We start from the raw sequence: 63,541 nt of genomic DNA on the forward strand, positions 1-63,541 counted from the left end.
GGGTCTTAAGTAGGACGTTCAACGCTGTATTTCCAACTTATTTGTCTACTTTTTAAAAATGTTTATACCTTTTATTACAAAAAATTCCCTTTAAAATTATTTGATTAAAACAGAAATGTGTATTGCTGTTTTAGTTTATGATGGTCCCAAATGTTAAAATATTGTAGAGGTTATGGAGATTTTTGGGGAAAAAAGAGGAGAAATACCCAATTGTTATGAGAGATTTCCCTGAGGCGAAAGCAGATTTTCTGTGCTTTATAATGGTCAGGATGTGCCGACGATAGAAGTATTACACAATAATTAGCCCAACAAAACGGATCAATGAAGGTGCATAGTGTTTGGAAACAAAAAAGGACACGTGTTTTTAAAATTGATATACTGTTCGTATATTTGGTTAAAGACAGTAATTTGCAACCCAACAGATTAACGGACAATTCAATGAAGTTAACTTTCCCCGGATATTGAATCTGTTTTGTGAAATACAGTAAGGCAAATCCTACTATATCGCCAGTTTAACGTAATGAAATTCCTCCTCTTGATCCGATTTTCCAAGGGGGATATTTTAGGGGGAAAGCCCATATGCTAAGATATTAAAGCTGATCAGATATGAAAAGTATTCAGAGATCCGTTTATCGTCAGTCAAAATCATATACATTAAAATGATAAAACTGATAAGATGATAATGTTAGGATTTTTACTCTAATAAAATTGTAACCTGAAATAGATCAGAAAAATGGGTTAACTGATTGAAATACACGTTTCGTACAAGTCTCAAACAAGTCGAATGACTGATAAAATTATAAAATCCTGTATCGATTTAACTCTACCGGCTGAAACCCAGTGAACAACATCGAATGTAAAAAATTGTCTAAATCTTAAAACTTGTATACAAATTTTAACTATAAAAAGAAGCGGAATAAATCTGTTGTGAACTTTAAATCATTTTTATATGACAAGGCATACTTCTTGCAAAAAAAATAAAATACTAGCACAGGGGTATCTGCGGTCTAAAATACGTTAGGTGATCTCTTCTATGCTATGACATGAGAAAAATAATAAATAATAAACATTTTATTCAATTAAAAAAATGTTTCAACGATGAACTGGGGTAGAAATATTTCACTCAGTATAACTTTGTCGTAAATATTCATACCTTTCATATAAAGATAAAGAAAATTGAATTTTCAAAGCTGGGTAAATTGCCATCAAAATGCAAACATGTCAAATTTATTGTTTAACTCATATGTAATTACAATGCATAGTTATTTCAGTTCACATTGTTTTTTGGGTTTTTTTAAAATCATATTCGTTTTCATGTTTTTCTTCTATTCATTAGATATTATGCTTGCATTTCGGATTCCAAAAAAAATGTCTGCTAATAAAATAACAGCAACAATATAATGGAAAAAATAAAGATAATTTTTGTTTTATTATACCTTCATTTCCAGAACTTTATTCATTGGGATAACTGCTATTTTTTCAATCAATTTTCTGATCTGTTAATCAACTATTATGTTCTAACTTAAATGTTCATTTAAATTATTTTTAGTGTAGCAAATATATTTGACAATGTGCATTTTCATAGACGAATTAGAAAGTTTCTCATACCAAACATTTAATTCCTACTTAACGAATTTGGAAGATAATCAACGTCATTTACATGAAATTACATAAATTTAAATCAAACCATAACTTTGATTACTGGGTTCATGCTATTTCAGTGGTACGTATTACATACAATAAATTTCAGTTCTCTCTTGTGTGGGATGAATGCAAAGGGAATCCTCTTAGTACTTATTTAAATCGTACGTAAAGTTCATTTCACATTAAAGGTTGGCTAATATATTCAATGCTCAATTCATCATCTAAAACTTTAATGTTTGATATCATCATAAGAAATGGAGCGTACAATTCAGATTCTTCTCCAGTCATATTATTATCAACGACATGTATGCGTTCGTATGATCACGTTCTCGCTATGCGTTTTTTTTAAAATATTAAGTGGTAATTATAGTAGGAGCTACATAAGTAATGTAGAGAGTCCAGTATACGTAGTAATTTTCCTTATATCAGAGTTTCGTTCAGTTTGGCAAATTTTGAACAGCCAACCAAGTGGTCAATAATCTAATAACTATAAAATTTTACAAAGTCAAAAAACCTAAGAATTCACATTTGTCTTTTCCCCTCCTCATGTTTATGCCCTGTTGTCAATTTGTATGCCCCTGAGCTTCTCTTTGAAGAAAAAGCCATATTTTATTGCTTTTTCTTTTTATCTTTCCTTTACAATAAGGCCATTATCTTTTTTGGATTTTGTTGATCGATATTCTTCCGGTTGGCAGTTCAGGTGTTGTACATGTATAGATGATTTCAATCTAAAAAAAAACCTTTATTGGACATGAATAAAACTTGATACACTGTTTATCTCTAAAGATGAACGCCACGTATAATTCATTTTAGGTAACTAATCTTCATACAAACAGTACATCTGTGCCTCTGTCTCATTTTAGTCAATAAATGGATGACTAAAATGTTTTCTTTGGATGGCCGAAAACACTATCGATTTACAATATACATGTGCCGTCTTGTGAATAGGATGTTTTACCACTAATGAAAAATTATGTTGACCTACATGTATGTGAAGCACTTTATATTTTTTCATCCCGTTTCTATTATTTGTTTTTAAGGTGGAATAACACACCTGGAAAAAGTCACTTAAACTAACAGGAAATGTTTTTGATACTAAAAGATATAATGATAAATAAACTGTACAAATGTCAAATAAGCGAAAAAAAATTGCAGCTTCGGGATAAAAAATGAATATCTAAAATAATCATTTTTGTAGGTTACAACAAAAGTCCCAGCGGATTCGAACTCGGGATGTATGGATCACAAGTCCGACACTTTATCTTCTCAGTTATGGAGTAAGTTACATGTTTCAGTCCATAAAATCCTTTTAATAAAACGAAATGTCGTTTCGATCAGCGGTCAGCCATTTTGTGATGCAACCACATCTTTCTATGTCTTGAATTAAGTTACTTATGCAATGAAAGACTGGAATTTCCTGTCTGTGTAACCCATCAAGTACCAACTACATGTGAAAGGCGAACTTTTTTAAGGCTGTAGTGACTAAATGCCTTATACTGATACCTTTTAGGGGAATCATTATTTTTCGTCAGCGTTCAATACAAAAATATCAAATTTCATGAACTTGAATATATACATGTATATTTTTAACAAATCAAAATAAATTACGTCACAGAAACTAAAACTTTTAGGATGATTTTACTGTCGTGTCACAATGTTTACAATACAATCCAGTATATCTGAAGAATTCTCATGTTACAATCAAACAGTTAAAAACGTACTAAAACAATGTTTATTATTTTAAGAAACTGATTTTGCGCATGATATGAACAAGTTGACAAACATTTAAATCTTTTTTTTTTACATGAGTGCTTTTAGATCTTTCGTTATATCATACATGTACCTTGACACCTTGCCGTGCAACCAGGAAAATCCTAACAATAATTTGATAAGATAGCTTATTTGAATTTAAATATTACATGTAGGTATCCGGCTGGAGCCTCGCCTGCATGTTTTTTTGCATATAGTCAAGACAAGAGACCGCATAACATTATCAATAAATTACGTTATTTATAAATTGTTTACTTGTTTGCTTGAATGTGCGTGTTGCTTTTTTTTTTTTTTTAAACCTTCCGACAAATGAACGGAGAATGAAACCCCATCCAGCCCATTCCCTGTTCATGATACATAATGATCGTGGCGATAACTTAAAGTTCTTAACTTTTTTCCTACAAAATTATAACATTTTCATGTAGTTAAATTGTCCAATGTTTGGATGCTGATTAGTGTTCCGTGTCGCTGGGTTTCTGATAATGAACAAATTCGTTTGAATCCGGAAACAGCATTAAACGGAACAACACTGGCTTTATCTGTTGTCTTAAGCTTGATAAAAAGGGAAATCTATGATGTTTTCCATATAAAATGCAAAATATATTCTTGGTGTATTGAGCCTCCATCCAAAATATCAGATATCCACGAGACTAACTGGTTCATGTATTTACTAACACTGATAAAGATAAAACGAATGCAGTCCTTCTATAAGACAAAATCTATCTATACTACTAAAATTATGATTTTTTGTGCTTTAATTCCAGTCAATTGGGTGAGAACTGTCAATTGTTTTGTATAGAGTACCGATCAGACCTAACCTAACAAAAAGTAAACCCCAACTAAACCCCGGGTTTACCAGAGTGGACCCAGAGTAAACCCAACGTAAACCGAATGTAAACCCAGAGTGGACACAGAGAGTAAACCCCATCAGAAGTATACCCCTGAAAGCAGACACTACATGTGTCTATACAACGGGCAAGGGTTACAGACAGTTAGATGGTAAGACTAAATACAGGTCGGCTTCACACCTCATTGCGTACAGTTGACCCCAAAAGCAATTCTCAAAAGGAAACTCAAAGTAAACCCACAGTAAACCCAAAGTAAACCCCGAGTGGACCCAAATTTTCAAAAAGTAAACCCAGAGTAAACCCAAAGAAAACCAATTAAACCCGGGGTTTAGATGGAGTTTACTCTGGTGTTAGGTTGGGTCTGATCGGTACTGTATTATAAACATTTAAATTAGCTTAAAATTGCAATCTGGACTTATTTGTGTTTCTACTATCGTTACTAACCTAATAATCAGCAAAATAATCCTAAAATCCGGAATTTTAGCGGGATAAAACTTTGTGATCCCCAAGACCTGAACTTTTGTTTTATATAGATTTTAGTAAATGGAGCAAATTCACATTTTAGGCATCTTTGCTGGACAAAGATGTCTGATCCCCTACTTTATTCAAGGTCGTTAAGATAGTAGCGGATCAAAAACCTTTGGTTCGCGAAGAAGCATTTCACGGGTTAAGGGTCATGTTGCTGCAAATCAAATTATTTTATAATTATTTATTTTTTATAGATCAAATGACTAGGAGGAATATAGCCTATGTAGCACACAGGGGGTTAGTTTCATAGAGAGTCGAAAGTTTTAGGATTAGCTTTAGTTTGGCCTCAGAACGCACACTAATACTTATTCGGACGTATTTTGCGTTGCATAAAGCGGCGTTAATGGATGTTGAATACGAGTCCTTGACAACACTGTACTGTTCATGCACAAAACTGTTTCTAATACGCTGTAATGGTACGCATATGTTAAGTATGTGAAAACATGGGTTAATTTTAGGAACTATAGCAGTTGGAATAATCTAACATAAAATTACTAACATTTGATAAAATATTGTTCAAGTTTTCACAAATACACATATTTTTAATTACTAACTTTAAAATGACTTTATCAATATTCCATTTTCTTATTGAATTTACAGAACAGAAAGCATTATATAATGAAATAACATACGATAAAAAGATCTAACGATATCAATGAAGGGTATTCAATTTTTCAGAATTTTTACGCAGGGTTTTTTTTTACATTGTCAAACACACCCGTAAATCTTATACAGAATTTATGATTTTTACCTATTTTTTTACATTAATAATTCATCTACCTTTCTTCTATTATATATGTGAAAATCATTATTTTTTCGTGAAAGGCGCGTCCCTTTTCTGGCATTATTTGATTAAAGTATAAAATCGTGAAGCGGATCACGAAGAGGACGGGGAGGGGGGTTCTGTTCAATAGAGATTCACAAAATATGTTTTGATCAGGCTTGGGGTACATGTAATACCAAGTGTAATGGTAATGCATTGCAATGTATTACATATCTTCAAAGTAATGCTAATAGTATGTAATGCCACAAAATAAGCAATACAAGTAATGGTTATGTAATGCATTACTTTCCAAACTCTAGTGTAATGCTGGCATCACATGGCATTACTTTGCATTACTATGCTTATTTATCCATGTTCATTTCTTAAATTGTGATGAGTACTTAAATAACTGAAATTGTATTTAATTAAAATTATTTCAAATAATAAAGAAATATTTCTTGAGATAAAAAATGTTCAAGTTGTATTATTAAAAAAGATATAAAAAATCCATTTTAAATTGTCCAAATTACTAGCTATAACAACGCAATGTAAGAACATTTTTATGAGTGTATTTGTTAAGAGTATGAAATCATTTAAAATGTTTACTCCAATTGGTTTGCACTTCAATGAATTTTTTACTGTTAAGAATGTGTCAACAACACAGTATGCCCTCAGTATAATCTAAGTACCAAAACAATCTATTGTTTTAGAAGTACACACACACACACACACACACACACACACACACACATAAAACACACACACACTCTCTCTCTCTCTCTCTCTTTCTCTCTCTCTCTGGGATAAAGTACATTAGTTTTGACTTATATAGAAAATACAAGATTCATGTATTTTTTTCTATTATTGCACTTAATATATCCTATGATAGGTATTGTCAAACAATATCTTTTAGTCCCAGCTTACACTGCTCCTGTAGAATGATTATTTGATATAGCTAGAAATATTTTCAAACCTGACAGAATGCAGTTAAAAGAAGGTGAAATCATTGAAACTTTGATGATAAATAGGTGCAAGAGCAGTCTTTTGTCTTAATGCGTCCTCAGTAAAAAAAAAAATCTTCTTAAAATATACTCAGAAATATTTCTTAGAAAAACCTTCTGTTTGTAAATTAATACAATTATCAAGTGTCAAAATTTTTTAAGAATTGTGTAATATGGGATATATCTCCATTTAGCTTTAAATAACCACAATGTTATTCCACAATCTGTTTTCTGGTATACTTCTGTGTCTCTATTTCATACCTGACATTGTACCATGCCAACTGTCTATGATTATAAGTATTTACTTATGTTGTTCGTAATGCCATAAGATGATTATATCCTTACCAAATGAAGAAGGAATCTTGTATAAGTAATTGAATTTGAACCTAACGTGAACCTATGTATACGTAAAAGTGTGTTTTATATTTGAAACATTTGCAAAAACTCTTTATTAAGCTTTACTTTTTTAAAACTTATTATTGACTTTTCACAAAGTAATGGTAATAGTCATGCATTACTTTACCCAAGTAATGGTAACCTAATGCATTACTTCAAGAAAATTAAGCAATGGTAATGGTAATTTAATGCCCAAATTCATGAAGTAATGGTAATGTTATGCATTACTGTACAATGTAATTCGCCCCAAATCTGTTTATGATATTGCATAAGTGAGTTTGTAATCCGTAATAAGCTTCGATTTTATATTTCAAATGCATTTTTAGAACTAATATATTTGATGTATTCTGTAGTTTAAGGAGTTATGAATATCAACTGCATAAGGGATATCTCATGATTTTCGATGGATAAGATCTTTATCAAACAAATTGGCGAGGGGATAGAAAACACACAATTGTTTGTGAGTCGCACAACGCGTTTACTACAAGACGTCAAAAACTTTACGCTTGGAAAAAAGTTTTTTGAAGATTAACAAACAATCATTTCTTTTCCGAACATATTTTTTTTCAATTTATGAAAAATAACATTTAACATTTACAACTCTACACTTTTCAACTGAATTATGTTTTCACCTTTTTATTCTTTGCTAATCAACCACCCAGACCTACGTATTGTTTAATTAAGATGTCACGTTGGGTAATGGTACACAGTGTAATATTAAACAATGATTACATGAGTGATATTCACCGTATACTTAGGTAAACATGTGATAAAAATGACATCAAAGAGGTATCCAATATCAATAATCAAAATAGCATTCCCTTCATTGTAATCTTTATCTTTTAACTTTCAGACGACTTTCATTTTCCATTCACTATAAACTTGGTTTTAAAAATCTTAAATCAAGAAAGGTTAAACTTTTTTTCTTTTAAAAAAATTTAATGATTAGTTTTAAAATCAAGAGGGGAACAAAAATTTGAAATAAGTACTTAAATTAATCAAAATACTCCACATATATCATTTAGCATTATACATTTCCATTGAAAATATTGTTTATTGAAAGAAATATTTCTGTGCATCTAATTGAAAGAGTATGAGATAAATTATATAGTTTCATAGAGAGTGTTTTCCATCTCATTAATTAAGAACACAATTTACATTGATTTAGGTACAAACAAAGAAAACCTTAACTTTGAGGGTTGTATGGAAAAAAAAGATTTGAGGCTTGTATTAGAGTAGGTTTATAAATGCTATATTTAATAGTACAAAATACACATGATGTATGTCAGTCTTTCTCACTATAATCAGGGATAAAAAAAAAATAAAACTCGAATTCTTGTATACCTCTTAGTATTTGATCAGTGCGAATGTTTCATTTCACATTTGAAGTTGGTTAAAATATTCAATACTCGTTCAATAAGCTTTATATTGCACTTAAATGTCTGATGTAATGTCTCACGAATGCAGGGTTAATTATTTCTTGGCCCGACAAAAAAAGCTCATCCGACAAAATAACAGAGCAAAAATACAGCAAAAAATAGATCTGTTACCCGCCAGGTAAAGGAAACACACGCCAAAAAAAGGCACCTCTCCTCCTAAAAATAAGAAAATAAAATAAATGAATAACAGCAACCGGTAGTTTTTTTTTTGTAATTGTTACTAGTACAAAAATATTGTTACATCTATAATCGAAATTTTTCATAAAAAATGAATAACAAGCAACCGTCAGTTTTTGTAATTGTGACAGATACAAAAATATTGTTAGACCCATTATAAAAAAAATTTCAGAAACCTTGACGGACACAAATGTCTATTTAAGGAAAATATAATTGTTGTAGATTGTTTGATTAAATGTCACATATTCATTTAGATAGGTAAATGTTTTGTTCGCAAAATGTATTTTTAACATGGTATCTTTTATAAATGTTAACCGTGTGTTTGATATTGCTAAAAGTGGACAACTTTCCAACTAATTAGTGAAGAACACAATTTACATTGATTAAGGTTCAAACAAAGAATACTTTAATTTTGAAGGTTGTAAGAAAAGATATTTTAGGTTTTTACCAAAGTGGGTTTATAATTGCTTTTTAAATAGTACAAAATACACATAATGTATTTCAGGTCTTTCTTATAATAATCAGTGATATATTCAAAATTTAACTTAAATTCTTGTAAACCTTTTAGTACTTGATCAGCGCCAATGATTCATTTCACATTTGAAGTTGGTTAATATATTCAATACTCGTTTAATCAGCTTTAAATTTCACTTTAATGTCTGATGTAATCTTATGAAATGGATTGCAAAATTCAGATAATTGCACTAATCAGATTATTTTTACCTGCATATGATCTCATTCTTTCATATTTTTTAATAAAAGATAAAAATGTTAGGAGCTGCATTATAAATATCGGTATTTCCGTACATCTGGTAATCTTCCCCATTGGTCAATAATCTAAAGGCTATCAACATTTCATAAAACCGGGTAATAAGAAACGAGATGAGATTTTTTGCCCCCTTTGGATGCAAACATTCCGCTTCCTTTGAAAACAAAATCAATATATTTCATTACATTTGGTCGCTCCTTTAAAAGAGGGCCATTATTGGTTTTTTTTGTTTGCCACTATGCCGTTCGGTTGGCGGTTCATGCACAATCTTAGGAACCTTTTCAGGACAGTAATAAATTTTTGTACTATTGTTACATCTATGGAGAAGATGAGAAGATGATCTTCCCACATAATCTATTTCCAAATGTCAAAGGTCACTACTCTTCTTGTGAATGTGATGGAAACCTATGTTACTAAGGCCTAAATATGTAGACGTCGCGATTCTGATTTTGCTTTCCAGTACAGTCCGTCATCAGCAATAACAAAATAAACGACTTGGCCCGACACAAAAAAAGTTTTCCCGACAAAAGAACCAAGAGAAAACATAGCAAAAAGATAGGCCGCTCATACCCAAAACAAAAAAGCCGGCGCCAAAAAGGTACGCCTACAAAAAAAATACTTTAAAAAGTTGAAATAAATAACAAAAAAGACTATGTGCAGTATTGTGCATTTTTGCCCCAAAATAGAGTTTTATGAAGAGCTTTCAAAATAAGATAGAAGATTGTTGAAATCTTATTCAAAATAAATGTTAAAAAGTTATCACCACAGTGCCGTCAAAATGTAGAAATGACGTCATGAAGATTGTCTAATTTTGATGAATTGATTTTTGAAGCAAAATAGAGTGTTTTTCGATGGCTTTTCAAGTGGGAAACATCGAGAGCAGGCTTGCTCGGTTACCATCTTTCTAGTATGATGTGTATACCTATATGATAAAAAAAAACATATGTTAAATCGTAGTTAGCAGACCTGCACTCTATTCTTCTGAATGCAAAATGAAAAGAAATCAAAGTACTGAAAAGTGCTAAGCCAGCCTCAATGCTACTTTTTTCAAACCATTGTTAATATTTTAAAATCATAACTATACAGAAAGTAAAAGAAAAAACAGTTTCATGAAAATGCATCATATGTATGACATCCTGACCATACCATTTCAATCAATCTGAAGAGAGGAGTTTGTAGTGTATATTAACTGATTAGTCAGCCCACTTACAACTAAGTTGGGATGAAAATTCGATTGCGATTTCGTACATTGGAATTCTGGGAATGAATTAGACAGTCCTCGTTTAAGAAATTCGAAGTTATGAAACTGACTGTCCCTGGGTTCCGGAGTCTGCATATATACATTTCTCGAATTTGAGAGGATATGTGGTGTACAATTCAGAGAGCGATCTTTGCAATTTTAAAAGTTTATATAACTATAAATAACTAAAGTTGGTGTGAAGCCATACATTGTACCGCTGCACGCCTGTCTCATACCCTACAGTTATAAAAGTAAAGCGTGCAAACTCAATGTACACCCGCAGAATATACCTGGTAATTGTTCTGGTCATTATATATCTTGTATTTTTATAGGTTTTATATTCAATTTTGATCTAAAATTAATATTCCGCTGGCTGACTTTATTTCCTTTTTAAAATGCTAATTTTAACCTTGTTGATATATACAGTGTACGGCAAGTTTTGAATACAAATGCTCAGTGAGTGAAAACAAGATTAACCGTACCTTTTCACCAATTGAGACCGTAAAATATGACTAAATGTCATTGAATTTAAAATCGACAAATTGCAAGAAAAAATCTCGACATGAATCAAAAGATCAAAGTTTCACAACAAATATTTTTTAAAATATCACGTTGATAAATTTGTCGTCCTTTGAGGATCTTAAATTTTTTTCTATGTAACTTTTGGTATAGGAACAAGACAAGGGAATATCTCTGATCGCATGCTTTGATACTCCGAGATCCGCACCACTGGCCATCCTTTGTTTACATCGCACAGCGGTCACCCAACATGCATCTAATAATAGCAGCATGGAATGTCGCGTGGCATGTTTAGTTGTGTAATCGCCAATACACCCTAGACTTCACTGATATTGTAAAAGTTTGCCATTTGTTCTGATCTCGATTAAGTAAACCCAAAACTCGACGTTCTTTTGCAAAACCTGGGATCCTGATAGAAACTTAAGGATACCATGATCTTGCTATTTTTAGAATTCGAGCGTCGCTCAGCATGAGCACTAGGGGCGCTTACAAAAAGATCATGAGATTTGGTGCATCCCTAATAAGCGCTAGCGCATGTGCTTAGCGCTTAAAAATGACAATATTTCATTTGTTTGCAAAATTAGTGGAATTGGGTCCATAAGATGATGACATAGGTAAACAGCCAATGAGCAGTTATGACTCAAACCAAAATTAAATTGATAGACATCCTCTGTACAATGATTTATGAGGATTTGATTTGTATACGATACTAAAATTAGGAGCATATATTTGACCATACCAAATATAGTCCTTTAAAAAAAAAAATTAGTGTATTTCAGGAGTTGTGTGGTTTACAAATTACTCTTCAGATCTGCTTTAAGCTTTTTCATATGATTTTTTGTCCATGCATAAAATATGATTGAGTAAGAAAAAAAGAAAATATTTTAGCCTAAAAATTTTATCATTTTCCTATTTCTTAATGAAGAGTTCTTTGTTAAAATGAGGCAAATATAGAATAAAACGGTCCATCTATTTTGCAATGTTCCGTCAAAATTTTTATTTAAGACATTTTTTGTGATATTCATAAACATATTGACAAACCTAATAATTGTTTTTGCATTTTACAGTTGTGCCTCTGATCTTTCGTTAGATGCATATCTTGACGCTTTGCCGTGCAACCAGGAAAATCCGGTCTATGATTTGATGTACATATGCACCTGACGTCACGTCTGCATGTTTTTGCATGCTAACAAGACTAGAAACAGTGTGACATTATTCACCTGATATATGCCAAATACGTTTGATTAAATTTGATTGCTGCCTTTAAAAAAACCCCAAAAAACTTGCAGATAAGATTATCAGGTCCCGATGTAAAATAAAATTTACCCCACACCACACCCACCCCACCAAATCTACCATCTCAACAAATGTAGATCGCCACGTGTACTTGTATGTTTTAACTTTTCTCCCTAGCAAGTCATGAAATCCACTTGAAGTGACGATGTCCAGTATTTAGATGTTTATAAGAATTCTGCACTTCTGCTATTGATAAGGCTGGTTCGAAACGGGAGAAAAAACAAAATGGGACAACACTCGTCTGGACCTACCTAATATCTTTATCATATGAAACATGTATGATATCTCAATTTTGATCCTCGGAATTTTATATTTATCAATATGTCGAAAACTGGCCTTGCCATAGCATTGTGTTTAACTGAAAAGTCGCCTCTACAAAGGAAGAACCCCATGTCCCAATCTTTATGAAAGGAGAGGCCAGAAAGACAGCATGTTTATTCATATGGTTACAATATACTTTGAATGTTTCCCGCAACCCCATTTTATACTGCCGTACACTGCGCCACAACATTCGATCCTAATATGCAAATGAGATTTTGTCCATCCATAATTATGATTTTGGTCAGTAGTAAAAGTTCACTTATATTTGTGACCTAGAGCAGGGCTGAGTTCAAGATCGTAGCTGCTACGTAGGGCTAGGTAGTTGAACGGTAAGATAGCCTAACCGCTTCGTAATTATTTGAAGCCTATATATCTTACGCTAAGTATCAAATTCATCATTATTTGCATTTTTAGTTTGACACTCCCTAAGCAAGCTTTTCTACTTATTGTAAAAATCATACAGACTCTTATTACTGTGTAATCATTAGAATTCGTTGTGGCTCAAATTTCGTAGTATTCGTGGGTAGCCTTCCGCCACAAATTTAAAGCCTCAACGAAAATATTTTTGGAAAGAGTTATCTTTTTCACTTAAACTGAAAACCGAAGCATCAACTAATTTACATATCCCCACGAATAAGCAAAAAACCCTCATTTCACGAAAATTGGCCCCCATGAATTTAAAAGGTTCCACAGTATGTAACATGCATTCGATGCAAGCTTATATGTTTTAAGTACATTGTATTTTTCGTATGCATTAAGGTTTATCAATTTAGAAATAGATCTTTGAAGGGCAATAAATCTGAGAATCTAGACCTTCTTTCCTCTATTCTGAGGAACATCGTGTGCCCTTCCTTTGCAAGACAAAGTTTTAAATTTGTTTTAAACGTTACCGATACTAGAAACAAGATAATTAAAGTAGCTTCTACATCTGTATTCTTTTTTGGTTATGTTTTGTCACAATTTTTTGATTCTGTTTGTGGTTATTGCATCGTCTGAAATTTCTGATCTTTGTGGAAAGACACTCCCATATTCTTGATGCTAGACTGTGTATGTTTATAGTTCTGCATTGAGCATGCATGGATGTGTTTGAATAACGCCTTTAGAACAACAGGAAGACTTTATCAGCTTATCTGTACATTGTTTACTTGTTTTCTCGTGCAAAGAAAAACTTGCAAATACCTGTAAACAGAAAAAAAAAATTCCCATCAAAATAAACCAAAAGTATCGATACATTAAACAGTTAAAAGGGGAAAATTTAAGATTTATGAAAAATATAAACAAAATGACACTGACTCAGTCTGACTGCCTTATTCGCTGTTGGCTTCATGAAAAATGATACGCCGAGTTATACCTGTGCATCGTTTTACGTATCAAGTACCCAAAACATGAACTGACCCAATAGACCTTAAAAACACATCATTTAAAAAAAATTCTTTTGCGTCATTTTTGCATTGTTTAATATGCATGAAACTATACACAGTTGAATAAGCTCAAAACAATGATACAAAAGATGTATAAATATTTAAAGTTGACAAGAACTGTTATTTCTATGCAAGGAAGGTGAATTGTAAAATTGCATTTTATTTTGTAGTCATATATTTTGGAAGAAATCAAACATAAAGAGACTCCGATTGCAGACGATTTATATAATTAAACACTGATTTTCTATATATCATACTGTACAAAGAAAAATAAAATAAAGTCAGAGTCACATACACTTAAAAATGATACCGAAAGAAGATTAGTTGTTTATTCATTTACTAAATGAAAATTATGAAAATTATTTTCAAAAGCGTTGTATTATTGATTTCTAACAATATTATTGCTTCAAATCTAAATGTTTAACAACCATTTCTACGACAAAAGTAATCCCGGTCTGTCTTCGGTTTACTGAATATGCACTTGATAATAAAAATGATATTTGATGCAACCAATCATTTTCTGTAGCCGAATTAAATATGTTGTCATAAAGCAAATAGAGCATGTGAGAGGAATTTCGGTCTTTTTTTCCAATTCGGGTTTTTTTGTCTGTATTTTTTGGATGTACATGAATATAAATATCCTGACACAAAAGACACATTTCATGATTCAGAAACGTACACTACAGAAACAGTTTGAAGAAACTAAATAAGGTAAAAGGTAAGCCATTTTAATTAAAAAATTATTAATACCGTATACAATATATATCTAACATGATTACGATCATAAGATAAAGCAGCTTTAAATTTCGGATTTTGACTTGACCACATGCATGTGTATAACGCCTCTCATTTTTTTCATTATTCCACGTCTTGCGTCAAAGAATTTTTATAAGACCCCCGTCTTTAAAATCAATTGTTTTCAACAATTTGGTTACGGGGGCTGAATGGTCGTGGCCATTTTAAAGTTATTTTTATCTTCTTTAAAAAAATAGCTCTATATAAAGATAGAGACAACTATTGAAATATTATTTCTAATACATTTGAATTTTTTCTTTACTAAAAAATAGTTTAATGTCAAAATTGTTATAAGTAAAATCTAAATGCATATCTGATGGTTATTTCATTGAACACCTAACCTCCTTACGACCCATTCAAATAACTACTGTGAAAGGGAATTCTATTGTTACAATATTAAAGGGGCATGGTCACGATTTTGGTCAAAAAAAAAAAATTCCGATTTTTTTGTTAACAATGCTTCAGTTAGGCATTCTTAATAAGCAACTAAAATTTGAGTGTCATTTATTGAGTTATAAGCAAGTTACAGAGCTTACAATTCTTTGCTATGTAAACAAAGCTTTTGTTTACATTTTGATGGTGAAGTGAAAAGGACTGCGAACGATAGCATTGTCTAGCCGCCTAACTAAAAGTCATTTTTTGAAAGTTGTCTAATTAAAGTTAATTTTTTTATAAGTAAGTAAATGTAAGTAAGTAAATGATTTATTATAGTGACATGTGTTTTATAAACAAATAAAGATACATGTACATATGATACCTTAATGAATAAACACCCGGCCCATCGGACCTATATGTCACTTTATAAACATGAGTATACAAATAATAAGTTTATGCAGTGTTATTTTTATACAGGATAGATTGTCTGCACATAAAAGCTGAATATACAAATTTTGCCGTTTGTCTAGGAAAGTTAGATAAGAGAAAACCATTTATGCATATTTTCATTAAATATAAATGATTTGGTCAAACAAAGAGAGATAACTTTGTATTTTGGGTTAAAATAGCTCATTTCATAATAGAAAATAACGGAAAACGGAAATGTTTTTTAAAACATCTTCCCCCCCCCCCCCCCCCCGTGAAACAAAAATTCCTTTTGAGTTGGTTTCATTATTGTTATTTAGCATATTTTTACCAAAGGGTTTGTTGTTTCACGGGGGGGGGGGGGGGGGACATATGTATACAGACCGCAATACATTCCAAAAAAAGATTTTTGCTTTGTAAATTTTCGGAAACTAATTAACAGATATGAATTAATATGAAGTTTTACTTTAATATATATCGTGAATATGTTAATATTAAGTTTTTATGCACATATTGTCCGTTAAATAATATTTTCCTCACTCATAGAGACCGATTTGAATGAATTTTTTTTAGACCCCGTGTTAGCAAATCTTTTGTTTAAAAAATGAATAATTTGATTACAAATTTTATTTTGATATAAATTGATTAGGATTGAATATTTTTTAGTAGAAAACTTAGTTTTTGAATATCTGACAGGAATTCCGAAATATTTGGATGTAAAATGTAGGCGGGAAACGGGCGTTAGCGTTCGCAGTCCTTCCAGTTTTAGACCTAAAATGAACGTTTTAAACATTAGGGTCTGTTTATTTATACTTAAAATGAATAAGAAGGTAGAAACATCAGGTTGAAAAAGATTTTTAGGAGTGTATTGAACCCATGTAAACAAAAACAGGGCACGAGCCTTGTTTACATGACAAAGACTTAATTGTTGGCACTGCATCTTGCTTATAACTTTACGACTGACTCTAAAATTTTGGGTTATCATTACATATGTATTCCTAAAGCATTGTAAATAATAAAAAAAGAAAATAGAATTTGATCAAAATCGTGAATTAAGACATCTCTTCCAATGATTAATCGAATCTGATAAAATCAAATGATCTGCTTCAAATATGACTTCCTTAGATTTTAAATGTCGGTTTTCTATGTAAAAACGAATACACTGTACTTTAAGGGAGTATTTGTACTAAATCTTTGTAAAACTCTTTATTTCGTTTAATTCGGTAAACGTTGCCATTCGTATCAAGGTGTAACAGGTGTAAAATCCATAATCAGGTTAGCCTGTAGGGCGTGATGATAGGTATCTTATAAATATTTGTAGTCGTAAAAAGGAGTATACCTTTTAAAAGAAGGCTGGATAACAATGTTTTAGATGTTATTATTTCCTTCAGAATAAGTTGAAATATATGGACTTTCTAATAAAAATTATGATAGTTTATAGCTATACATATCATATAAAAAAAATTAACCTGTTCGACGATAAGTGTATCTTATTGTGACAACTTAATGAAAATTTGATTAACCAAAAGAAAAACCTCTGAAATTATATGTAGGCGATTAGTTATGTTTAATAGCGTCGTATTTTTACAATATGTATGAATATTTATGATCAAAACTTTATCATAACAGAGATTCTATAGAAATTGGTTAAAGTGCATGCATTATATAGATAGCGTATGTTTATTTATGTTCATGGAGAAATGTGTTATTAAGTCCAGTGATGAGCCTGTCGACGCCGGGTCAGAAATCTAAAAAAAATGCTACTACTGACCACGGTGCGTCAGATCATTAGTATGCACTAGGTCGTTGTTGGCTCTTCCGTGGCGTGGCTAGGACAAGTTGGAAACCCGGATTCTCCACCACTATATCATAACGATTTCAATAATATTTTATGAAAGTCCACTAGGGGTTATATGGAGTGTTATGATATTTAATTCATATAGATCCTCGAGATCTTTGTTCCAACATCCCCACACCTGGTGGATGCCCTAGACAAGGTGTTTCCGGAATGTCTCCTCCTCTACATGGGGAGTAGCCCGTGTCAGAGGCAGAAAGACAGCTTCCAGATGACTACTCTTTTATTAAGATATAACACATTAATATGACATTTCAACAAGAAATATCAATATTACTTACAATGAAATTTATCAGCATTAATATTTATTACAAAAATCTCTGAAAATAAAATATTAGTTGAACCCTCTGAATCTATTAACTTTACTTTTGAGAATGCGCGAAAGTGTTTTAATTTATCTTACCTGTATAAAAAGAGAAGGCAGAAAGACAGCTTCCAGATGACTACTGGAGAGCTGTGTTTCCTGCACCCCCATTTTATACGCACGGACGCTGCGCTACAACATTCTCCTCCAAATAAGTAAATGCAATCAAGTGCATATTAATGATCTGACGCACCGTGGTCAGTAGTAGCATTTAATTTAGATTTTTGATCCGGCGTCGACAGGCTCATCACTGGACTTAATAACACACTCCATGAACATAAATAAACATAAATATTGAATTCATTTCTTAATAAATCATTAAATCATTAGATAAACAGATACTTTTCAGAATGGAATACTGCCACCTGCTTATGTTGTTGGTGAGCATTATGACAACACATGTTGAAAGTGTCGACGAAATTGATGACATCATCACTGAGGCAATTCAAAAAACATACGACGAACCTCTGCGAAAAACCTGTTCAAGACCGGAAGGTAAGTACATGTGTGATATAAACAATATCTAAACAAAAATACACAGGGAAATTTTCGCCTCCGCTTTACTTTTGCCCCCTTCTCCTTTATTGTTAGAGGGCAAATTCAAAACTGAGCGAATTTAAAACAATTTTTAAACTGCTGTGTTAATCAGAAAAAAAGTATCAATTTTTAACTGTTTCCGGGCGAATTCTACACTTGTGACAACGTTTTCATATGTAGAAAGGCGAAAATAACACGGTATACAAAATGTAGATTATACCTTGATATATTTCCACATGGCAAAGAGGCGCTCGTGATTCTTGGTGTCGAATGATTGTATCCAATGAACTGGCATTTCTAAAAGATGAATATTTTATTACAATGAAATTGTTGACTACATTGATGCTAACTGTTTACAGTTTTATTTTCGCCATTCTAGACTTTGTAAAACTTTGTCCCGTCTTGAAATTGCCCAAAGTCATTGCAACAAAAATAATTTTGTCTCGTTACAAATCACCCAGTCTTAAATTCGCCCGCCGAAAGCTATTGCAAAAGGGGAAAAAATAAAACGGGGACAAATATTTCATAGTATATAGTTTAGTTATTTGTCATTATGTAAAATTATGCAAATTTTTCCAATGGTTTCTTTTGAGCATTTTAAGTTCGTTCCTCTTATTAATTGTAAACTATGACGCAAATTGACATAAGTTTTCAACTGTGTTATTTCAAATACAGAAACTCATAGGTGCACTGATTTTCTATTTTACCGGGTTGAATGGGTAGTGGTATGTTACCTATATGGAACATTGAATATCTAGTATGTCAAAAACAGCTTACACGACAAATTGAAAAGAAAAGAGAAACAAGTAAAGCAGCATTTTCCCCCATTTAACCCTTAAATTATAACGACCTACAAATTAGATACACCAAATACCAAGAAACTTGCCTCTACTACCCTAAAAACTTACCAATGAGTGTTGATTACCCACTGTAATGTAGCTCTTTTTTCCCCTAGTTTCTGATATACCTGACACTGGGAACGGATTCGCCTTTCTCCAGCAGCAAAGGAACGACGAGGACAGCATTGCTAGGGACGGTTATAAATTCGTCAACCTCATCAAGAACATTATCGACAGGTAAATCTTTAAAATTACAGGTAAATCTTTCAAAAAAAGTTTTTATTTCAGATCAGTTGGAGTAAGAAATAGTTGTCAATTCGAAACTTGGTTCAAAGTTAGGCATTTTCGAAACATGGTTCAAAATTCGACATCTTCTACTTAACCTTTGTAAAACTCAAGGTATGTCTTGACAAAATGAACATTTTTGAGAAAGAGATTTTTGATAATTTTTAGCAATGTGTATGCATGCATCGAAAATAATACCGATAAGATAAACGAAATACTTTTTTTTTTTAATTTTAGTATTTATATAATGCCAAAAAAAGCGTTATGTAAAGAAAAAAGTTTTAAAGACACGTCAAAAATACACCTGAAAGGTTTACATTGTCATGTTTTGCCATGAGAAAATACACTTACATGTACATATCAAACTTATATTGAAAACAAATCTCTTCTTGTTAAGCTTTTTATTCTCTTATTTATTTTTTCATATTTAAAAAGAATTATTTCAATGAAAACGGAAACAATTGAACGCTGTACATAGGGCTCTCGGATACTACGATTTACATTGTCTTTTTTTCTTGTATAATAAACTCAAATACTTTTTTCTGCAGAAGTGGGCTCTCTTTCACTGATCTGTATGGAAACTACAATTATCAGAAATCGTTCTATACGCAGCTCTGCGATAAAACAACCCCTGCCTGTGATGACTACAAAAGATCAAAGTATAGAAGCGCCAATGGTGTTTGTAACAATCTCAAAAATCCAACATGGGGCGTGGCTCTACATGAGCATGCGCGGTATCTACCGGCTGTCTATGATGACGGTATATATATAAAATTTCACAAAATAGATTTTTCAATGCTTTTATTTTGAGCACAGAAGGCAAAAACTAGTACAATATATAAAAATGTAATACTTAAATTTGATAAATATGTATTAGTTACATTTACCACCGTGCTGCAAGAACAACAGTACAGAAAACTGCTAATACATAATATTTTCGATTATAATAATAATTATTATTCTTCTATAATAACATTTCGAGAGTCTTTCATATCCCAAAACTTAACTTCATCCATCTATCGTTCAGTTCGTTTCGGTAGTATTTGCTTTATGTACCATGAAATTCAGATAAATGAAAAGCCAAGATTCATACAAATATCCATTGTACATAAATATCATAATTCAAGGATACAACATACCTCGCCAGACAAGTAAAAGTGGCGGACAGCTCCCGAGTCCACGAGTGATCAGTAACAATGTGTTGTCGGGGGACGCGGAAACCCCGGCCGACGACAAGGGGAACCTGATGCTGTTTACCTTTGGTCAGTTCATTGACCATGACCTGACTTTCACTCCTATAGCTATCGGTGAGCGCATCATAACCTTTAACCTTTACTTGAACCATCGTGGTTATGTTTATTTGGTTTCATCATCAACATCAACATCAACATCATCATCATCATCATCATCATCGTTGTCGTCGTCGTCGTCGTCATCATTTTCGTCGTCGTCGTCATCATCATTTATCATCATTATTATCATCATCCTTGTCATCGTTTTCATCACCATTATCATAAACATCATATTCATCTTTTTTTTTAAATCATTGATAAGTTTATACTTTTCCAAGACGTATTTTAAATAATCAATGCCATCAACAATGACAACACAATTGTCTTAACATAGGAAAAGACTGTGTTAATCTTAATACTTTTATTTTTAATGACTCGCAGGAACGGACGGCGAACATTTAGATTGCTGCGGGGACGATATTGCAGAGTAAGTTACAGTTGAGAATATAGCTTCAAATCGTTTTGGGGGGAAACAGTCCTTTTTTTTCTTAGAAATTAAAGACGAAACAAGAAAATACCAACGCAGAAATTAAAAAGAAACAACAAAAAAAATCATATTCTAACTGTAATCAAATTCATATCTTCAAAATAATACAGGGAAATTGTTAAAGCAATTAATGAGCCCTTGCATGTTGTCTTGATTTCAGCCCAGAATGTTTTGGGATAGAGATTCCCGCCGACGACCCACGCTATAGCCACACCTGCATGGACTTTCCCCGGTCTATCCCGGCTCCTTTCAACAGTTTCTGCTCTATAGGTGAGTACATGTACAATAAACGGCTAACGAAAGTTTTTTAAAAGGCAGTAAAAAGTAAATAAGAAATTTATAAGTGTTTCTTTATGTGAATACACAATTACTACTAATTGCATAATATATCTCATTATTATTACTGCAAACTATAATAGTGATGAGTTTGCTGATAAATGCATGCTGTCTAGGTGTATACTTTCGTTTTCTACTTTCAGGTTACAGAGAACAAGTGAACCGTCTTTCTTCTTACATAGACGGAGGGATGATTTACGGCGACACTAAATCATTTAATGAAAACTTGAGTGGGAAATTGGGTAACTGAATACAAGATTGAAATAGAGCTCTCTCTCTCTCTCTCTCTCTCTCTCTCTCTCTCTCTCTCTCTCTCTCTCTCTCTCTCTCTCCAACTAAACTTTAGAAAAAATCATTATAGAATATCAAGTTATAGCTTTAGTCAATTTAACATTAAGTACTAGTATCCATACTTATACAGCTGTTTAAACAATACTCAAATAAATTTTTTGGCATATTAAAATATTGATAGAGGTGTACAAACTTGTGTGGATTATATAATTATATTTAAAGATATAATAATGAAATGACTATACTCACTATACTATTATGTAATAATACCAATGAAATTACAACAAACAATATCTAAAGACTTCTGAAAGTTTCTTATTCTCAATAATTACATGTAGGTGGACAGACATTGCATTCAGTAACATACAATGTATGACCAAAGGCTCTACCTATTGACGTCTCTATTCACTGAAATAATGAATCGTCTTACATTCACATGTAAGTAGAAATTGTAAAGTTATCACACTCTGTTTCAGGATCTCTCAGGACCTCGGAAGGCGATTTACTTCCTGATGGAGGCATTTGTAATATCCATCAAGCAGGCGATTTCTGCCAACTGGGAGGTACGGCATCGCAATAATAAAAGAAAGCTTTAATTCAATTTGATGTTTTAAAAGAATATAACTATTTTCGTGCATGTAAACAACTTGTCTTTGCTACTAAGAATCCGCCAAACTCAAAGCGGTATCATCTGAATTGTACACAAACTACACTGTCATATTTTGCCCTAGTAAGTGTGAAATATTTTAAAAGGTAGTTTAATGTTTCATTTGCATAGCTATTTCAGATAGTCTTTTTATTCTTTACTTCCAGGCGATGAAAGAGTGAATGAAGCACCGTCTTTGAGCGGACTCCATGTTGTATTCCTCCGCCTACACAATATCATAGCGGAAGGAATAAGAAAAGTAAGAAACTGCAGAAGTCACGAGATCTTCTTGGAGACGAAAAAAATTATGGGCGCCATTATTCAGCAAATTACCTATGGAGAATACCTTCCGGTCCTTTTGGGAAAACAAATAAGGGACGACCTCGACTTGGATTTACAATCACGTGGTTTTTGGAGAAAATATGACCCGGATGTGAACCCTACCGTGAAAAATGTCGTTGCCACAGCAGCACTCCGGTATGGACATTCACAGGTATTTTATGCAAAGAGTTTTTATATTTTTACCCTTGTAATTATAAATTATAGTCAGTACATATTTGGTTGAGAAAATCTTCATTTAAATGAGTCAGTAACAGTGCTGGTGATTGATGGGGGTTCGATATTGTTTATATTTTTGAGTCAGCAGTTTAAACAATAAATTGCTCTGCTGTTAAATGCCCATAACTTTCCTGTAAGTGTTGTTTATAGTTTATATCTCCCATGGACAATATACATGTAGACATGTTCGGCTGATTTAAAATATTTTGAACTGTAACATCTAATAATTATATTTAAAGATATAATAATGAAATGACTATACTCACTATACTATTATGTAATAATACCAATGAAATTACAACAAACAATATCTAAAGACTTCTCAAAGTGAATCAAAATGTCGTTAACAATTGTATAAATCTTCATTTGTTCCCACTGTTGTTAATGAATGAAATGCGCTTTCAAAGGATGTCCGTGAAAGCGACTCATGATTTTTTTTACTTATGGTGACAGATTTTTTAATATTATTCATACTAGACTTCGTCATAGTTGTGTACTAAATAGTGATCTTTTTCGTTGTAATATTATTAACAGTCCACTCTGTTCGTGTGGCAAGCTCGAAGACACTTATCATTATTTTTTCACTTGTAATAAATATAAAGAGTCCAGAAATATTATGCTTAATGAAATTTTCAATATTGTACATTTAAATATTCTTAATACTCATGTCCTACTTTGGGGCGACAACGCAATCAGTGTCAGCGAAAACAAACATTTATTTTCTCTAGTTTATCGTTATATCAAAGGTACAAAAAGATTTAATTGATGTTTGTACACCATTGAAAATTTTTATATTACTGTCATATGATCTGTTGACCTTACATGTTGTGCATACATTATTTTTACTGTATTATATACTTGTATTGGGAGAGGGCGGTCTAAGTTTTTGAACTTGTGCCCAATCCCTGTTGTAATTTTTGTACAATAAAAATATGTTCAAATCAAATCAAATCAACATCTAATAAAAGTAAATGAGCATTAAGATAGCACCATATCGTCCCGGTCATTTTATAATTTTCTACCTCCGGATGAAATAGAGAGTGATAAGTTGATATGTATTTAGAGCAGCAATTGATCTAAAAACGCATCTTTATTGTAATAAGATATAATTGTATTTTTTTCAAATTATGTATTTTAATAAAAGGTGTTATATGTAATACGAAACAACAGTTGTTGACAACATACAACGTCCTTAAGTTCGTTAGCAGACGAAAGCTAGAGATTTTTTTTCTGTAATATATGAAATTACAATGATCTATCTGTGATCTGATGCGATATTAATTAGTAGTATTCAATGAATTTCTATTTTATTAGATACCCCCTGAGTTTGGCTACAAGACTATGCAGTTTGCAACAACCCAAACTTTTAAAACGGAAGACGTTTTAATGGACCCCCACATTGTTGTCACGCAAGGCGGAAGCAACATTCCGGATTTGGCGCGCTTTTTATTAGATACTCCTGCTAGGAAAATGGACAGGTACAAATCCAATCGCATAATTTAAATTTTCAGTTGTTTTTTTTTTTGCATTTCATTCATTTCAAAACACGAACCAGTGTAGCTTTCTTCAATGTGGTTTGATTTTCAGACAAGTTGAGGATGCAGTTAGAAATGAACTTTTCCGTGACGTGAATGGATTAACCTTTGACCTCATGTCCTTTAACATCCAGAGAGGAAGGGACCATGCCCTGCCTTCCTACAATGCATGGCGAGAATGGTGTAGACTTCCGGTAGCCCAGAATTTTGCGAATTTAGTGGACCATAGCGCTGACGTCAGGACTAGACTACAAAATACTTATGAGTGAGGTTTACTTTGGTGATTTATATCAATATATTGGTTTCCAGTCTACATTTTAATGAACCTTTGTTAGACATTTCTTTACCCATTTCATATGTTTTACTTGTACACGTAGCATACATTGTATCTGTATCACTCTTCCCCCTTTTTTAAAACAATTTACACCTTTTTTCTAAAGCATCTAAAGTCTAACTTTTTTGGAGCTATTTCAAACATTTGTATTTGCATGAAAATCTCTCTCTCTCTCTCTCTCTCTCTCTCTCTCTCTCTCTCTCTCTCTCTCTCTCTCTCTCTCTGACAAAAAGAACGTATCAAGTTGTTAACACACTAGAGTACTGTTGATGAATTCACACTTTACGATTTGCGAATTAAAGTTATGCAAATGATTATTGTTTTCCTTTTTATTATAACTAAACAAAACTTACATCCAAAAGAAACGTTTGAAATTCTATATATGACGTTAAAACTTTCCATTACAGTGATGTTAATGACGTAGATGTGTTTGTGGGCGGAGTCACGGAGACACCACGTGATGACGCACTTGTCGGGCCTCTCTTCGAATGCCTGTTAGGGAGACAGTTCCATGACATTAAGTTCGGAGACCGATACTGGTACGAGACGAATGGCGTAGAGGGATTCCCACGACGTAAGTACAAAGTGATGAAAATCTTTTTGAAAGAGAAAAAATAATTTTCAAACTGCTGCTGTTGGTGAAAGATGGCTGGATGGTTGTGGTAATTTTTCAACTTATGTCTTATTAAGGGATTGGGGATTTCTGTCATAGACAATAATGATCTCCTTTAAAAAAAAAAGAGTTCCATATAAAAATGATTAAATGATTAAAATGATTAAAATTATATACTACAATATATGAAATTTTTCTTCACCAAATAGTAGTAAACAGCTTCAGAAATCGCATATAAATTGTTCAGCTAAATCTGATGGCTTTTATGTTATATTATATTTTGACCCCCCCCCCCCCCCCCTCCTAAATCTAATATTTGTTCAAAGATCTAGGGAAAATTGAAATATCAAAGCTAAATACATGGAATATTTCGTATGACTAAAATATTTGAAGGTGTACATGTATCTTATTGGTAATTAATATAAAAAATAGACAGTATATATAACTCATAAAGGAATGTAAATCAGTTTTCAAATGCACTGTCAAAGCAATCTGTTTGATCTGAGTCATAGTTCTTTTACTATCTTTAAAAGTGTGAGAAAAATATATTTACAGGACAGTTACAAGAGATACGAAAAGTGACTTTATCCAAGATTCTGTGTGAAACCCTTGGTTTGGAGGAAATTCAGAAGGATGCTCTCTCTTTAACAAGTGCAGAGTGAGTTTATTGCTTGATTTCAGTAGAAAAAAATGGAACAAAGTGAATTGTTGCACTATAAAGAAAGCAAATTACCATTGCCTCATTTAAATCAAAGCAAAGAAGATAAAAGTTGGAAAGAATTATACTGTGGTTTCATCAATATTCGTTGAATACCCATTTTTGTGGATTTCGTTGTTAAGCTGATCCACAAAATTAAATGTTCATTGAAGTTCAATTTCAACTAACAATTTGTATTGATTGGATCATTGGTCACGAAATTACGTATCCTTGAAACTGTGGTTTTTAGAAAATCCACGAAAATTGATACCCACGAAAATTAATGAAACCACAGTAATATATTTAAGCTTCCATATAACCAGGGACATATATGCTAACATATAGTAAAAACGTCCCTGATATAACTTCCTTGCTTTTATATTGGATAACAAGCAAGCAGACGAAACAGTTCAGAAACGAATTTCACTTTTAACGAATTTTACAATAACACATATTTTGGCATGCCAAAGTCCCTTACGTTATGAGCAATGTAGAAACCAAAAACAGTCGAAAACACATTCACATCTTGCTGTTTATTTTTTTTACAGCAATCATTGTCGTGAATTATATAATTAACAGCACATTTACAGCTGGTTGTTTTGTTTACAGCAATCCTTTAGTGAGTTGTATGTTTAACAGCCCATTTACAGCTGGTTGTTTTGTTTACAGCAATCCTTTAGTGACTTGTTCCTCCCTGCCATTCATCGACTTCTCTCGCTGGAGACACAGAACTTCCAACGTGGGTGGGTGGATATGGAATAGAGGAGCCAAAGGGAAGGACAAAGACAAAGGCAAGGGCAAGAAACCGTGATTTAGAAACCCTGAAACTCGTTCAAATTGACACTTGTGTTATATAAATGAATACATGTATTGTATAACAGGATACTTTATGAGAGAAAGAATACTTTCCATGGGTGTTGAATTTTGTATCATGTTTTACTTTCATTTGTAATTATCATTCTTCATGCTCGTACGGTTAATTCCATGATGGATCACTTTTAATGTATCTGCTTGAAAATTCTATAAACAGGATAAATGTTATTGTTCATCTTCGTCTAATTTTTATTTTTTTTACTCTTGTTACTTGAACATATATTTGTAAATCAAACCAACTGATTTTTCAATAAAATATTGATTTTCAAATGGATTTCTGGGTTTTTTGTTCTGCCTGTTGCAAAGAAAATAAACAAAGGCGTAATTTAATGTAAAATAAATAAATTAGCTTTAAAATTTCATGGAAGAAGATGATATCGTTACAAAGAGTCATCAACGTATAGTATTACTTTTCAATTAAGAAAAAAAAATCCTTGATTTTTAATGGTTGATTTTCTGCATTAGATCGATGTTGCTGTGACTTTATTTTCTCTTGGTAGCCATTACTAGTCAACATGTTTCACTCCAATAATTATGAAAAATATTAACTATAAAGAGCTTAGAAAAATGTATTGCATTCCTAGATGATTGTATCATAGGGTCAATAAATAAATACGAAGACTTTTGCATAGATTAGATTGGGTTTTTTTTCTAAATGTCATATTATTACCAAAGGTAAACATATTCTAACAATAGTGTTATTTAATTTGAAATTTAAAAACAAATTTAAAATTTTTAAATTTCAAAGAATTATTCGATAAAAATTTAAAACCGCAATTTTAGTTGAAGTCACGGACCACGTCTATTGTTTTCTTTTACATGCAAGCGATAATCTATATGATGTCGAATGCCCTATTTCTATAATAAATAAAATTTAAACATAAAGAAATTGAGGTTTGTGGTGATAACCTATCTACCAAATTACGGCTGTATATTGTTTCGTAAACAGATATCATCTATGAAAGATAGATACAATATAGTCGGCATTAAAAATGGCACAAAAAAATGGAGCAGCGAGAGGTGGATAATAACAAATATCAGTACGGGTAACACCAAATGAATACAAACTGCATGTAAAAATGAATGATGATGCAAACATATTTAAACTTCAGTTCCCATATATCTATACAGACCATTCATCTAAAGGAGTGAAATGTAGCCTAAAATGACCATAATTATAATCACCCAGGCCTCTTGAATGGCAAACAGAAAAAACCGGCAACGTGTAATAGAATCCTTTAAAAAGCAGGACGATGCATGTAGGAAAAGACTTAATCCGGAAAACATGAACTTTTTTTGTTTGTTTTTTTTCTCTTTATTCGTGACGTCGTCTTGCCGCGCATCATAATGGCATGACGTCACAAACGTTGCGAACTATTATCGTTGTCAATCGACAGATAAACACACGCTCTTATCGGCAAAATCAATTGCTAAGATTCGATTACTGATCAAAATGGAAAAAGGAAGATTTGAGGCACGTTTGCGTTCACTGTTGGTGGACTACTTGTCCTCCACAAACACACGGACAATGACGCCCGTGGTATGTTTGCTATTTATACTTTTTATTGTTTGCTTATGATTTTAAAGACCTTAACATTGCATGTACACAATCTGAGATATTGATGTCGAATTCTGGACTTTTAAAATTAATTTTTTTTTTATTTAATGTCATTGTTTTACAGAGGAAACACATTCTGCAGCTGGTGATGTTTCTGTATGGAGATCAGAATTTTGATCAACTTGGTAGATTTTCTTACTCCAAGAACAAAGAAGTTGCTGGTATGTAAATAATACATTCAAGATTTCATTCTAATCTAGATGTGACCAGAGTTACCTTTTTTTTTAATGTAAAATTATGATATATCTTAATTCTAACTAGCTAGTTATTTGATAACATAATGATGATATTTATCTTTATTTCAGATCAACAAAGGAGGTACGTTTTGTTCGGCTTTCTCTTCATGGAGGCGTTGAAGAAACACATGGTGACAGAGACCGACTTGACCACCCTCCAGAGAATGTGGGGGCAGCACCTCCTGTCCCTGGTCAACAATGGTATTCTACTTGTTCATTAACTCTTACTTGATTTTACATTGATTTTGATTGTAATTATAAAATCGTTATCAAATAGAATGTGTTCGATTTCTTATGCATGTTTTTTAATTCTTTCTGACAGAAATGACAAAGACAGCTGAAAAATACGAGAGAATTCTTCATAACAGCGAGGAGACAATCTTTAACGTATGTATTAAATTGCACATTAAATACTTATAATGTCTTAAGTTTCTAAAAATGCATGTACTATCAAATTCAAATATACCTATATCTATGGTGTTAAAAACTACTTTTGTCGGCAATGTTTCATTTGTTTCTGTATGATCGTAATTTTCCGACTATGCTGGACTTTAAAGAAATACATATTTATAATTGGATGTTTCTCCATTTCGTAGATCAAAAGATTTCAGCGACATCTGGAAAGAACGGAAGGAAGCGAATCAAATACAGATCTAGAAAACCTATCCATTGGTCACGTGACAAAGATTAGAGTCGGCTCGTATCGCTTCAGAAGACCCGGATTGGTTGAAAGGGTTACAATGTCACTGAAGAAAAAGTTTGGCCGAGGAGATTCAAAAGACATTTTGATGCTGAAGTTCCATGGCATTCAGTAAATGTGGCGTTTTAGTCACTTGACTGTATGGATCTCAGTTATTGTGCCGTTTTAGTCACTTGACTGTATGGATCTCAGTTATTGTGCCGTTTTAGTCACTTGACTATATGGATCTTAGTTGTGGCGTTTTAGTCACTTGACTATTTGGATCTCAGTGGTGGCGTTTTAGTCACATGGTAATTGAACTCTGTTTTTGTTGTGGTGCTTTAATCACCTTACCATGCATTTTTGCATTTTAATGTGGCGTTTTAGTCACTTGACTTTGGGGCGAGGAGTTGTGGCGTTTTAGTCACCAATAAAGTCACTTCAATTATCTGTAAATTGTGTTTTCTTGCTTTTCCAATGATTATCTTATTATTTGATTTTATTAAAATTTAAAAGAAAATTGCTTGCTTTGCATACATGAAAATCCACAAAAATTACAGCTAAACACAGATATAAAATAATTTGTTTCACAATTAAAACTTAATAAAATTAATGCCTAATTGTGTTTCGGTTTATATGAATTACAAATTTGAATTTTAAAAACACTTGGCTTGCCTTATCAATCTGTTCGAGGCGTCATCAATTTATGGGTACTAATATCTTTTTGTCATAATTTTGCGACCTATCGAGTATAGTTTTGTTTTCTGCAACATACTATTAAGATAAGCAATCATTATGAATTGTAAACTTTCAAATATCATAATTTGCTCGTGCACGTGTATAAACTTTTATTTTAACTGCAAAATGTAATTACTTTTCTTGACTGTAATTGTTATGATTGTTATGTATTGCTGCTTTATTTCTCATCAATGATAACTCAATGACTTATATGTACACTGTATATTTCAAGTAATATCTAATAAATACGACCTACATGTCTGATAGAGGAATCCATCATTTTGCAGACATTAATAACAAAAGATAGATGTATTGTAATTCATGATTGATACTGCAGTGTTAAATATGAAATAAAAATAAAATGATATTGAAAGGCATATTGGACCAGAAATCAATTGATTTAAGGTACATATGTACATGTATTAAACGACTCCTGACCCAACTCCCCACCGCATACACTTAATATTCAGCCAAAAATTACTTTTATTCAGTTATTGAGTTTACTCTCTCTCTCTCTCTCTCTCTCTCTCTCTCTCTCTCTCTCTCTCTCTCTCTCTCTCTCTTCAAATATAATTCTGGAATTCGGTGTATTACTGCCCATGCAATCGGAACTTCTCGGGCCTTTCCGGCAGGCTCGGAAAAACATCTCGAATGTATTACCTACGCGTCCATGACAACCCCCCTTTTAAAAACTTGATATACTGTAGACGTACTTTTGTCCGCGTGGTATTAATTTACGCTATGAACGCGGGCACAAATTTTCCGCGGAATTTGTTCCCAGTGTACTTAAAGTGCATTTTGGAATGAAATTTTAAAATTGCATTACATGAATAAGGATAATTGGAAGTTACTACATTCTATACATGTAACACTTGCATATATACGTGTACCCAGTGTATATCGTTTTTATCTATTCAAACTGTCAAATTTGTATTGAGAATTCACTTAATAAATAATTTGATCTAAAGATTTGAATTTTCTGTAAATTTACTTGCATGAAATTTAAACTTCTCCCCGCTTGAGATAACGGCACGTGTCAGACGACAAATAGCCCCAAGAGGGTGTGTCTTTCAATGATCCAATTAACTATACACTAAGACCCGTGTTTTTACTGCAATTTTAGATCCCTTTGTGCTCTGACTTTTAAGTGATAAAACTGATCAACTCATAATTTAAACTACATGTGAAACCATGAGTTGACAGTTACTATTAATTAAAGATGTGGCGTTTCACAAGACGATTTTAGCCAGCGTCGTAACATCTTGACGGCTAACTAATGACTACCGATCAGTCCACAACCGATAATTACTGTTCACAGTGAACAGTTCCTACAATTTAAGTCCAAAGTTGGACAAATTCTAGGTAATGAAAATCGCTCAGAACCAAATTTAATAATAATTATTCAAATGATTTTTTTTTTCATTCAAAGAATCCGCGCAAATTTTTACCCGCGGATTAAATTGATATTGTGATTCCGCGGAATTATGACCCCGTGGAAAAAAATACGTCTACAGTAAATGCAACACATTTTACGATCTGTTGAGATGTAAGCTAGACTTCATTAAAGTAAATGATTTAACACTAAAATATAACACAGAAGCGACTTATAAGGCTGTCTAGCCGATTGCTATTTTTAATGGGAAGCGACTCCATTCTACCATCCGGTGATGTTAATACATTCGAGCAATCGCAACTTCTCGGGCCTTTCCGGCAAGCTCAGAAAGACACCTCGAATGTATTACCTAGGCGTCCATGACAACCCCCCTTTTTGTAAAACTTGAAATAAATTGAACACATTTTACGATATGAGATGTGAGCTACACTACATTAAAATAAACGATATACACTAAAATATAACACAGAAGCGACATACAAGACTGTCTAGCCGATACTTATTTTAATGGGAAGCGACTCCATTTTGTATAATATTCTAACATCCGGTGATGTTAATACATTCGAGGTGTTTTTCCGAGCTTGCCAGAAAGGCCCGAGAAGTTGCGATTGTACATTCGAGGTGTTTTTCCGAGCTTGCCGGAAAGGCCCGAGAAGTTTCCGAGCTTGCCGGAAAGGCCCGAGAAGTTGCGATTGCTACCTGCCAATAACGAATATTCATGTTTTTTATCGACTATAAATTGAAGCTTTTCGAACCCGACTGCATTATACAGAAACTAAAAACTTCGCCTAGCGCCAAAACTAGGAGGTTTGCCATCTCGTTGAGACCGAATCCTTAGGGGTACGGCTGTCCCCTGACGAAATCCAGTCTCAAAAGTGGCGATATAGGCAACGATATTTGGAGTCAGGGCGCGGAGTTAACCCTACAAGTATCGTACAGGTTCCATAAATTTAGATAGGGTCTCTAAACAGGGCGCCTAGCGCCCAAACTAGGAGGTATGCCATTTTGCTGAGACCCGTTCCTCGGGGTTACAGGTGTCCCCTGACGGAATCTGGTCTCAAAAGTGGCGATATAGGCGCCTAATTTTGGCGCCAGGGCACTGAGTTGGCCCTATCATACAGGTTCCATACATTAAGATAGGGTCTGCATTAGATCGGTACGCTGTTGCTGTGACTTTATTTAGGTGTTGAATCATTATTTTTTCAAAGACGTGGTCTCATAACTGCAACGGTGTGAGGATACAAATCAGTTGAATAACTCTCTCTCTCTCTGTGGCGCAATGGGTGTAGCCTAGACCTACCGACTCGCAGGTCCCGAGTTTGAATATACCGAAGGTACTTTTATTTTCATGAATAACTGAAGGATTTTAATAAGTTGAATTTTCTCCCAAAAATTGAATTTTTTCCTGTCATTTTCAATTCGAACACATGCTGGAAATCCATATCTTTAAGTAATTTAGAAGAATGGACTTGTATGCAGAACTTTTCCCAGGTATGTGGAGGACCCTTAATATCCAAGAATTGTTCAAAATTTAAAACTGCAAAATGGAAGTCACGGGGCATGTCAAATTTTGTAATATGCAAACAATAATCTATATGATGTCGAATGTCAAATATCTATAATAGAGAAGAAATAAATAAAAACTTAAACATAAGAATTAATTGAGATTTGTATTGATAATCCATGTTCCAAATTATAACTTTAATTTGTTATGTAATTAAATATCATCTATGAAAGACAGATACAGTGCAGTCCTCATTTAAATTGGCTCAAAAAGATGACGTCGCTCGATGTCACGGAACGAAGAAGCGAGAGATGGATAAATGCAAAAAATATTGAAACTTCATTTCCCATATCTTTTTATAGAGCTCTTCATCTAAAGGAGTCAAATATAGTCTAACAATGACCACAATCATCCAGACCTCTTGATTAAAAAACACGACTAACCGACAACCTGTGATAGAATCCATACAAAGCAGGACGATGCATGTGAAAAAAGACTTAATCCGGAAAACATGAACTTTTTTGTTTGTTTTTACTCTTTATTCGTGACGTCGTCTCGCCGCGCATCATAATGGCATGACGTCACAAACGTTGCGAACTATTATCGTTGTCAATCGACAGATAAACACACGCTCTTATCGGCAAAATCAATTGCAAGAATTCAGTTACTGATCACGATGGAAAAGGGAAAATTCGAGGCACGTTTGCGCTTACTGTTGGTGGACTACTTGTCCTCCACAAACACACGGACAATGACGCCCGTAGTATGTTTGCTATTTTTGCTTATGAGTTTAAAGACCTTAACATTGGTTCATCGCATTGCATCTATATACACAATCTGACATATAGATTTCGAATTCTGGTCTTTTAAAATTAATTCTATTACTTATTGTATTTGTTTTACAGAGGAGACACATTCTTCAGCTGGTGATGTTTCTGTATGGAGAGGAGAATTTTGATCAACTTGGTAGATTCTCTTACTCCAAGAACAAAGAAGTTGCTGGTATGTAAATAATACACTGTTCAAGATTTCATTCTAATCTAGATGTGACCCGAGTTACCTTTTTTTTAATTCATGGTTTTTGGGAGTTGATTTTAATCAACTCTCCTATGCAGTCACGCTGGCAAACCGAAAGTGAAACAGTGTTTGGACCAAAGCACAAATCATCGCCGCTGACAAGACCTAGTTCTTGAGAATAATTGATAAACTCGAAGTAATGTAACTATGCTAAACCATTGTTTTTTAAGGAAACTTATTTATAAATATCTTGAAAATAGTCAGATTTTAAATGGTACGAACAATTTAGATATTTTTTGCAGTTGTATGTATTCTTACGCCAGAGTTCAATAAAGTACTCTTCGCTCGGCTGTCTCCGTAAATCTCCGACAAGCAGAGAGCCCCCCTTGCTTGTCGGAGATTAACGGCGACAGCCGAGCGTTTGTTTGAACAATACGTGGGTTCAATTGCTTGGATCCATTTTTCTAGAAATATTTCTATCACTGATACATAGTTTGATTGAATTTATTCCATCTTTAAATTCATATGGGGTTTTATCAATATTCTTGTGTCGAAAAAGTCCGAAAATTCGTATTATAAAAATGTGCGTAATTCAAATACAGATTAGAAACTACCTGTACTTGTCATGCAAAATAACATATCATTGATTTCAAAATAAATAAACATCGATAAAATCAATTCCTGTCAGTTCTTCGGTACTTTGATTCTTAATTCTAATGGACCAGTTATTTATTACCCTGACGATAATTAATTTTAATTTCAGATCAACAAAGGAAGTACGTTTTGTTCGGCTTTCTCTTTATGGAAGCGTTGAAGAAACACACGGTGACAGAAACGGACCTGACCACCCTCCAGAGGATGTGGGGCAGCACCTTCTGTCCTTGGTCAACAACGGTAGGTACATGGTTTAACTCTTATTCTTATTTCATTATTTTGACATGGCTTTTGATTGTAATTATGAAAATGAATTATTATCAAAAAAAATTGTGTTCGATTCCTTATGCATGATTTTTTTTCTTTTTCTGGCAGAAATAACAAAGGCAGCTGAAAGATACGAAAGAATTCTTCATAACAGCGAGGAGATAATTTTTAACGTATGTATTTAATTGCATGTTAAATACATATTTATATCTTTCAAAAAATGCATGTAAATTAATATCAGATTTGAAATATCCCAATATTTAAGGCGTTATAAACTATTTTTGCCAGCATTGTTTTATTCTTCAAAGAACCTTTAAAGACTTAAATTGCTTATCATAATTGGACGTTTCTCCATTTTGTAGATCAAACGATTTCAGCGACATCTGGAAAGAACAAATGCAAGGAAACCAACTACAGAAAGCCTATTCAAATCCATTGGTCACGTGACAAAGATTAAAGTCTGTCCGTTTCGCTTTAGAAGACCCAGATTGTTTGAGAGAGTTACAATGTCACTGGAGAATAAGTTTGGCCGAGGAGATTCGAAAGACTTTTTGATGCTGAAGTTCCTTGACATTCAGTAAATGTGGCGTTTTAGTCACTCGACTATATGGATATCAGTGGTGGCGTTTTAGTCACTTGACTATATGGATCTCAGTGGTGGCGTTTTAGTCACGTGGCAATTTAACTTTGTTTTTGTTGTGGTGCTTTAATCACCTTACAATGCATTTTTGCATTTTAATGTGGCGTTTTAGTCACTTGGGGAGGGGTTGGGGTGTTGTGGCGTTTTAGTCACCAATAAAGTCATTTATATTATCTGTAAATTGTGTTTTCTTGCTTTTTCAAAGACAATTTTATTATCAAATTTTATGGAAATTTAGAAGAAAAATGCTTGCTTGGTATACTTGTATATTCAATAAAATTACAGCTTAAAATGCACGTCATTATGAAATAAATGAAAACTTAATAAAATTGATGCTTAATTGTGTTTCGGTATATGAATTACTTTTAATTTTAAAAACACATTAATTTTATAACGGTGGCTTGCTTTATTAATCTGTTCGAGGCGTCATCAGTTTATGGGTACTAACATCTTCTTGTCATGATTTGGCGACCTGGGTTTGTTTTCTGGATCAAACAATTAAAAATAAGCATTGAATTTTCAACTTTCAAATAAATCATAATTTAATTGCACGTGCACGTGAATAAACTTTTTTTAAAACTGCAAGATGTAATTACTTTTCTTGACTGTAATTGTTATAATTGTCATGTACATGTATTCCTGCTTTAATTCTCATAATGATAATTCAATGAGTTGTATACACTGTATATTTCAAGTAATATCTAAAAAAAAAATACGACCTACATGTATGATAAAGAAATCCATCATTTTGCAGACATTAATAACAATAGATAGATGCATTGTAATTTATGGTCGATACTGCAGTGTTAAATATGAAATAAAAATAAAATGATATTGAAAGGCATATTGGACCAGAAATCAATTAATTTAAGGTACATATGTGAATCCTGTCTCAACTCCCCACCGCATACACTTAATACACAGCCAAAAATTACTTTTATTCAGTTATTGAGTTTACTCTCTCTCTCTCTCTCTCTTCAAATAGAATTCTGGAATTCGGTGTACTACCTGCCAATAACGAATTTTCATGTTTTTATCGACTATAAATTGAAGGTTGTCGAGCCCGATTGCATTTTACAGAAACTAAAAACGGCGCCTAGCGCCAAAACTAGGAGGTGTGCCATCTAGCTTAGATCGAATCCTTTGAGGTATACGGCTGTCCCCTGACGAAATCCAGTTTCAAAAGTGGCGACATAGGCACCGATTTTTGGCGTCAGGGCGCTGAGTTGACCCTACATGTATCATACAGGTTCCGTAAATATAGATAGGGTCTCTAAACGGGGCGCCTATTTTTGGTGCCAGGGCACTGAGTTGACCCTATTATACAGGTTCCATACATTAAGATAGAGTCTGCATTAGATCGGTACGCTGTTGCTGTGACTTTATTAAGGTGTTGAATCATTATTTTTTGAAAGATGTGGTCTCATAACTGCAACGGTGTGTGAATACAAATCAGTTGAATAACTCTCTCTGTGGCGCAATTGGTGTAGCCTAGACCTACCGAATCGCAGGTCCTGAGTTTGAATACCGAAGGGACTTTTATTTTCATGAATAACTGTAACTAAGGTTTTAAAAAGCTGATTTCCCCCCCCCCCCCCCAAAATTGAATTTTTTCCTGTCATTTTCAATTCTAACACATGCTGTAAATCCATATCTTTCATAAATTTAGAAGAATGGACTTGTATGCAGAACTTTTCCCAGGTATGTGGATCGAAGCCCCTTAATATCCAAGAATTGTTCAAAATTTAAAACTGCAAAATGGAAGTCACGGAGCATGTCATATTTTGTAATATGCAAACAATAATCTTTATGGTGTCGCATGTCAAATATCTACAATAGAGAAGAAATAAATAGAAACTTAAACATTAGAATTAATTGAGATTTCAATTGTATTGATAATCTATATGTACCAAATAATGGTTGTATATTGTTTCGTAAACAGATCATCTATGAAAAACAGATATAATGTAGTCCTCATTTAAATTGGCTCAAATAGATGATGTCGCTCGATGTCACGGAACGAAGAAGCGAAAGGTGAATAACTCATATCTATATACATAACTCTTCATATAAAGGAGTTAAATATAGTCTAACAATAGCCACATTCATTCAGACCTCCTGATTAACAAACACGACTAACCGGCAACGTGTTATAGATTCCATACAAAGCAGGACGATGCATGTGGAAAAAAAACTTAATCCGGAAAACATGAACTTTTTTGTTTGTTTTTTCTCTTTATTCGTGACGTCGTCTCGCTGCACATCATAATGACATGACGTCACAAACGTTGCGAACTATTATCGTTGTCAATCGACAGATAAACACACGCTCTTATCGGCAAAATCAATTGCAAGGATTCAAGTACTGATCACGATGGAGAAAGCAGGGTTCGAGGGTCGGTTGCGTTCACTGTTGGTGGACTACTTGTCCTCCACAAACACACGGACAATGACGCCCATGGTATGTTTGCTATTTATACATTTTGTTGTTTGCTTATGAGTTTAAAGACCTTAACATTGGTTCATCGCATTGCATATACACAATCTGACATATTAATTTCGAATTCTGGGCTTTGAAAATTAATTCTTTTACTTAATGTTATTGTTTTACAGAGGAAACACATTCTGCAGCTGGTGATGTTTCTGTATGGAGAGGAGAATTTTGATCAACTTGGTAGATTCTCTTACTACAAGAACAAAGAAGTTGCTGGTATGTAAATAATACATTCAAGATTTCATTGTAATCTAGATGTGACCCAAGTTACCTTTTTTTAATTCACGATTTTTCTTAATTCTAATGGGCCAGTTATTCATTGTAACCTGACGATAATTAATTTTAATTTCAGATCAACAAAGGAAGTACGTTTTGTTCGGCTTTCTCTTCATGGAGGCGTTGAAGAAACACACGGTGACAGAGACCGACTTGACCACCCTCCAGAGAATGTGGGGGCAGCATCTCCTGTCCCTGGTCAACAACGGTAGGTACATGGTTTAACTCTTATTCAATTTGACATGGCTTTTGATTGTAATAATGAAATTATTATCAAAAAGATTGTGTTCGATTCCTGATTCGTGATTTTTTTTCTGGTAGAAATGACAAAGACAGCTGAAAGATACAAAAGAATTCTGCATAACAGCAAGGAGACAGTTTTTAACGTATGTATTTAATTGCATGTAAAATACATATTTATATCTTTCAAAAACTGCAGGTAAATTAATATCAAATTTGAAATATTCCAATATTTAAGGCGTTATAAACTATTTTTTGCCAGCATTTTTTATTCTTCGAAGAAACTTTAAAGACCTTAAACAAAAAAATGCTTATCATAATTGGATGTTTCTCCATTTTGTAGATCAAACGATTTCAGCGACATCTTGAAAGAACAAAAGCAAGCGAACCAAATACAGAGAGCCTATCCATTGGTCACGTGAGGAAGATTAAAGTCGGTCCTTTTCGCTTCAGAAGACCCAGATTGTTGGAGAGAGTCACAATGTCACTGAAGAAAAAGTTCGGCCGAGGAGATTCGAAAGACTTTTTGATGCTGAAGTTCCATGACATTCAGTAAATGTGGCGTTTTAGTTACTTGACTATATGGATGCAAATGTGGCGTTTTAGTCACATGGCAATTGAACTTTGTTTTTGTTGTGGTGCTTTAGTCACCTTGCCATGTATTTTTGCATTTTAATGTGGCGTTTTAGTCACTTAGGGGAGGGGTTGGGGTGTTGTGGTGTTTTAGTCACCAATAAAGTCATTTATATTATCTGTAAATTGTGTTTTCTTGCTTTTTCAAAGATAATTTTATTATCAAATTTTATGAAAATTTAAAAGAAAAATGCTTGCTTGGCATACATGTACATGTATATTCACTAAAATTACAGCTTAACATACATGTAATTATGAAATAAATGAAAACTTAATAAATTTTATGCTTAATTGTGTTTCGGTATATGAATCACCTTTAATTATAAAAACACATTTATATCGGTGGCTTGCTTTATTAATCTGTTCGAGGCGTCATCAATTTATTGGTACTAATATCTTCTTGTCGTAATTTTGTGACCTGGGTTTGTTTTCTGCATCAAACTTTTAAAAATAAGCATTGAATTTTCAACTTTCAAATAAATCATAATTTTCACGTACACGTGTATAAACTTTTTTTAAACTGCAAGATGTAAATAATTTTCTCGACTGTAATTGTTATAATTGTCATGTACTGCTGCTTTATTTCTCATCAATGATAATTCAATGAATTACATAAACTGTACCAGAGACATAAATAACACTATTGTCTCTGACTGTACACTGCATATTTCGGGTATTACCTACATGTAGGATACAGAAATCCATCATTTTGCAGACATTAATTAGAAAAGATAGATTATTGTAAGTTAATACTGCAATGTTAAATATAAAATAAAATGATATAGAAAGGCAACTTGTACCATAAATCAATTATTACAATATGTACATATATATCATACAATGTACATGTACTGGGGCATGTACAGTCACGTACATGCATGTATTAAACGACCCCCCCCCCCCTCCCCAACCGCAAACACTTAATACACAGCTAAACATTACTTTCATTGAGTTATTGAGTTTGCTCTCTCTCTCTCTCTCTCTCTCTCTCTCTCTCTCTCTCTCTCTCTCTCTCTCTCTCTCTTCGAATATAAATCCGGAATTCGTTGATTCAAATCAGCCGGTTTTTAATTTTTAGTGTACTTGTACTACTTCCTGTTGTTTTGCGACCGGGATTTTTAATTTCCACTTATAGCCTACAACTGCGTATTTATCTCATTTGGCATTGATAACCTGGATCTTTAGAGTGAGAGGTAAATCTTACTGAATTAAGTTTATGTTTTACCCTGCTTCCATAGAAGTGGGTGTTGCATGAAACGTCGATACTTTTTACTGGAGATAAAATTTCTCTCTCTAACCCACGCTTCAATCTACATTTATATATATAACAACGTGCGCGGGAGAGTGAAAGCTACTTATTTACGTGTGTTTGTTTTTATTTTCTTTTAAAGAAATAGCATATTAAAAAACATGCCAAAGAGGAAATCTACTGAAGTGGGGAAATCCCCTAGTTCAGCTACCAAGAGACAAAAGACAGCATCCTCTGCAGAAACAAAATCAAAAAAGAAATCTCCAAGAGAGACAACAACACCACGGAAATCGGCCTCAATTAATACGGCATCACCAAAGGAAGTTGTAAAGAAGAAAGCATCGCCAAAAAAATCAGCCTCAACAAGAAAAACCTCTTCAAAAGCAGCCAAAGGAAAGAAAACCTCAGCGAAAACTGATGATGATGATGATGATGATGATGAAACTGATGATAAAGTTTCTTCTAGCAAGCAAAAGAAAACCTATCCTAAACTTGTGGACCCTGCAACAAACAAAGAAACGGTAAAGAAAGATTAATTAAAAACAATTTGGAAACTACAAGAAATAATAACATTATGACTATTTGTATTTTTTCATCTTTGGTCAATGTACATGTATGTAGATGATGTAGGAAAATAAACAAATATCATTAAAATTTCCCTTGTAATATATAAAATTAAGTCAACACGTTTGATAATCATTGATTTCTATCAGGCATTAAGTACATGTATAGGCATTGATTTTTTTGCTCCACTATTATGTCAACAGGTTGGCCAAATTATATATTCAGCAAAAGAACCAACCAGAAACAAGAAAGGAGAACTTGTATTTCCTGATTTCCCAGAATTCCATCCAAACATGACACCGAAGGAAGTTCTCCAAGCAGGCAGTTTTGGAGGGACTTATTTTCGTCCAATCTATTCATCTGTTACTGGTATAGCTATTTAATGATCAGTCAATCTAATTATACTAAGACACCCCAGAATGAATGTCAAATTTTGGCTGGTAGTTCCCTCAGAGAAACCTAATTGCCAGTGTTTTGAAAAAAAAAAATATGCATACAGATGCTAATTATCCCCTTGCGCAACCTGTTGCAAGGGGGATATAGCATCGCATGTGTATGTGTGTGTGTATGTATGTATGTATGTATACACATGTATGTGTGTGACCATTTCAGCCCTTTTAGCAAAATTCAGAGAAAACCCTCGCATGCATGTGTATCAAATTTTCGTACACTTCATAAGCATGTTAAAAAACAAACCCTATTTATTTTCAAGGAATTCTGTTATTTATATATTTTTAAAAATATCGTTAAAATAACAACACTAAGAAATTTTATGTACGACTTCCGGTTCGTGGAAGTAATTAAAACATCTCAAATCAACAACTTGATATTTTGTTGGATGTAAGCCCTGTAAAGGTAAGAAGCAAACGCTTTTGAGAAATGGGGAATTGAAAGGATGTCCAAAGAAAAACTGAAGCAAGCAGGAGATTAAGTTCACCTAATTTAATCATAAAACAAGCAGCCGTCTGAGCCGAATTTCGGGCTATATTTAACGAATTACTTAGAGAAGAACAGGTTCATAATTCAGAAGAGACTTTGACAAATATTGTCAACATGATCACCCAGAAACTCATTCCATGTTAATCGCTGAAGATATGAATAATATACTCTTTTTAAAAATATTGGGGTTAAAATTATGACATGCTAACTCGTATTTTCTCACAGAGCAGACTATAAAGTCATTCATATAGGCGATTTGGTAGTCGATACAGATGATATTTAGTTAAATTAAAATTTATATATAAAACCAATTCTGCATAACATGGTTATTTGTATAAACCAGATTTGAAACACATATGATATTTTTTCTACATGTATTTCAATTTTATGTTATTCACGTACTGTGTTTTGTTTTTAATTCAAATTCCCTTCCTCTGTGGTCACTTGCTTAAACTATACAAAATCTGACACATTGTACAAATGAATGAAAGTTTTATATATTCACAAACCAAGGGTGTGGGTCTATGGATTTCTTGAATAGAAAAACAGCGTCGATCGTAACCCTTGGCTAGCGAAGATGTATGAATTAGGAAACAATCCATAAAATTTCATCATCACATATTGAATTGTTATTATTGTTTTTAATGTTTATTTTTATATGGTACACAATATGTAAATTTACATGTTATTTTAATTTTTCAGGTAAACAGTACAAAGATGAGGCGTTCCTAGAGCTGCCTAAAGATTGGACAGAAGGACTGAATATCAAGAAAAAGGTTTGACATAAAGCTCAAATGTCTTCATTTTCTGGTCTTGAAAATTCTACATGTTACATGTACATGTTCTTGTATGTATCTTCATTCTAGTAATTCAGTATCTGAGAAGTTTTAATTTTGATTTCACAGTAGACAAAGGATATTTTCATATGAAGGAAAATCAGGCAATAAAATAACTGGCAAAACTTTTTCTGTATATGCATGTACATGTACATGTCAGGGTTGTCTCTAAGACCCAGGGGCGGGGAATTCCCCCGCCTATAACGCTTCCACTTTTTTATTTCTTCCTTCTACTTCAATTTTTAGAGACAACCCTGACATGTACATACATTGTACAGTACAAATATTTGTTTTCCCTGTTAACACTTCATGTATTACTGTACACATGCTTCTTTTCACACAGTGTAATTTTAGCCTTTCTACACTTGCAAACAGTTTGACCCATCTTGAATTTGCTACACACACAGTTTTTTTTTTAAAGAAAGATAATATGAAACACTGGTATTCCTCCAGCGTTAAATTCGCCCGCTAGCAACGAGGGCGAAAATAAAACTGGGGATATATTTCCCTGTATACAGTATAATGCATTGTGTCTTTGCAGGTAACTTCCTCCAGGTATGACGAGGGGGTAAACACCTACAAGGTCAAGTGTGGGGGGAGCCTGGAGATGTGGGAGGAGAGCGGCTGGATCCACAAACAGGACCCCTATGGCTGGTTTCAGTGGTACTGCAGGTAAAAACACACAGGTGCTGCTCAGGTGTGATAACAAGTCGATGTGGTTGACTTGTGTTGAAATCAACAAGTTTTAAAAGAGAAGTAAAGTAAAAGAGAAAGTAAAATAGATTTAAAAGAGAAGTATTTTGCTGTAGGTTAAAAATAGATAAAGAATCACAATTGCCACAACATTTTGTAGTATAAATCTAAAAACGAAATGGATAAAGTATTGCATTAGATCCGATATTTATACATGTATAATAGTGTTGTGTTGAGCATGTACTATTTAGGCATAGTACATGCACAACACAACACTATTGTTATTATTATGCCGTGTGTAGTATATATTGAAGTGCTTTGCTATAAGTAGCTGTGACGTTTGAGTGTTGTCTTATTCCAAAAAATAATCCCTGGAATAGCTAGCGTTTGTTCTTTAAAAATTAATCAATTGATTTCAAATTGATTCATTATTTAATCATAAGGTTGTTGTACAATAAAAAATCAACAAAGGTTTATGTTCTTTTCAAGAAATGAGAGATGTTTCACCTTACCGAGAAAACTCAAAATGTTTAGCAGGAGAAATCTCATTGAATTTTGTTCTGGTACATTCTTTATCAAGCATCATTTAAAAAGGTGTTTTTGTGATTCTCATGTAGAATTTCTTTCGAAATTATTTAATCCATTTGTTCAAAAGTTTATCAAAACTTAAACTTAAAAAATTATCGTCAATAATGAGGTGTTTTTGGAAAGATTAATAATTTTAATGGCTTGATGTCAGTCGTAAGTTTCTACATTTTATATATATAAATACCGTCTTTTACATAATCGGCTGCTGAAGCGTAATGGTAACGCATTGGGCTTGAAGGTGTAATGCTTTTAGTGGCAAGAGTTCAAAACCCGCTGTCGGCGCTTGGAAAGTTTTTGTGTAAACATTTGCTGTGCTTTATTTCGGCATAGTATGCTTACGCTATATAAACCCATTGTATACTATGCGAAAATAGATGAGTATTGAATATGTAGCGACAAACTGACAGGAGGCATAATAATATTAGATGAAACAAGCAGCAGTGGCAATTCTCTATCAACATGGCACAGATTTGTAGTGGAGATTTACAGCTCTTTATAGGAGTTGCAGCATAAAGTTGCTTACCCTGGCTTGAATTAAAAGTTCCAATACATTAGAAAACTCTGAATTTAATTTAATGATAACAAACATGTATATGTAATTTATATCAAGACTGCATGAAAGGTCATTTATACTGTTAGTCTTTCACATACATGTATTCAGTAAAATCACAGTATGAGAAAAAACACATGATATAAATACTAGAAGTTAGAAATAAAAGGCATACATCTAAAATTCCTATCCATGTACTTGATTTATAACATATTTTGATCAAATCAATGCAAGTATTTAAACTTTGAAAATTTCATGAGCATGATTTTTCTCCCCTTTTGTCCAGGTTCTACCAAGGTCGTAGGTCAGCTGATGATGAGCGACAGGTGGGTCGGTGGCTCCGTTGTGCCGGCCCCACGGGGCGGTGGAAGAACAACCTGATCATGAAGTGTTACCGGGGCGGGGCCCAGTACAACGACCCCAACATCTCTCCCGTGGTCAGACAGACTCTGCAGCACTGGGGGTACCGCCTGACGGAGGACGATTATCAGGCCAAGGTCAAACAGCTGATGAGGAAGAGAGTCGTGTAGAAAATCCAGAGAGAGGGAGAGAGAGAGAGGAAGAGAGTTTTGGGGATGATACAGAGATAAGAAAATCAATGAAAAGAGATTTAAGGGAAAGTGTTGTGTAGAAAATGTAGGAAAAGGGATAATGGTGTAGAAAATCCACGCAGACTGTGAAAGGAAAAGGATTGTTTTCCTTATGTTGTGAATGAGATGGATGGTTGGAAGGGCATTAAATGTTTTAAAGTGTATTAAAATGAACCAGGGACAATTTATATCCACAGAAGGGATAATGATCGGATTATGCATTGTAGAATATCCAGAATGATCCTTAATTGATCCTACTGAGAATAATGCTAGTTAGAGATAGAACTAGGGAAAAATTTATTTTTGTTATACATGTACTTTGTATTTCTGTAATAGTTTAGTGTCTAGAACATTAGAATATATAAATTATTTCAATTTTATCAGTTACATGTGCATGTAATGTATATTCTGATTGTATACAGGTAAAACTGGTTGTAAAAATGTCACTTTTTGATATTTTGGATTGCGCTATTTGAAATCTAGTACATGTATATTCAATCATGAAAAAAATTGAATGTACAATGTATTTATCAAAACATTGATTATGTTCACTAACAGTTCAGGGTACATTTATATTTACTAGTATATGATATAAAAAAAATCATTGTTACAGGTCTTTTTTAAATGTATAAATGATATCAATAAAACTAAAAGTTTGCTCTGAGATTTTATACATTTTCATGTGCATTATACCATGATATTCTTTGATTTTATTGGCTTTGATTTTATGTACAACAGAAATTCAGAATATTTTACAAAAATGATTAGATTTTTAACCAAACATTTTATCATTATTCAACATTTTATAAATGCATGTCATAATACTTTTGATCCTCATATTTTATTAAAATTAGTATATATATTTTTTTGTGTCTTTAAACTTGTTTTTGAATAAAAATCTTAACATGCTAGTAGTACATTTATGATTAAAAAATGAGTAAAAAAAGACATGATGAGAGGAATGTATTTTGTACATACTTTTGAATTTGCTGATATTGTATTTCTCAGGTGTTTGTCTTACGGGTGTATTTTACATTGTCAATATTCAGCATTCAAAAATAATAAATATGAATATCGTCTTGGCCACTATTGTTACATGTTATATACTGATGGAAGGGGGATAACTTACATGTATGTTGTTTTTGACTAGTCTTTGAGGTGCGCCGATTGCACATGATATCTGACAGATGCCTCATGGGAGGAAATGATGGCATTTATATAGAGATGCATTTAAAGAGTTACTTAATAGGTTCCTTGGCAGTAGTAAATGTGTACCTTACATGCATGTTTTTGGGTTATTTATTTTATAAACCAAATATTTCATTGAAATGCCAATTCCCAATTCTAGCTTCTAAAGCCAATCACGCCGTACGTCCATTTGTTCGTCTGTTCGTGGGCAATCTTGTCGAGGCTACATGTAGACCTTTCCTTAAAAGAATCATTGAACGTATGAATGATTGTGTGTTCATTGGGACCAGATTTTAACATACTTGATGCAACAGAGAGGGGATTAATTAATTACTTTTGAGTAACAAGAGATGAAAGTTGAATTCAACTTACTATTAGCTTAATCTGATTTTATCTAGTACTTTCTTTTATTTTAAAATTATTGAGACATCATCATGTTGATTTAACGCGAGAACATAAAAGCGTGGACTTATAATGGGTGGATAAATAATAGCCGAATCCAAATTTGTAGCACTGCGTGAATGTTTCTGTTGGTTGTGTTTACGAACATAAGCAGTTTTTTCACCTTTTCGGCAGTTTCTTTCCCAATTCAATATAGACGGTAAATATTTAAACCATTCTCTTTTCTATGAACCTTTAATTTTGAGCAGTTTACCATTGTATGTCGTTGTCTATCACAAGTGAACTGCTTTGCTGTGCATTATTGGTGTGGTATTTTGCATTATTATATCCTGATATTAGTGATAGTTCTTGTGATATACGGTAAATCACTCTTGAGCCGCCATTGTCTATTACCAAAGTATAACTTTGGTATTACCCATTCACTGGACAAATGACAAAATGGGTACTAAAAAAAAGTTCAAAACACCTCAAGAAACGACGATAGGGACAGCTTCAAGATTAACGTAATTCAATCAAGTAATGGTGTCAAAAGACCCTTTAGAGAAATATCAGGTAGCGATGCTGGAGATATTCTGAGTATTTTGATGATAGCATGAATGAACTATAAATAAATTTATATGGAATTCGGAGATCCCTAAAATAAAATATACTATTAGCTGTCAAAAGTTGGTGGACTAAAAGCTCCAAATTTTGAAATTCAAGTTAAATCACTTCAAATAAATTGGATCAAAAGAGTTTTTAGTCAGAGTGATGCAAAATGGAAAAAATTAATAAATGCTTTTTTTAGTAAAATAGAAATTACTGATCTTCTCTTAACAAGATGTAGCCTGCCAAGTTTTCCAGCAAAGTTACCTACCTTTTATTATAATATAATTACTTCATGGAAAATATTTAGAAATTGTATGAATGAAATCAGCATAAACCCACCCATTTTTACAGAATGCTTGTGGTTTAACAATTTTATATGCATCGACAATAAATCAATCTTTTTTTCTGAATGGTATAAAAATGGTATAATGTTTTTAAAAGATATTATTAACAATGATGGTTCTTTCTTAACCTTAGATGAGTTTTACGAAAAATTTAAATTTAAACCCTCTTTTCTTCAATACAACAGTCTTCTTTCCTCTATCCCAAATAACTGGAAAAAACATGTCAAAGACAAAACACATCCTCCCCATAGCGAAGGGAATATAATGCACTCCTTGTCTGTTCAAGGAAAACTTATACCATTATCTGAATTAAAATGTAAAGATGCATATTGGATTTTAATTAACAGTTGTAAGGAAATTACTCTCTGTATCCAAAAATGGTCAGAAATATTTGAAGTAGAAATTCCAGTCTCTGATTATAAAAAGATATTCAATTTACCTTTTCAGTGTTGCACACAAACTAACGCACAATCTCTTCAACTCAAAATATTACACAGAATCATAGTTCATAACAAGTCGCTTTTTAATATGAAATTGATTCCAAGTCCGAACTGTAACACAGACAACTGTAATGAAATTGACACTATACACCATAGATATTTCCAATGTAAAAGCATACAAATTTTCTGGAAAGATCTAATATATTGGTGGCAACAACATATAGAAAATGTCAATCACTTAACAATGCAAGATGTCATATTTGGTATCTACAAAGTAAAAAATGTTCCACTAAATTATTGTATTTTACTTGGAAAATGCTTTATACATCTAATTCATTCAAAATCTCCTGGCAAACAAATTGAGTTCATTGCTTTTAAAACTTTTCTAAGAAACAAACTTCATGCGAAAGAAAATTATCTTTGTTCGAAGAATCAAATGCTCATTTTTTACGAACTATGGCAGCCAATATTAGTTAACTTATAAACTGTAGTCTTTCAGTATTATATGGATTGTCTTGATTGTTTGAAGATTGCTGATCAATGCTTTCTACCATGTTAAAAACTAAGATGCATGTATATTTTAGATCCATGTTAATATTTTAGCTCCATGTCCAAAGTACTCGTATATTGATCTGTTTCCATGCTATTTATCATTTATTCTATTGTGAAACGTTTTGAATTATGTTCTAAAAATATAAGTACCATAATTGTTGAGCCAATAAAATATTCACTCTCAAAAAAAAAAAAAATATGAATCATTGGTTGTTTACATAAAAACACACCACAAAGAAGAAAATAAGAGTTGGTTGTACTAATTTTTATGGTAATTTTAATTTACTTTCAGCAACTTGTTTTGAAGTTTAACATTTTACGATTATCATAAAGAATCGAGTTTGTTACTGTAAGCATTTCTAACGGTAATTGTATGATCATTGCCATAGTATGAAGTAATGGAGAACACATTGATTTGTACATTACTCTAATACAAAGTTCAACTCATCATTTTTCTCTTGGAGATTATGTATTTCAAACATTTTGGGTTTTTTTTTTTGTTGCATTGTATTGAATGAAAACTTAATGCGTTAAAAAAAAAATGAATGAACTCGGTTCTTTATCGAGAAATATCGGTCGAAGTGGCAGTGAAAATAAAGTAAAATAAAGCCATAAACATTATCTTCCTAAACGAAACATTCAAAAACACTTATTTTTTAATGTACAATGTACATGTACTCTTTCAAAAGTTTTAACTTCGGAAGAAGAAGTCAAGGAGCTGAAAGGGAAAAAAATGGATGACATTGAGAAATATTCTAGGAGTATCTGTCAAATGTTTTCTGAGATCAAAGAAGAAGAAAGAGAGGAAACAGTCTAAACCTATATTTGATTGCCTACCAAAACATACAGTGCACAGGGGCCAAGCCCGTTCTCTATTTATGGTTACATTGAAATTAATGTTAAAACTGGCTTAATCCCTGTGATACAGTGTAGTTAATATCATACGTTGATTATCTGCGAACCCATTGAACAAAATCGCATAGGTTTTAGATAAACATTTTTACCCAATTGCAATTGATCAACGGCAAATCGTCCCTTGCCTGTCATTTAAACTTTACTCGGGTGCTTAATTCATCAAAGCAGCGCATTCAGTTTTTATTAATAAATCATACGCATGATCAAGCTTGTTTTGCACGCCATTTTGCATTAAATACAACAGGCAGCTCCGGAGAAAAGAAGGTTTGTAAAATGTAGTTATCATGAAACAATATGTTCCTGTATTTCTTAAAAAAACCATAAAAGTTTTATTGTGTTTAAAGTTAATCAGGATGGACTTGTCACTACCACAGGGGCCAAGCCCGTTTTAACATTTATTTCAATGAAACCATAATGGTAACATTGAAATAAATGTTAATTTAAAAACGGGCTTGGCCCCTGTGGTCACTATATGTACATATGTACATGTGCATGCCCAGAATTTTTACTACCCCCCCCCCCCCTTACCCCCACCTCGTGCTTTCTGAATTATTTTTTGATATATTAGTAGTACGTAGCGCTACCGTGCAGGCCACAGGGGCCAAGCCCGTTTTAACATTTATTTCAATGTTACCATAAATTTGAGAGTCAGTCGTAGAGTTAAAGCAAGGTGAAGAGCCCGCGATTCTTTATTCTCGTGTCATATTTTGTTAACATTGGATAATATACCGGTAAAAGCTGTCTTTCAGGCTGAATTTTCTATCTGCTCGTCCGTTTTGAACATAAATAAACAGTTACAAACGTGTGTCACATTCAGTTCTTAGGTCTAAACTTGTATTTTCTTTTCGACATTCAAAATGTAAACAAAAACATTTCATGAGTATTGTTAACATAAAAAAGAATTGGCAGCTCTCTATCTCAAATTTTGCTTGGCTATTAGAAATGCCTTACTGAAGCAATGTTTAAAAAGCTTAAGTTATGGATTGTGATCTCCAAACACTTAATAGGGGGAATCTTAATCTAAAATCTGAAAAAAAAAATACTCAATTCAAATAATGCAAGCACTGCCTCTGCTCACTTGTGCATGCAATTAAGGACAGGACCCCACCCCTCCGATTCAGCCCCCCCCCCCCTACAACTCAGGATCCCCTACTCACTATGACAGAGAATAAAATAAAAAACAGGATCGAAAACTATTTACGATTTTTAACCAGGTACAAATAGTTACAAAATAAAAGCCAGGTAATCCGGTTTGACGTAGTTCGCTATAATGCACTAGATATCTTGTTGCATATATATCTTCTTCGTTGTTTTCATGGTTGATTCAAATACAGTGTAAATCAGTTATGAAATTTATGCTTTTACTATATGATTGATAATTTTCTAACTATCTGATAGGCTGATATCCAAAAATCTAGAAAAAACGTTTTGTTATACTTTCATGTTAAATACTGAAATCTGATTGGTTAAGGCGTAGTTCATAATCCGTTTTGTTATACTTTCATGTTAAATACTTAAATCTGATTGGTTTAGACGCAGTTCATAATCTGCCCTATTACCCTCAGCGTTAGCAACGCACTTAGCAACGGGTAACATTACGAATTGTTACATGCGCGAAAATCATGCGCGTACGGTTCGCCTTTGAATTCACGTTATTCCTATCTAAAAGCAGTGATGTTTTCTTTAAAATTAAGACATTCAGTATAACAAAATAAATAGTGCCTGTTTGGGAGGATAACAGTTAAAATTGACACCCCTCGAAAACCATTGTCAACCTCCGCTTTGCGTCGGTTGACAATGGTTTTCTCGGGATGTCAATTTCAACTGTTACCCTCCCAAACAGGCACTATTTATATAATATTACCCTCAGCGTTAGCAACGCACTTAGCAACGGGTAACATTTCAAATTGTTACATGCGCGAAAATTATGCGCGTACGGTTCGCTGTAGAATTCAAGTTATTCCTATATAAAAGCAGTAAAATTTTCTTTAAAATTAAGACATTCAGTATAGCAAAATAAATGGTGTCTGTTTGGGAGGATAACAGTTGAAATTGGCACCCCTCGAAAACCATTGTCAACCTCCGCTTCGCGTCGGTTGACAATGGTTTTCTCGGGGTGCAAATTCAACTGTTACCCTCCCAAACAGGCATTATTTATATATTATTCACCTGAACGTGATTTTGGAGGTCAATATCACATTTGATTTTCTCTACATTTGACTAAAATAGTAAAATACGTCGTGTTTCTTAATATGTTCAGCTATAGCTTCAGGTTCATCTTCGCTAACACTCAATTTAAGATGACTGTATCAATTCGTCGCTTAATTTAATCATGATATTGTCCTTCTATTCATGTATATTTTATTTCATAAAATAAAATATATCGAAAAAAAAAACAATATAGTAAAACAATAATTGGTGTATTTTTTAATCAAGAAATTAAATAAGCTACACTAAAGGTACAAATTCACTTTGCCTTCGGCTCGGTGAAAATTGTACTTCCCCGGGTGGCAAAATCTTCGTATTAACCTCAAAAACAGGAATAATTGTATATCATCGTATGGACATAAAACTACCATTATTGAATAATATTATAACAATGACCCATAAAAAACCAAAATTTATCAAAAACCAATTTTTTGAGTACAAATTTTGAAACTATGTCAGAAATATTATTGAATAACGGGTATTTTCTGCGAGAATGTTGGCGATTTAAATCCTAAAAGCTTATACATGACATTCAGCGTTTTCAATCTTGGCAGCCCCTTTTGACCAAAATAAATACGTTATTCATACGCTTAATACTGAGGAATGTTACCCCGTCTTTCAATGTATTCCCGGAGTATTACCGCTTATATTTTGTGTAATGTTTGAATGTGGGTGTTTAGACTACATTCTGTAAAAAGAAATATTTTTTTTTTATTTTATTACCATCTACCTGAAGATGTATTCTTGTCATTTGGATCGAAGTTCTCAATTATCTATTCACTATTACGTAACTAGTCACCTAGTACATTGTAAACCTACACAGGTCAATTTGTCTACACGAATTTCGTTAGAGCATGCATCTGTCGTAATGATTTAAAAATGGTGATCAATTGATAACGTTGTTTTTTTATTATTATTATTATTATTTCTTGTGATAGGGAATCATATTGAATTCATGTTTGATGGGTTTTAACACAATATATTGTTGACATTAACCATTAAAATAAGAATAAATGACTGACACTTACTCTGCTTATTCACGAGTTTGCCTTTGTTATTAACGTGATGCTTTATCGTGTACCTTGACTGTTCAATGCCAAAAAAGTACCGCTTATTATTGCAATTTTCCATGTTCTTGTAATTATCGTTTTTCTTAAATATTCAGCTATTACCACATGCACATGAGTTATCAAAATCAATTTTGTCATAATAAAACAATATACAATATACACTCTTCTAAATAATACACATGGTACACTTCGCCGTTATCTTTGATTTATCTAAAACTGTCACATCAGCCGGAACATTTGCTTGAAACTCATCGATAATGTTTTCTTCAACATCAAGGCTTACAAGCGATTTTAATGAAAGTCACCCCTCAATTTGCGTCTACTGCCTACAGTTTGCAATAAATGGCTAAAGGGAGGTAATTCCTCCAGAAAAAACCCCAACAGTTGAGAGAGAGAGAGAGAGACAGAGAGACAGAGAGACAGAGAGCGAGAGAAACAGAGAGAGAGAGAGAGAGAGAGAGAGAGAGAGAGAGAGAGAGAGAGAGAGAGAGAGAGAGAGAGAGAGAGAACTGGTACTGTTTGTGTATAATTAGCAATCCAGTAATAACAAATTTGAAAATATTGGATTCATTTATATTACAGTAATAATTGACAATGGATCCTGAGTACAGTCTCCAGGATGTGGTACGGTGTCATCTCTGTGAGAGTCCGAGCCCTTTATTGCACTGTGACATTTGTAACAAGCCTTTGTGTAAAGAATGTGAGAGAAAACATCTCACAGATGGATCCACAGAACATAGAGTAGTACCATTTAGATTACGGAGATGTATCACTAAATGTCAGAAACATTCCTCACAAATGTGTGATCAATACTGTAAACAATGTAAGATCCCTGTTTGTGCCTATTGTGTAGAGAATACATGTAGGGGTCATACATTTATTGATGTTGTACAAAAACTTGAAAGACAAAAAAATATTTTACAAAAAGATTTAGAAGAGCTCGAGAAAAAAATTCATCCTAGATATCTCAAGATTGCATCTATCATACATGCTCAGAAAGCTTCTTTAAATAAAAATTCCAAGGAATTGACAGATACTATTGAGAAACATAAAGCGGACATCCTCATGAAAATAGACCATGTTATCGAGGAATTTAAATCTGACATTGAGAATTTAAACTCACAATTCCTGTCTGTCTTAAACAGGCATGATGATGAAATCAAACATAATCTATCTGAAATCACACAGTATACTGAAGAACTGAATTACCTACTGATCTCCAATGATGTTAGCCTTGCCTCTGCCTTCAGATCTAGGAATGCTGAATTCAAAAGATTTCCTCCTGCACCCACAGTCGTCTTACCAAGTTTTACTCCTCAAAATATCATCGACAAAAAACAAATTTATCAACAGTTAATTGGTTCTTTGTCACTGACCTCTTCTAAAACGGAAGGTTTTCCCGGAGCTGATCCTCAGTTTTCAACCTCAGAGGAACCATGGATCTCTACCAATATAGATATAAGGCCTAAGAATGAAGAATTATGCACTGTGTCTTGTCTCACAAATGAACGATTATGGACATGCAATTTAACTGACAGGATGATAAGACTCTACAACCTACAGGGAAATTTAGTTAAGGAAATTGAACCCAAGTCAGGGGACGGACCATGGAACATAGCAGTGTCAAAGAGTGGGGATCTAGTTTTTACTGATTACACAGAAGGAACGGTGAACATAGTGCCGGATACAGAGACAGAGACAGTTATAAGTCTTCGGGGATGGAGACCCCATGGTGTCTGTACTACTTTATTTGGAGACCTCTTGGTTGCCATAACCAGTGATGATAATGAACATACAAAAGTTGTGCGTTACTCTAATTTTACCGAGAAACAAAGTATACAGTTCGATGATAAAGGTGATCCTCTCTTTTCATCTGGTTTGTACAACATTAAATTTATCAGTGAAAACAGGAACCTAGATATATGTGTATCTGACAATACAGCCAAGTCAGTATTGGTGGTCAACCTGGCCGGGAAACTCCGGTTTACTTACTCTGGTTATCCAACAACCAAGAAATCATTTTCGCCAGTTGATATTACTACAGACAACCAAAGCCGGATCCTGATAGCAGACTCTAAAAACCACTGTATTCATATCCTGAATAAGGACGGGCAGTTTCTCAGCTGCATTGACAACTGTCATCTAGAATATCCATGTGGTTTATGTGTATACACTAACGACACTCTCTTTGTTACTGAAATGTACTCTGGTCAATTGAAGAAAATCAAATTATGATACATTTAACAAGAAATAAACTGTGTCTTATACGCATATATTTACTATCAGTGTATATTTCCTCTTATGTTTGCATTGGGAATCTGCAACGTTTCGCCAGTCCTCAAAGAAGCTGAGGCACAGAGAGGTGGAAAACACTGACATTACCCTTTGTAATGTTACAAGCTAAAGAGATAAAGAGGTCGTATTTTCGTTTGCTGTTTTATAATTATTTGAGTCTTTGACATCTCAGAGAGAGAGAGAGAGAGAGAGAGAGAGAGAGAGAGAGAGAGAGAGAGAGAGAGAGAGAGAGAAAATAAAAAAAAGCAGTTCACTTCCTACTCCCAAAATTGAAACTGTATGCAAGGAGTTGGAATTTTTATGAAGATCCAAAACAAAGTAAAAATGTCGTTTATAAAATGTCTACTTGTCAGGGAGTATGAAAATGGTGAATGTTTGGAGTTTTACTGCATCAATCAAATGCTCATGGATTGAAAGGTTAGTTCACATAAACGGAATGGATATATTTTTGGCTGTCAATAGAAATGATATTGTACAAAAATTGCATAATTTTGGAGACAGTTTTATGCTTAAAAAAACATTGCTTTTTTAAAAAGATGTTATAATCTCTCGAACTTGTTATAAGACATCTCTTATTCATTATCCGAATTTAAAAAACAACAATTTTTTTTTCACTCCAGTGTGATATTATTCTGATATAAAGGTTTTATTAAAGACCGGTATTAATAAAAATAAAGGCTGTACAAGATCTCATTGATGATGATTGTTATCGTTTAGTCTTTTGAGTTTTTAAAAACATGGGCAACCTATGTTTTACACTTGCAATGTAACAGTTATTACAAAATTTGTTTCAAAACTACAACTGATTCTTCAGCCCCATGGTTGTAATTAACAATTTTGCATAAGATTGTTCTTGGTTGAAATTAAGATTTAAACTTATGATTGTTGTAGTTTTTGCATGCAAAATGTTGAATGAATATTACATCTTTTCATTTCTTGTGATAAAGTACATAGAGTGATTAAAGTATTCATATATGCAGATAGACTTTTGAAAGAATTGGCTTTAATATTAATATTGAATCTCAAATCTCGTACTTCGAATCTCGTATTTCCAATCTCGAATCTTGAATGAGCTTTCTGGGCTTTCGTAAGACGACTAAGTAGTATGTTAAGTTCGTGATGATATGTACTTACTAAACTACATTCCACAAACAGTTATAAAAGACACAATTCTTTTTAGTTTTGAAATATGAAACCGGTTTACCAACCTAATTCATAAACAAGCAACAGACTCAATCAAATATTGGTTCGTTTTATGAAAATTATCCAGACAACATATCAAAGGTACTACAAAAGTCAGAAAAATTACTACAATATAAAATTCAGTCGTTTTGAGGAATCTTAAAGAAAAAATCTATTATGTTTTAAGGATATTGCCAGTTATCTATAATGCAAACATTAATCAATTCATCAAATTAACCTGGAAAAGAAACAGGTACTATGATCAATATTTACATTTTTGCAACAACATTGGTTATCTTTCAAAATGTCACTTAAATGAAAATATACTACACAACTCGTAAAACGTTCGAGAAACATGGATTGTGGAAAACAAAACATCTGTGTTTCGACATTATATTAATTATTGACGACGAAATATAATTACATTATTTTATTTTGTATCAAAGTATACAATGTATTATATTATTAAGTAAAAACCCAGATTCCTATACCAGGATTTTATTCATATCACTCGTTTAACACAAAGAGCATTCCGTATATTATGACACAACGTGTTTGTACAATTGTGACCGACCCTTTTTCTATGCGAACAGAGACCACAAGAGTTGAGGGGATGTGCGGTCATCTTAATATAATTTGTAGATAATAATGTAAACATTTCTTGAACTGGATTGTTTCTGTCAGAAACTGGCCAAAAATGTTGCCAAAAGATATAAAAGCAATAAATATATAAAATTCATTCTTTATGTATACAATCTTTAAATTGCAATTTTTGTTAGAGTGGATACAATACAACTGTGATCACCGTGTAAGAAAGGATTGAACTATAGTGTTTTACATTACATAGATTTCTTATGGAGGCTGATTAGTCAACGAATTAAGTATCAATTCTGCTTAAACTTTGACCTAAGATATTGTTATCTATATAATAGCATTTAGTAAAGAAAAATAGGTAGCTTTAAAATTTCTCAGTTCCCTATATATTCATACAACTCTTATTCTTAGGATATTTAAATAGTATAAAAATGACCATGGCCATGGGGCCCTCTTGATATTTCGATTTAAAAAGATTTCGACACAATATTTATTTTATTTAATAGATCGATAAAGAATCTTTTTTTGAAATATGATTTCTCAAAACAGAGACCAATATCGGTTTTGAATCATTTCATTTGAATTTTAAAGGAAAACTGAAAATAATAGTGTAAAATTCCAAATAGTGCACAGGATTTGTGAAGTTTAGGGTCTGCCCGACCTGCAAGTGTGTCCTTTGACGACCATCGTCCATGATTTGTAAATTGTCAAAAGGTCACTGTTGTTTCTGCTTGATAATTACATTCTGGAGGTGTTGTGAGGCCTGTCAGCCTATCCGCAACAGTGAATCTTGGTCAGAAATGTGTCTAAGGCAATCTTTTGAATTCAGAATTAAGCAATTTGTATGCAAAGGCAAGCCTGGCATCATTGATATTCAGAAATTCTTTCAGTTTATAGATGATCTGTTTGATTTCAGTAATATCGTACTTGATATCTTCTCTTTGCTTGTTCAGGACAGATAGGTTTTTGGTGTCAATGTTATTCAGATCTGATTCCAGTTCTTAGATATGGATGATTTCTCTGTGTTCATTTCTCCATGTTTGTCCACTGCTGCCATAAGGTTCTTTGAATTTTTATTCATATTAGCTATTTGAACTAGAGTGTTAGATGCTATGTTCTCGTATTTAAGATAAATTGAATCGTAACTCATGTTAGTGTTTTAATAAATCATTTTTCTTTGTTTCTATTTTCCTTGAAATGCTAGTTTGTTCGTGGGCTAGGTGTTCACCCGAGGAGACACATTCCATGTAAAACTTGATTGTCGCTTCGTTTACAGGAGAGGTCACATAATTGTACGCATGGAAACGATTCACACATACAACTAATAAAAACTATCGTCGTATTTTTCAAAACAAAGCAAAAACAAAATTCCTCAGACAGTCAAATTAAAATATGAAAGATTGAAAACACAAACAAATTTATTGTATTGTTTTATTCTTTAGAACAAACAGCACAAACCAATTCTCTTCCTTCAACATAAGGTGGACACTTCAAGGAACCACACAAAGCCTCTACTAGGTAAAAAACTTTACCATCTTTACTTGTAGAGCCCCCGTGTAGAGTGTCGGGATGACTATCAATACAGGTGTATGTTGTTCCAGCTTCATGGGTATAATGACCCGCCATAAGATAACCATGATACTCAAGTGTCCAGCCTTTGAAACAGGTTTTTCTTGCTACAATGACAATGAACCATCATAAAATATTTTTCCTCCTTAAAAATTTTCTATTGCCTAACAAAAAATGTCTATATGTAGGATTAACATTGTGAAATTAAAGAAAGAAATACTTAATATTTAGATGAGCTTCGACACACCTTTTTTCAGGTTGTTTTAACTATTTTTTAATCAGAATTATTCAAAAGTTTATTTGACCGTATTTTGTATGCATTTACAGATTCGTATATAACATTAATCGATGTTAAATTTTGAACACCAAAATGTTCGTTTCGTAGCAAAAGCGATGTCGCCGGTTTCTATTAAAAATGCATTTAAAAAGCATATGAAATAATTGATAGCCGATAAAAAAATAATTCTGTATTGATTAAAAAAAATAATAACTTGTGTGTCGGGCAACCTTAATTTTTTGGGTTTATTGATTAAAAAACAAGTGTTTTGCTATTTTTTATCTATTTACAATTTTTTTCACTTTAATCTAGAAAATACATTTTTCGTTTCATTGCCAAACTTACCTGGAAACATCTGAGCAACTGTTCTTTGGCGAACAAGACAAACAGCGCATGGGACATCATGATCATGAATTGTTTGAATATAACCTGTAAAAGTTTTAGTTTTATATTCTGCACCATAGACGTAATTTTTTAATCCATCATAACCACCAGTGTACATCCCCCATTCTGGATTCCTCGGTAAACAAAGAGGTTCTACTGCTGCTCCTTTATGAGAATAATGAGAGCCTCCAGTATACCCTACACAAGAAGTTATAAAAAAAAATAAATACAATTCAATAATTCTTCAATGAAAAAAACTTTCCAGCAATCGATCGAGTAAAAAAAACTCTGATCAATATGATGTCACAATTAGCAGCATGATGTCATATTTTACTGAAGAAATCTGTCTCTTTTTCGTTTTTACAATATCCTAACATTAAAGTCTGAAACTTCTAGGTGTAAATATCATTGAAAACACTTCAAATGAATATCTGTTGCTTGTTACTGTTGCACTTCATTACGTATTATATTCATTAATGATATCACTAGCATGTTTCATAGATAAGATCAATTTCGGGTGACAAACTACAAACTATTTATACCTTTATAAGAAGTATTTATTACGGAGAAACAAATGAATATTTACCTGGTTTTTAATTTAGGTATCTCACTCCTCATGAATTGATTTCATTGCGGAGATGATCATTGTATTTAAAATGATCATGATTTTTATTTATTTATTCATCACAGAATTACCTTATAGTTACACAATATTCATATAACAAATCCATTACTTTTTTTTTGAGGAACTATTTTTTCGCGCGGAAGGTTTTTAGACGAAGATGACAGAAACAAGCAGATAAATTAATGTTCAAAATACTTTTCTTTTCATTATTCTTTATTTATTACTCAGTTAGTTTAATCAATATTTATCCATTTTAGATTCATATACATTAACATGATGATAATTAGGGTTGTAAGATCGGGAAACAAGCCACATGGCTTATATTTATCCCTTTCTTGCATACAATGAGAGTTGTAAAATGAGATGTAAATACAAGAAACAAAATGAAAAATAATGCAAAAAATCAAAATTGGAAACACTTTTAATGAAGTAATGAAAAAGTCTACAAAATACCATATGAATGGAATAGAATATTCATTATTTACATTTTAAACACTTGATAAGTTTGTAACATTTTCTATGGTTCAGTGTGACGTGAGACATGTAGAAAAAATAGATCTTGAGAGAGTGATAAACGTTTAGCTTAAAATCATATATATATATATATATATATATATATATATATATATATATATATATATATATATATATATATATATATATATATATATATATATATATAACACGTCTACTATGCAAAATTTTTCTAGGCATTTAAAATAAGATTAAAATGACCCTTAAATCTAAAATTTGAGATCACTGACCCCCATGTTTTATCATGTCAAAATGATACTGAATACATATCTATGCAAACGGGATAAATCGTATAAAATTCTTGATAATCAAAAAGTTTTATTCCAAATCAAATTGTAACTAATATATAAATGGCCTATTTTAAGTGCAAAACTAAGTGCAAAATTTTTTCGCAATCTCTTTATTTAATTTAACTATTTTGCCAATAACCCGAATATTTTAAAGGATCAATTTGGCATATACCAGAAGCATCTGAGTTTAAGTTCTTAAAAAATGAAGCTTAGTTTTTGTAAACAAAAATGACATTGTACTGTGGTTTCATTAATATTCAAGGGCATCAATATTCGTGGATAAAGTGAAAATTACAGTTTCAAGGATACGTAAATTAGTGGCCAATGACCCTATCAATACAAAATGTTAATAAAAATTGCACTTCAATGAACATTTAATTTCGTGGATAAACTTAACAACGAAATCCACGAAAATTGGTATTCAACGAATATTGATGAAACCACAGTAATTTCAAGATTATGGGCTTTGCGGTAAATAATGTCAATATCTATCATATACGATCAACATGATTCTAGCAGCAGTACCAATAAACTCGAGAACTAATTGTCCATCAAAATATTGTATCAAACGTATTCATGAACTAAGGGGTAGTTTAATCTTTTTTTTATTTTTTTTATTTAGACGTGATTGGGACCTATTTATAACAGTCACTTGATATCAGGCACCAATAGATTCAATTGGTGATTCATAATTAAACGATTACCTGAATAGACAAGATCGGCATTGGAAGGGCACGTTTTCTTTCCCCATCTGGTGTAAACTACACTACTGTTGCAAGTGTCTGTTAAAATACAAAAATGCTAGATTTTTTAGATCATTAAATCAGTCTCCTGAAAACGTGATTTTAAAGAATATTATCTCACGTACGTGTCTTTACTCTAGAAGTAATGTTTTCCTTAAACTCCTTCATGGATTTTTCTATGACATCAGTGAAACTTTTGAATTCCCGCCTCAAAGCTTCTACTTGGTACGCTCCTAGAGTAGAAGACAGTTGTCCTGTTAGATAACCCTGTAGCATGTCTTTACAGCTTCCGGTGTTCGTCTCAGCTTGTGTCAAAGCAATGAGTAATAACAACAATAAGGTTCCCATCGTCCTTCGTAGAATTTGAAACAAGTAAAAATAATTTTAAAAATTATTCATAAACATATCAAACATCTACTAGTTCTTCTAGTGCAATAACAATTTTTAAAAATCTTAAATTCAGTGCAAATTGCTGTATTTTATCAACGAAAAGTACAATACTTGTAATAACCACACTACCTTAAAAACGTATCAACAAGCTTATGAGAGGCAAGTACTGTTTGGTCTACAAAATAAAATATCATAGTGCACTTTATAAATATATAAATTGAAAACACATGCGTAAGAATTTTTACAATTGTGTCACGAAATTTCATAATCAAAATGAAATATGACACTAAGTATTACTACGTTGATGCTAACGTTGTAATCCACTCAACTGTAAATGTTTTTTTCATCTGAATTGATCCAAACAATTAATTAGCATTATATCAAATTAAGAAACGTGAATATAATATCAATTAAAATTATCAATCGTTTATGTTTCTTTTGTAAGTTCACTAATTAATCAGTTTATAGATACTTTTTTCAAATTAATAATGTTTTCAAAAGCTTTGTTCAATATTTTCCTTTATCAACACTTAATCCCTTTATCCTTTTAAATTTGACGTTAACTTAAAAAAAGGGTTTTCAATGGGCAGAATTCGAAGTAATGTCAAATACTTTGTTTATAATATAGGTTTTTTGTCTGTCTGATATACATGAAAAAAAGCTTTGGTGTTTATAAGAATAACAATATTTAATACAATGAAAACTGGGTTAAATAGCAAGTCTATTACAGTGGTGGAGAGTGAAATAAAAGTTTGTGACGAGACTTCGACGACATAAGTAAAATCGTCATCATATAACGCTGGACTTTTATTAATTCATTCAATCAACATTATTTGCATGTATCTGTATATTTATTATTTTCATTAATTGAGGTTCAGAGTGTAGTTTTTAATTACATGTTGTCTGTTGTTATTTACTCAATTTTCAATGAAATTAATACATGGATGAGAATCAGTAATCAAAGTAAACATGTAAATAAAATGTCACTGTTGATATTTTAAATAGCCATTTTACTTATGTGGAGTAACTGCAATTATAATAGAACTGTTGTTGGTGTTGTCATCTTAAGTATTTCACACCCCCCCCCCCCATTATAATGAATTTAGAACATTCGTGCAAATCTGAACCATAAACTGATCAATACAGTGTACCCTTTTGTACGGCAACACTGGTATTATATAACAACATATATTGATTTGTTTTAAAAGGGTCACATAACACTTGCATTTTCGCTTTCTACGAAAATCTCAATCACATATAGTTCAGTCATCATTTTCATTGAA

The 63,541-nt window shown here is 32.8% G+C and overlaps 6 protein-coding genes and 1 pseudogene across 7 annotated transcripts; 6 read left to right on the top strand and 1 right to left on the bottom strand.

The window, feature by feature from the left end:
* Positions 1-18,294: 18,294 nt before the first annotated feature.
* On the top strand, positions 18,295-27,544 carry LOC128184891 (eosinophil peroxidase-like). Its single transcript, XM_052854528.1, has 14 exons — positions 18,295-18,442; positions 19,440-19,560; positions 20,157-20,368; positions 20,736-20,915; positions 21,282-21,327; positions 21,548-21,657; positions 21,867-21,965; positions 22,491-22,577; positions 22,828-23,153; positions 24,533-24,696; positions 24,806-25,018; positions 25,495-25,661; positions 26,256-26,358; positions 27,067-27,544. The coding sequence occupies exons 1-14, from the start codon at positions 18,298-18,300 to the stop codon at positions 27,206-27,208; spliced, it is 2,115 nt and encodes a 704-aa protein (XP_052710488.1). The 5' UTR covers positions 18,295-18,297; the 3' UTR covers positions 27,209-27,544.
* A 1,179-nt stretch (positions 27,545-28,723) lies between these two features.
* On the top strand, positions 28,724-29,939 carry LOC128182858 (uncharacterized). The gene is made up of 5 exons (XM_052851617.1): positions 28,724-28,810; positions 28,953-29,049; positions 29,194-29,325; positions 29,447-29,511; positions 29,721-29,939. The coding sequence occupies exons 1-5, from the start codon at positions 28,724-28,726 to the stop codon at positions 29,937-29,939; spliced, it is 600 nt and encodes a 199-aa protein (XP_052707577.1).
* A 4,175-nt stretch (positions 29,940-34,114) lies between these two features.
* On the top strand, positions 34,115-35,957 carry LOC128182810 (uncharacterized; annotated as a pseudogene).
* Positions 35,958-38,390: 2,433 nt separating this feature from the next.
* Positions 38,391-39,730, top strand: LOC128186330 (uncharacterized). Its single transcript, XM_052856129.1, has 5 exons — positions 38,391-38,477; positions 38,630-38,726; positions 38,863-38,994; positions 39,108-39,172; positions 39,370-39,730. Exons 1-5 carry the CDS (start codon positions 38,391-38,393, stop codon positions 39,580-39,582), a joined length of 594 nt encoding a protein of 197 aa, XP_052712089.1. The 3' UTR covers positions 39,583-39,730.
* A 1,016-nt stretch (positions 39,731-40,746) lies between these two features.
* Positions 40,747-46,747, top strand: LOC128186342 (uncharacterized). 2 transcript variants are annotated; one of them, XM_052856144.1, is made up of 6 exons: positions 40,747-40,852; positions 41,051-41,429; positions 41,676-41,841; positions 43,114-43,187; positions 43,789-43,919; positions 45,365-46,747. In XM_052856144.1, exons 2-6 carry the CDS (start codon positions 41,070-41,072, stop codon positions 45,606-45,608), a joined length of 975 nt encoding a protein of 324 aa, XP_052712104.1. In that variant the 5' UTR covers positions 40,747-40,852; positions 41,051-41,069; the 3' UTR covers positions 45,609-46,747. The 2 variants fall into 2 exon arrangements, with proteins under 2 accessions (XP_052712104.1, XP_052712105.1); XM_052856145.1 differs by having other exon boundaries at positions 40,794-40,845.
* A 7,222-nt stretch (positions 46,748-53,969) lies between these two features.
* On the top strand, positions 53,970-55,610 carry LOC128185106 (uncharacterized). The gene has a single exon (XM_052854785.1). The coding sequence runs from the start codon at positions 53,970-53,972 to the stop codon at positions 55,608-55,610; it is 1,641 nt and encodes a 546-aa protein (XP_052710745.1).
* A 3,267-nt stretch (positions 55,611-58,877) lies between these two features.
* LOC128184879 (uncharacterized) lies at positions 58,878-62,224 on the bottom strand. Its single transcript, XM_052854511.1, has 4 exons — positions 61,994-62,224; positions 61,830-61,907; positions 59,638-59,874; positions 58,878-59,122 (listed from the first exon to the last, which is right to left on the bottom strand). Exons 1-4 carry the CDS (start codon positions 62,214-62,216, stop codon positions 58,878-58,880), a joined length of 783 nt encoding a protein of 260 aa, XP_052710471.1. The 5' UTR covers positions 62,217-62,224.
* Between the last annotated feature and the right edge of the window lie 1,317 nt (positions 62,225-63,541).

Source organism: Crassostrea angulata, chromosome 5 (genome assembly GCF_025612915.1).
Source record: "Crassostrea angulata isolate pt1a10 chromosome 5, ASM2561291v2, whole genome shotgun sequence".
Lineage (NCBI taxonomy): Eukaryota > Metazoa > Mollusca > Bivalvia > Ostreida > Ostreidae > Magallana > Magallana angulata.

What these genes read in the sequence shown, in the direction of transcription:
- LOC128186330 (XM_052856129.1), top strand. Translation starts at nt 38,391, where the DNA reads ATGGAGAAAGCAGGGTTCGAGGGTCGGTTGCGTTCACTGTTGGTGGAC. An exon ending in CACGGACAATGACGCCCATG is followed by an intron (nt 38,478 to 38,629) that starts GTATGTTTGCTA and finishes ATTGTTTTACAG; the next exon opens with AGGAAACACATTCTGCAGCT. An exon ending in GCAAGGAGACAGTTTTTAAC is followed by an intron (nt 39,173 to 39,369) that starts GTATGTATTTAA and finishes TCCATTTTGTAG; the next exon opens with ATCAAACGATTTCAGCGACA.
- LOC128186342 (XM_052856144.1), top strand. Translation starts at nt 41,070, where the DNA reads ATGCCAAAGAGGAAATCTACTGAAGTGGGGAAATCCCCTAGTTCAGCT. An exon ending in AATCTATTCATCTGTTACTG is followed by an intron (nt 41,842 to 43,113) that starts GTATAGCTATTT and finishes TTAATTTTTCAG; the next exon opens with GTAAACAGTACAAAGATGAG. An exon ending in GACTGAATATCAAGAAAAAG is followed by an intron (nt 43,188 to 43,788) that starts GTTTGACATAAA and finishes GTGTCTTTGCAG; the next exon opens with GTAACTTCCTCCAGGTATGA.
- LOC128182858 (XM_052851617.1), top strand. Translation starts at nt 28,724, where the DNA reads ATGGAAAAAGGAAGATTTGAGGCACGTTTGCGTTCACTGTTGGTGGAC. An exon ending in CACGGACAATGACGCCCGTG is followed by an intron (nt 28,811 to 28,952) that starts GTATGTTTGCTA and finishes ATTGTTTTACAG; the next exon opens with AGGAAACACATTCTGCAGCT. An exon ending in GCGAGGAGACAATCTTTAAC is followed by an intron (nt 29,512 to 29,720) that starts GTATGTATTAAA and finishes TCCATTTCGTAG; the next exon opens with ATCAAAAGATTTCAGCGACA.
- LOC128184891 (XM_052854528.1), top strand. Translation starts at nt 18,298, where the DNA reads ATGGAATACTGCCACCTGCTTATGTTGTTGGTGAGCATTATGACAACA. An exon ending in TCCGGTATGGACATTCACAG is followed by an intron (nt 23,154 to 24,532) that starts GTATTTTATGCA and finishes CTATTTTATTAG; the next exon opens with ATACCCCCTGAGTTTGGCTA. An exon ending in CGTAGAGGGATTCCCACGAC is followed by an intron (nt 25,662 to 26,255) that starts GTAAGTACAAAG and finishes ATATATTTACAG; the next exon opens with GACAGTTACAAGAGATACGA.
- LOC128184879 (XM_052854511.1), bottom strand. Translation starts at nt 62,216, where the DNA reads ATGGGAACCTTATTGTTGTTATTACTCATTGCTTTGACACAAGCTGAG. An exon ending in TACTTCTAGAGTAAAGACAC is followed by an intron (nt 61,908 to 61,993) that starts GTACGTGAGATA and finishes GTATTTTAACAG; the next exon opens with ACACTTGCAACAGTAGTGTA. An exon ending in TGCCGATCTTGTCTATTCAG is followed by an intron (nt 59,875 to 61,829) that starts GTAATCGTTTAA and finishes CTTCTTGTGTAG; the next exon opens with GGTATACTGGAGGCTCTCAT.
- LOC128185106 (XM_052854785.1), top strand. Translation starts at nt 53,970, where the DNA reads ATGGATCCTGAGTACAGTCTCCAGGATGTGGTACGGTGTCATCTCTGT.